We start from the raw sequence: 72089 nt of genomic DNA on the forward strand, positions 1-72089 counted from the left end.
ATGGAACTCAACATTTCATACCCATGATTTCCACACACAGTTATTGTTTATCTTTCGTGTAGTTTCTTTCGTTCCCACTTACCGAAATTATCAATAGTATTAATTCAACATATGTTTCAACAATGACCTTTGCTACCCACTTGTCTAATGGAATTCCATGTCTCTTGAAAACCATTAATAAAGTTTTTTTGACAATGTTTCAAGAAACATTTTCCCTTCTTCATGCCACCTTCATGGTTGTCATATCATTGTTTATTTCCAACCTCTACAAATTTTCCATTTACAATCATACCAAGAGCATAACCACAACATTTAAGCATTGATAATTATTGGTTGTTCAACAAGGAATTCATTAGGAAACCTATCAAAATTAAAACATGCGAAGTGAAATTTATATTTCCACATCATTCACATAGTCATAATATTTATCAATAAGTTATTTATTTTCTACTATGATGATTCTCAACTCAAAGGTATGTCAATCTGGATGACTTATTTATTCCTTTACTATGTCATAATACAAATAATGCATTTACACACACACACACATATCAACCATGAAATTTCTAGGTTTATAAATATTCCCTTTTGTTCCATTCTCATGGTTGTCATGTTTTCTATACATTTGTTTCAATGGACCCAGCTAGACCGCTTGCTTGTTTTTTCATCATTTTTTTCCTTCTCATTTCCATTTATTCATGCACTAAGATTCATCTGTGTTGTATATGTCTTGTTGGATTCCTCTCAGCTCTTTGCTAGAGATCCATTTTTTTCCCATGTCCAACAATTATCAAGACCAAAAAACAAAAGGGAAAAAGAAAAAGAATGAAGGAAAACAAAGTCTGATAACAACAACACAAAATTACAAGCAAGGTAGCATGGCCATGCTCATAATCGACGATAAAAGAAAGAAAATAGAACACAAATCCAAACATGAAATGCAAAACACATGCGTCATTCCATAAACCACAACAACTCAATCCCATTATTTATTTATTCAATGTGCTCTTCACTCCCATATATAAATATGTATATGTATATTTATAATCATAACAAGTCTCTCCAAGGCTTCATGGAAACCTTAATATTTCAATGCTCCCTCAAAAGATTTCACGAGGGAACATTTCAACATATAAATATATGTATATCAGAGAGCTTGAGGGGGTATTCCATCCTCTCCTCTAACTTGTTACATCGTTGGCTCATGTCCTTGAGGCTCACATGAACTACCCTTCTTCTTCATTTTTTTTCTATTGGGACAGTCCCTTTTCAAGTGCTTCCCTCCACAATGCTAACAAGAAATCATTTTCCTTCTCTTTTAAAATTTATGAGGCCTCTTTTTCACCCTATCAATATGACATTTATCCATATCTTGGGTGGTTGAAATGTCTTGCAACAACCCTTGTATGCAGGAAAAGTTATACATCAACATAGTGTTCAACTTTGCTTGTTCCTTTTTCTTTCTAATGAGCCTTCTATTTTCTTCCTTATTGAGCTTAGCCTTTAAGCTCCCGAAGGTTTATGCTCTTTCAAGGGATCTCCCCCTTTCTTTTTCTTGATGGAATTAGTCCATGTTATGTTTTACCATGCCACTATCCATGTTTTTCTTCTTTCTACAGTTGTCTTCTTATGTGTTGTCACATACATAATTATTATTAGTTTATTGGCACAAACAAATTAATTTGTTACCTTGTCTTGGTAATATTATGTATGTTTATCTAATCCACATTGATATGCTACTATTTACACATCTAGAACTCATGTCAATCAGATGTTCCAAGGATAAGGAATATGTGTGTGTGTGTGTGTGTGTGTGTGTTTACAATCCTACCATCATAAGATTCAAAATTCAGCCTTTTACCAAAACTATCATTATTAATTAAAATCAACCTCTTTACCAAGGATATCAACCATGACCTATACAATCTCAAAAGTTAGTTAGAAAGAAATTTAACATATTAGCATCTACCATATGTATAAATTCATCATAATAACATTATCATGCATATGCATGCAACACACATTTTGCAATCAAGACATAACAATCAATCACGCCGCTACAACCAACACCCATTTTCCCAAGAAATTAATCATTAGGGAATACATCACTTTATAATAGAGTCAAAAAGAATAGCATGCCTCAAGGTTCCTATGTGGAACCTTTTCTTTTTCATCCATCTGCCTTTGAGCCCGTCTAGTCAAAGTGGTGAACCTGTGTGCTTGTCGTTTCATTAATAGTTGCAAGACTACATATAAGGCTCTATAATAGACCTTAACACATCACAATATAGCATTAGATACATAAACCTTTATCTCTATAGGTTTGAGTATTGAACCCTCAACTATAATACCACTTTGTATTGCACCATCCCAACCCCTTGGGTTATTCTTGGGTATTGGAAGGTGTTAGATCAAGCTAACTCGATGACAAGGTCTCATTATGGAAATGAGGTTACGAAATTTCTCTATTTTCAACTTCCTTAAAATAACTATTGCTACTATCAGTTTTTCCTCGTTAAGGGATTTCTAGAAATATAATTTTTTTCTCAATCTAACTTACATATCAAAATTTATGGGCATTTGAAGTTTTCCCCCCTTTAAACCTACCACATGGCATGCATGTGATCTCCCACGTGGTAAGCCACTCTCACATGGTTTTCCACCTTCTACTACTAATCCAATGGGTATAATGCATGTCATTTGTTAATCCACGTTACCCCTTTGCACAATCCCAATCAATTGACCCCACTACGTATTTTGTAAAGAGTCTTAAGGCAAGACAAACTCAAATCCACATTAAAGGATGGGAGAACTTCTAGGCTTGGCTCCCATCAACCTCAACCTATCTCACCACAACACAGTAAGGAACCCATTGGTATCGAGGTATTGAGGTTTGAGACATGAATATTTCACATCCGATGACAGAATTATTGTCATCTCTAGCCCTTCACCATCCTCATCCCTTTCCCAAGGTGCACCTCTATTTCTCCCTAAGTTACGAGATGCCATCATCTTGATGTGATGTCATGTTGATGTAAGCCTGAGAGACCTCTTATTGACATCACACCTTCCACATGGACTTCTCTAAGGGCACCATGTGTCACTCATTGTGGGCCATTTTTCTCTCCAACATGACCATCAATATCTTCCACATGACAGACCCTCTACATCCCACATCATCTCACTTCCACATCATTATGTCATGTATGATTTTTCCTGGGTTCCCCCCTGAATGACCATTAACATGTTTGATGACAAGTAGAAATTATAAGAAAATTCAAGTATGTGACCAAAACAGGAAAAAATTTCCAAGCCCCCATCAAGCCTTGAGCAAGATTCAACCTCGTTCTCCACTAGGCCCCACCCAGCATTTGGGCATTCCACACTTTGGGCCTATTAAACATGCACTTCACCCCCAAAGGCTAAATCCATTGAACACCTAAACTACCGAAGTAGTTCGATCTTGGGCCCATCTCCATCCATTTGGGCCACTGGGGCTCTCAACCATTTAGACCAACTAATGAGATTGTAGAGAAAATTGGGCCAAACTACCGAACTCCCAAAGTAGTTCATTTCTAGGAAAACATTCAAGCGTTTGGGCCACTTGGGTGCCTTGGCCATTTTGGATATTCATTAAAATTAAAAATTTAAGTTGTTTTAAGTCTTGAACCTTTTTGAATTAGCCCAAAACCATTGTAAGAGGACCGCAATACTGTTTTAACTTGGGATATGTTCTAAGTCCTTTGCAACTCTATTAGGGAGGTAATCAAGCTTATTCGGTGAATCGGATTTCCCCCAAAACATATGTAAACAACTAAATTCATTCCTCGATGCAATCAAGACACATTTAAAAGTAAAACACCAATAGTTATACACATCCGTAATAAATGAATTTAGCCTGACACTCAAGCATTACAATTAGCCAATAAATGGTTATTGTGCTCTGTAGACCCAACTACAATAGTACCAGATCAGTTCACGCAGGCCTTGAATTCCAATTTTTCTGGATGATAATATAGTAAAATGATATAAACAGACAAATATCTCATCATTCATGGAAACTCAACATTCAAGCTTATCTAGCTGCTCACAAGTTAGACAATCCACTTCACAACCATCAAAGCATTACACGGATATGTGAAAGTCTCTCAAAACCAACACTTAATATAACATAAGCATTCTTTTCATAACCAAGCATAAGTGAAGGTAAGAAAATCATACACATGTGTCGTAATAAGTTATATATGATAAAGGGTTTCATGAATATCATAATAAGACTATAAGGCTCATTAACAACAAGAATTCTTGATGCCATAAGTAATGGAGACCTTCTAAGGGTCATAATCAATTTTAACCCATTCATAACAATTCATTGATTCCTATCCACACATCTGAGAATTATGAAATTAACCAAAACACATAAATCCTGTCATGGATTTATAGATACCTCACATTTTGAGCATGCAATCATATTCATAGAACACATCTCATTACAAAAAAAATAGTATGACTACTCCACCATCAACCATAATGCTCACATACCTGTTTCCACATAATACAATGATTCAAAATTTAAGTGCAACAATATATATAGGGGTCATGAAGGAACAACATATCTATGAATATTGACAGCTGAGGGAGGAACTTCAACTCTCCACCCAACTGTAGGCCAACTTCATCCAAATCCTTGTTGCAGTTGTTCGCCCTCAATCTAGATTCATGGTCTAGGTTAGTTTTCTCTTAGTGATTCAAAATTATATTTAGCTAGGTTCTTCCTCAACTTTACAAGTTTATGGTATTTCTTTCTAGGTGGTTTATTAGCCTCTTTGAGAAAGTTCCCTTCACCCAAGTTCTCTACTAAGCTTCCCACTAATCTTTCTAGCTTGGAAACCATATTCCATGTACTCCCATACATCAAATATGAGGAAATACCCTTAGAAACATCGAATGGAAGAGTTCCTTAGCTTATTCATGTGCTCCCCATGTTCCTCACCTCGTGTTCTCCTTCTCTCCCTCTAGTGTGTGATTCTTCTCTTGATAATTTTGTGCGTGAATGCACTGTCTCTTGTTTGTTTTTGTCCGTGTATTTGTGTCTCTCCTTGTGCATCCACTTTTTTAGGTCCTCTTTTATTTCCCCATCATGGAATCAAGATCCTGAATTAGTGTGATGGATTAACATCTTCTCATCATTGTTGTCTCTAATTGTCTAGTGATGCGACATCTTGCCACACTTTCCCATCACTCTCCACTCACGCAGGGATGTGGATTCATTAATCCTCTCCCTTAATCCAACTAATCAAATTTATTCATATTTTTATATTTACAAAATATTTCCATTCAGTCATGATCCCTCTTATTAGCATCACACAGTTATCAATCATGTTTATAAAACAAGGGTCATAAAAGGAGATGTTACATAATGATTATCAATTTGCAAATAAATTTGTTATTTTTCTATGATGATTAATGACATGATTATTGAATTATATTTTAGGTTGAGATGATATTGATGATTTTTTTAGCATGATAAGTAGGAACCATAAACATATGGACTTTAAGAGGAAGTCAATATACTTAGAACCAAATGCAGGTTAGGATATTGAATGCCTTCACTTATATGATATGATGAAACATATAATGATGGATTTCTTTGATTGTTTGCACAATGTTATTTGATGTGTGATCCTAGGTGTGTGTAGTAAGAAGGGCTAGTATTGCATACATATGGATGAGCTATTATGAATGATGTTCCTTAAAAATGATGAGAAGCAAATCATTACATTCAATTTCAAAGGAAAAACCTCCATTTATATGATGAATCTAAGATTAGGTATCCTCGGTGTGTGTGTGTCTACATATGCATATACATCTACATATACATCTACATATACATATACATATACATATGCATATACATATACATATACATACATATACATACATATACATATATAGATAAACATACAATCACACACACACACACACACACACACACACACACACATATACCCATTACTCTCCACTCACCCAAGGGCATGGAGTTGTCATACCTCTCCCTCAATTTATCCAATCAAATTTATTCATATTTTTGTATTTAAAAAATATTTCCAGCCATATATTCAGTGGTGCAATATCCTACCATGCTTATCCATTACTCTCCACTCACCCAAGGCCATGGATTCATCAGCCCTCTCCCTCAATCTAGCCAATCAAATTTATTTATACTTTTGTATTTACAAAATATTTCCAGCCATATATTCAGTGGTGTGGTATCCTGCCATGATTACCCATTACTCTCCACTCACTCAAGGCCATGGATTCATCAGCCCTCTCCCTCAATCTAACTAATCAAATTTATTCATATTTTTATATTTACGAAATATTTCCAGCCTGTCATGATCCATCCTATTAGTATCACACAGTTATCAATCTTATTTATAAAGTAAGGGTCATGAAAAGGGATGCCACATAATGATTATAGTTTTGTGAATATATTTGTTATTTTTATATGATGATTGTGATATACAACATGATTATTGAATTTTTTTTTCCACTGGAAAAATCAGTAATTTTCATTAGATAGAGAAAATTACATATTGTAGATGCTTTTGCATATGCTGTAATCTGAGTCTATGAGAGACTCTGAGCTGTTTAGATACACCACGCAGGGTGATCTGCTTAAGAAACAAAATTTGTTGTTTATATACTATTATATATCTATTTTCGCCTGTACATAGGCCTCGCAGGACCCCTTTCAGTATGATATCTCATATGTATACTATCAAAAAAGTTTCAAAAAATTTCATTTTTATGTTCTTTACAATAATATTTGTATGTCAGGGGCTAGGGTCCCCCTGATAATGTTGATCCATATACGGCCGATGATAATAACGAAATTCATCAGCCCCCCTCTGCTCTTGTATCATCCATTCACCTCTGGGTAATGACGCGGCCTCCTTGGATAGTTGGTCAGCGCTGTTGTTATGTTCCCTGTAAATGTGATTACAAGAGATATTGTTAAATTCCGCCTTGAATATATTCACCTCATTTAGAATAATGCTGAGTGTGTGTATGTGGCAAACAGATATGCTATTGAACCAGTTAATGATAATCTTTGAGTCCCCAAATATGTTCAAATTGAAGCACTGATGTCTCAAGGAGAAATGCAATAGGTGACGGAGGGTAATGAGTTCTGCGAAATTGTTGGTGCCCGCTCCTAATCCCATCTTTACTTTGTAAAAATGGTGTTCATTGATGTAAAGAATGAAGCCACCTCCACAGCCCTGTTGATTTGCGGCCCCATCAAAAAAGGCCCAGGGGGTAGCTTTGTCAATGCTGGGAGGTGGGTGTGTGCGGCGTTCTCTAGGAGGAGTAGGATCCGGCAGTTCATGATATGCAGAGATAATTCTAGCTTCAATGTGTGGCCAGCTCACAGATTTGTTATCAAATATGTACCGGTTTCGTGCCTGCCAGACAGACCAGCTGACAAGCAAGGGAAGACACTGTAGTTTTTTCCCATTGTTTCTTCCAGACCAGTCCTCCCATGCGCTATAAATATCATTGCCAGACCACAACCCCGTGAAACCGTTAGATGTGGATACATTCCGCCAGAGAGTTTGTGTTACCGTGCAGTGTAGGGAGATGTGTTCCATGGATTCCGATTCGCGCTTACACAGAATGCACTAGGTTGGTCCAAAAATAGCTTTGTGTGTTAGATGCTCCCCAGTGGGCACTATGTCACTATGTCTTTAAGGATGCACCAGAAGAAAAGTCTAGTGCGCGGGGGTGAAATAAGCTTCCAGATGTGACTCCACCAATTCATAATCTAATCTGGTTTTTTGTGTTGTATCAGTGCGCTAAATCCAGCCTTTGGGGAGTAAATACCATTGTCTGCCAGGCTCCAAACTAATTCGTCAGGCCCCTCTTTTAACCTGATGTGGGATTCCAGGAGTGCTTGTACATAATCGTTCCATTCTTGGTGCCATCGAGGAGGAAGGTCAATATGCTGTGCCGATTTCCAAGCTTGAGAAAATATATTCGAATTTTGTTGGTCTGCAATGTGTGAGAAAAACATGATCCCATGTGCGTGTAAATATACAATGAGGTCTCTGGATAGGATATGTCTTCCTCCACAGCCGATCCACGGATCCAGCCCGATCCTACCCAGGGATCCATCATTAATTCTCCATGCCAGGTTGTCTCTTATAAGGGGGAGGGAGTGGATCAATGCCTTCCATACAGATGAACTACCCATCGACGGCCAAGTGGGAAGACGAGCCCAGTCCAGCAAGTTTTGTGGCTAGATGTATTTATGGTATGTGATGTGAGTCCATAGATTCTAACCTGTCAACAAAGTCCAACCCGTTTTGGCAGCTAGGGCTTGGGAAAAATGGGGGCGATCCTTCAGACCCCAACCTCCCCATTTCTTTGTTAATGTTATTTTTTTCTAACTGATCCATGCAAATAATCTTTTGTCTTGATTCCTGTTCCATAGGTATCTGTTACATAATTGTTTCAATCGAGATAGAATATTCCGGGGAATCCATGCAAGAGCCATCTAGTAAACTGGAGTAGCTTCTAGGACCGATTTGATAAGCACCAGTCTACCCATCCTGGACAGATATCTATGACTCCAGATGGATAGTCTCTTCTCCAATTTTGTAACCAGCCAGACCCAATTTACAATCTTGTGGAAAGTTGGCTTGAGCCAATCACCTAGATATTTGAGACCTCTATCTAGGGGGTGGATACTGTAGGGGAATACCTCGTGCACAAATTGGGATTCATGAACAGAGGTGCGAGTAAAGGTTATGGTGGATTTTAATTGGTTGGCAAGCATACCAGTGGCGTATAAGAAGAGGAGGAGAATCTTGGAGAATGATCTGGAATCCTGGATGCTGCCATCAAGTAAAATAAGCACATCATCTACAAATAGGAGGTGAGTGAGGTAACAGTCCTCAGAGATCTTGAGTCCATAGATATCTCCATCCCTTTTGGCAGATGCAATCAAATGACTCAGCCCCTCCATGACAATAAGAAAAAGAAGTGGGGATAATGGGCAGCCCTGCCGAAACCCCCTTTTAGAGTGGAAGAAGTGTGAGGCTGAGCCATTAATGAGGACACTGAAGGAGGGGGTGGAGATCCAGGCCATGATCCAAGAGATGTAATTGTGAAGGTAGCCCAAATGAATCAGCAACATCTTAATATAAAGCCAGCTGACCCAGTCAAAAGCTTTGGATGAGTCGATCTTGAGGATGATGCTTTTTAGATGCTTGGTCCAGGTCGAGTGAATGGCTTCCTGAGCTGAACCTATGGCTTCATGGATCTGTCTGGACTCAAGGAAGGAAAATTGTTGAGGGGCAATGTGCCTGGAGAGGATCGGCCTGAGTCGATTTACAATTATATTTGAAATGATCTTATATAGGAAGTTGCATAAGGAGATAGGCCTGTAATCATTAAAAGAGGATGGGGCATCAGACTTAGGTATGAGAGCGATGAAGGTCGAGTTGATGGCATGGTATAGGGAACCTGAAATTCTGCTTTCCTCCACTACTTTCAATAGGTCCTGCCCCAGTAGCTCATAAAATTCCAGGTAGAATTCAATGGTCCAGCCATCCGGGCCAGGGCTCTTATCTTTTTTGAACCATTTTAACGTGCCTTCAAGTTCACCAGAGCTGACTGGTGCAAAGAGCTCTTCTGCTTCATCCTCATTGACAAACCTTGGAAAGTGTCCTGCCACATTAATGATGTCAGGAAGGTTTGCTTCGCAGGGACATTTGTAGAGGTTCCTGAAGTGTGAAGTACCAAGGTGGGCTAGCTTATTGAAGGTATCTGCAAGGCCTCCCTCCGGCATAGGAAGATTCCAAATGGTGTTAGATACCTTTCGGCCCTTGGCGTAATTTTGAAAGAACCTCATGTTATCATCCCCAGCTTTTAACCATATAGCTCTACTCCTCAGCCTCTGGGATTCCTCATGCTCCTTTAGGATGTTGGCCTTCTGATTTTCAAGCTCAATCAGTCGGATCTTCTCCTCTGCAGAAATGAATCCCAAGCTTCGATCATCAAGTAAAGTGCTCAGCTCAGCTTCAATATTAGTTAGCTGTGAGGTTTCCCGGGCATGTTTCTCCCTAGCCCATTTAATCGAGAGATGTTTGATCTCAAAAAGAATGTTGCAAAACCATTTTGCGAAGGACTCAACTCAGTTAATAGGGTTTGAAATCCAGAAGTCGAAAACCAACTTGATGTACGAAGGGTCGCGCAGCCAGACATGGTTGAATTTGAATGGGGCTTTCTGCTTTTTGAGAGGCCCTGGAATTTCCAGATAAATGGGTGAGTGGTCTGATACACCCCCCGAACCCACCCATTGTTTGTAGTGATGCAGCTATTGGAGGAGAGGTCCTTTCATTAAGAATCTGTCAAGTCTGCGAGCTAATGCAGCATCACCCACCCTTCTGTTCCTCCAGGTGGGTAGCAGTTTTTGCATGGGGACATCAATAAAATCGGTCTGCTCCAGTAGATTAGACATATGGTCAGTGATAGCATCAATTTTGGCTGTAGATCCCCATGATTCTCTGAACCTAAAGAAAAATTTAGATCCCCTCCTACAATAGTATGCTCAGATTCCAGAAGGGATAGGTTTAGAAGACGCTGCCAGAAATGTTCCCTTTGATGATAGGGTCCATACACATTCACAATTCTGAGGATCATACCTAGGTTAGCAGAGAATATATCCAGACCCAAGAATCCCGATCCCCCCCAAGATGCATCAACCCTGATTGTTCGGGGGTTGTATCCTATAGCCAGACCCCCAGACCTCCCCACAGCATCTAGGGCTACAAATGACCAGCTCGGGATCAAGGATTGGAGAGAGTGGGAGATTTGTTCAGCCATACCCAGAGTTTCTTGAAGTAGGATAATGTCAATCGGTTCGGTCTCAAATAGTCTCCTCAAGGCTAGTTTCTTTGAGGCACTAGCCAAACCCCTGCAATTAAAAGACAAGCACTTCATGGAGGGACACCTCTCGGGGTATGTCCTTCTCTAAGGACCCCATCAATAGTGGATTGGTGATCGAAGCGACCTCTGCCCCAGCCCTCCTGATTGCCTTGGAGAGATCTGACTTTCGACCCCTGGATGATAGGGGGATGACACCAGGCATCATAAGACCTAGACCAGTCTGACCGACCGGGGGTTCCTTGGTGTGTGACCTGGAGCGAAGGAAATATTGGTGAGGGGGTGACAGCCCTGAGGATGACGACGATGCAGCGGATGTGGAGGGAGCGGAAAAAGCAGGGGCAGTAGTGACAATGAGCGGAGGAGTAGACATGATACAATGAGCTATAGAAGACTGAATCGGTGAGGCAGCCATATGCGAGGTAAAATCAAAAGATGAGAGAGGAGGGTTCAGAGAGATACCTAAAGCAATCGTGGCCTCCACAGCAGATCGGGCCCTGGTCATTGAAGGCAAAGACTATCTGGAGCCACTGTATACTGTTTTTGATGTTGGAGGAGTGACCGCTGGTGCCGGACCTGAGGGCGAAGGGCGCGAACTGACAGGTGAAATTTCCCTGGATGGACGAGGCATGATTTTGGGTGAGTCCTCTGTTCTCTAATTGAGGGGGCATTCTTTGAAGAGATGTCCAACCTTGTGACATCGTCTACAGCAAAATGGAACCCCTTCGTAATCTAATATCTGAACTCTGATGTATTTCCCCCACTGCAGAGTAATCTTTTCCTCCAAGCCCTCACGGGTATCCAAATGGACCAAAATGAGAGCAAGGGTTCTATTTTTGGATTCCGCAAAGGTATGGTCATGGTATAAATATGTTCCCAGAGAATTGCCAATCCTGATAAAGACCTCCTCATTCCAGAACTGTAGTGGTAGCCCTGGCAGGCGCACCCAGAGTGGACCTGCCCCAATTTGTTCATGTTCAGGATTGAATAATGGGCTCCACCGTTTAAGAAGGACCGGGGCCATCTCAATGTGCCAGTACTTTGCCAGTACCAGGTCCGTGTAGTTTTCCTTTGAAAAGTGCAGGGAGAACCAACCCCTGGGAAAAACATGAACCTCAGGTAATTCCATCAGAATACCACCCCAAATCTCCTTAACCCACTGAGACAGCCTGTTGGCTGAATACACCCGACCACGTACATGTCCAACCAGCACCGTGCGAGCCATAATAACAAATTCACCGATAGCCGAGGTCTCGCCAAATCTGATGGTGATATCTTTTGAGGTTGCCTTGACGCACTTAGTCTTCTTTTTTCTGGTGCGAGGAGCCGATGAATGATCCACCAGGGGGTTTGGAACGCCTTCCGAAGGGTTTTGTTTTGCTGGCCTAACCTTAACCGCAGGGGTCTCAAAATAGCCAGATGGTCGAGCACCCGAGCAGGGGGGTTGAGGGGCTGCTGTGGTCACCGGAATATCAACAGAGGGAATAGTGAAGATAGATGAATGCGGGTCAAAGGAGGGCGAGGGGGGAGTGTGCGAGGATAAGATGTGGAGGGTACCCGGTGACAAAGGAGGTACTTCAAAGCCCGGAGAATCCATAGAATGTGACCCGGAGGGTAGGGGATCCGAGCTATGCCGAGGAAAGGAGATGACAGGTGAGGACAATGGCAGTTCTGGGAAAGATAGCGAAATAGTGGAGTCAAGCAGCTGAGAGCGGGAGAAGCTAGGGTTTCCAAAGATAACACGATCTGGAAAAGGCTCCTCAGAATAATCCACTGCCTCAACCTCCATATTGTCCCCCATTTTCAGCCAGAGGTCTATAACTGAAAGCGACGGGTGTGAACAGAAACGGCAAGGTAGACAGTGCGCGGCGCCGGAACAGAGACGTCTGTCTGCAGTAACTGTAAAAACCCTAGGGTACTACCCTAGCCCCATACGAGCCATCCTACCACAACTTTCATTTCATGATTATTGAATTATATTTTAGGTTGATATAATATTGATGATTTATTGAGCATGATAAGTAGGAAACATAGACATATGGACTTTAAGAGGAAGCCAATATACTTAGAACCAAGTGCATATTAGGCTATTGAATGCCTTCACCTATATTTTATGATGAAACATATAATGATGGATTTCTTTGATTGTTTGCACAATGTTATTTGATGTTTGATAATATGTGTGTGTAATATGAAAGGGCTAGTACTACAGTTTATCCTACATATGGACAAGCGATTATGAACAATGTTCCTTAAAAATTACAAGCAGAAAATAATTACATGCAACTTCAAAGGGAAAACCTATTTTTATATGATGAATCTAAGATTAGGTATCCTTGGTGTGTGTGTGTTTTTGTGTAGGAGAAAAAGGGCATAATTATAATGAAAAGGCATATTGAGAGGTTCTAAACTACATAAAAATACAACAATAGAAATTTAATAACTCAATATCTGGGATCTAATAAGGATTTTTAGGGCCAACATGGGGCTTGTTTATGGATAAACTGTTGGTTTTGTGAAATTGCATTGTTGGTATCGATGTCAATGAGCTACATGATTGGACTACATGGTTGTACTATATGACTGAACTACATGACTTCAATTCCTACAATATTGAACTCTTGTACCAGAAGGGTGGGTCAATGTCTTGGAGCACTAAACTAGTTGTTATCTCTTAACATGGTCCAATCAAATCCATGATTAACTAGTTGCAAGTCATCAACATCACATTAATTTGGTCATCTAGTTATGGTTGATTTGGTTCTCCAAGTGAGTATGAATGAAATTAATTATAATCAATAGAGTTATGGTTGATATGGTCTAATAAGTTGTTTTAGATCTAGTTTTGAATTATTTATTTCATTTGTGGATTAATATTTTGGAGTGGATTCAGTTAAATGTCATATATGGTTTGAATTGGCTCGTTATTCGAGTTGAGTGGTTTTGGGAATGAATGTAATAGTGTTGAGATAACCCTCTACCTAGTATATACTCCTGGAGGTGGATCAAGCAAATGAAAACATGAGTTATAATTTGAAATGGTCCACACCACTTCATTTCTTTATGTTGAAATAGTTTTGAATTGAATTAGTCTCCAAAAATGACGTGAAAGTAAAGATTGACTTTGTTATGTAGGTAGTGGCTTGATTGAGTCACAACTTCATTAACTCTTGATTTCACCTCTTTGAACATGGGCACATTAATAATTTGGTTAGTTCTCTAAGTGATCAATTTGGTCAGTGTGATTAAAATAATCAATTCAATGACATAGTGGTGCACCTGATATTTTCCTTGGAGTTCAATTTGGTCTTGATCGATTTAGTCCAAAAATGATTTAATTGACTTTTTTTTTGGGTTGTGATTTGGTCCATCACATGGTTTGTTGGGTGTTTTTGATTAAAATACATTTTCCTGGCTCAATATATGTGCTATATAGATAGTTAAATGGCATGAAAGTAAAGTGGAACCATTAGTTGAAGCCTATGCATATCTATAGCTCACAGAGAAGAATTATTCTGTGTGCATAAAGAATGGATCCAAAGGGATTTCTTGTAGAAGAACATTGATGATCAGATAATGAGCATGGAGGATTGTTATCAATTAAATAGTGCATGTGTATCCATGAATGGCAAGATGAGACTAAGTATGTGACCTGTTTGCATGAAAAAATTTGATTTGACATACCTGTGAGAGATCAAGTGCATGTTCACATAGTGTGATTGATGTGCTGTAGCAGCTACAATCGCCCTCCAAAATTTTGCCTATGCTTTGATTTTGGAGCCTTCCTTCTTATCCACAGGAGCTCATCTTGCACTAATCTAGGTATTCATGCTTCGACAGACACTTATCTTTTTTATTTTTCTTGTTTTCAAACTTAGCTAATCTTTCTATCTCACAAGTTGATCTCCCACCTTGGTTTCAAAACAGTTTTAGTTTTACCTCCAGAAATTGTGCAATCCTTGAGGGAAAGAAACCTAGATGATGGGATTTGTGTTGGCATTATGACACAGATTTGGTGCTATGACACAAGTGTTCTCCTTGATGGCAACTCACATAGATGACATAGCATAGTTCAGGCTCACAGAATGAAGAAAGAGAGGTATACGCAGGTTCCCATTGACCAAGCCATGTGTACACGAAGGTTCGCAGACCAAAAGGCACGTATAGCGTACACATGCACTTTCATGAAACGAAAGGCATGCACATGATGGAAAACTTGGTTTTTGTCCGTGGTGTTTGGTCCATGCTATTGTGATCCATGGTATTGGTCCAAGGTATCTTGTCCGACGTGTTGACCCCAGGTATTTGGTCCAAGGTATTGATTCTAAGTGGTTTTGGACCATGGTATTGAGTAAGGCCTAAGACTATAAAAGGAGGAGAAGATCATTAGGCAAAGGCACTCATGAATTGAATATCTAATGAAGAGCAAGATCTAGAATACAGGTGATTGGGTTATGGTGCATAGCTGGATCTGAATCGAGGATGAACTTGAGCACTTGATGAAGGATAAGTTCTATTGATTGGTCAGGATCTTAAGGCTTGAAGAGAAGTATCTTTGTGTGGTTTTGATCCTTTACCTGAATAATTGGCACATGTCATAATCTGTAAATATGATGATTTGGGTATAACTGATGTTTGAATAATTGTAAAAGTTAAAATCATCATTTACAGATCTGTATGCAAGTTCATTATAGCAAAGGTGCGTATACATGCTGGTTTGGCATTTCAAAAGTGCATATATGCAGGTTTTCCTTGATACAAGTCTGTGTGCACGCTGGTTCGTCACATTGAAGTAGCGTACACCTCATAAAATATCCTTTAGCTACTTCTGATTGTTGTTGCAGTGTTCTGGGTTCTGGCTTGGGTTCTGGTTATTGTTACTGTATTCGGGTTACAACATTCAGAGAAGTGATTGTTTGATTTAGTTTTGGTTGGTGCAAAGGAGATTGGTTGATGAAAATATATGTTTGATGTTTGATTGATGTTATTGATGGATTCAGTCTGAAAATTTATGAAAGGTGGTCCCTAGAAGAAAAGAGAAGGTTGTAGCCTTCTGTAGGTCAGCACCTATGTACTAGTAAACACATTAGCTAGTACAAGAGCTATGGGTTTGTAGCTCCCTTCCAGGAGAAGCTGGAGAATGAGAGAAGGTTGTAGCATTCTGCAGGTAGAAGCTTGTGTATTGGTATAAGACTGCACTAGTACAAAATATTGTAAAAAAAGATTCTTATTAAAAGGAAGATAGAGACGATTGCAGCAAGTGGTTTTCACCCACATTGGGTTTCCACATTATATCTTGCGTTCATGTGTGTGACTGCCTGTTCTATTTTTGCTACTCCTGGTTACTGTTTATAGGGTTCTGATGCTCAGATTAAGATCGACATATGAAGAATTAACTAAATTATAAGTTTACAAGTTATACAGTTGAGTATACACACAAGTTTCATTAACTAAAGTAGCGTATATGAATTAGAATATGGAAATGAAATAATACTGATTCAACCCCCCCGCCCAAGTATTATTTCCAACAATTGGTATAAGAGCAGGTCCTTCAAAAGAAGCTTGATCGCTTGAAGGAAGATCTATCATCATGAGTAACTATGAAAGAGAGGCATCCATTAGACCACTGATATTTGATGGGAGAAACTTCATTTATTGGAAGGTAAGAACCACAACCTATCTTCAATCTCTTGGAACAGATGTTTGGGAAATCGTGGAAGGATGATATACATTTCCATGAGAAATTCCTACAGATACGACAGGTAAAAAGCAGAAACCAATGCCAAGGTTGTCAATACATTATTGGGGAGTCTGTCACAATCAGAATTTGTCAAGGTTATGTAGCTCAAAACCGCTAAAGAAATATGGGACAAGATCATTCTAAGCTATGAAGGAGACAATCAAGTAAAATGTGCAAAACTACAATCTCTCAGAATTCAATATGAAACTCTCAAAATGCACAATGGTGAAGGTATAGATAATTACATCCTATGTATAGATGAGATTGTTAATCGCATGAAAAAATTGGGTGAAGAGATAAAAGAAGCTACTTTAGTTGAAAAGGTTTTAAGATCCTTGTCTACTAAGTTTGAATCAAAAGTTTCTACTATAGATGAAAAGCAAGATCTTTAGAGTCTTACTATGACATAGCTGCATGGAATCTTAACTGCTTTCGAAATGAGAAAAGGAGGTCCATCAGATATGAGAGAAGCCACATTCAAAGCTTCAGGAAGAGAAGAACTCAATGAATCAGGACATATTTCAGAAGGAGAGGAAGAAGCAAACTTTGTCAAGAACCTTCAACGGGGTTCTGGAAGATTCAGAGGTAAACTACCTTTCAAATGTTTTGCTTGTGGAAGAGTCAGTCATTATGCTGCCAAATGTCCTCACAAGGATAAGCTTGATAAAGGTAAGGAATCAGCAAAATGGAATAGAAAACAAAGTGTAAGTAAGAAGAGCTACTATACGCATGAAGATAACGATGGTTTATCAAATAGTGATGAAGATGAAAATATTAATGATTATAGGCTTCTGATGGATTTTGAAGATGAAGATTTCTTGGATGCTTTAGATGAAGATGGTGTTTACGAAGAAATCTCTAAAATTAAATTTTTTTTATAAGAAAAGAATATGATTATAGATACTCTGCATTCCAACTTGTTGAAAGGGAAAAACACAATGAAAAATTACAATGTGAAATTGTGGGTCTAAGAAAGAATATTGAGAAAACAAAAGCTCTCAATCTTAGATTTGCTAAAGGATCAGAGACCCTAAATGAAATTATCAAAGTGCAGCATTATCCTCTATTAATTATAGGTCTGGGATATACTAAAGAAGCACAGAAACCATCCACCTCCACTAAAATCTATCTTGATGTAGTAAAGAGCAGTGAACAGTTTGACAATCATCAGCAAAGGCATAAAGTAGATCACCAAGAAAATCAGGGTCAATCTACTTCAAGAATGAATAGAAGCTACAACCAACCTCAAGTAAATCATACTCAGTTTGCTTCAAGAATGAATGTCAATGGAAACTACAATCACCAGGTCAGTAGGTTCAATAATCGCAGGAATTTCTTTAATGGCCAATGTTTTTCATGTCATAACTTTGGACACAAAGCTGCTCAATGTGTTGCTTACAAGACCATCATGACTAGAGAAGCACGAAATCAAAAGAATGTGACAGGGATCATGAAAAGGACCTACAATAACTTTTTTCTTCTTGAAAATGAAATAGAGTGCTCTATCTGTAACAACTTCGGTCATGAAGATTCTGAATGCAGGAGTAAATTTCAGCAAACATCTCAGAAGGAGAAAACTTCATTGGGTCCCAAAACTTGGAGAAAGAAAGAACTGTAGCCAGAAAGATGTTGTATAGCTTTATATGCAGAAGGACAATAAAATCAATGGTACATCAACAGTGGATGCTCAAAACACATGACAGGTGATAAAGACAAACTTCAGCCATATAATTCCTTAGAAAAATAAAAGAAGGTCTCATTTGGAAATGACACTCCTGCTGTCATAAAAGGTAAAGGTTATGTTCTCTTAAAATAAAAGGTGAAATCTGGGAATGTTATGTATGTTGATGGTCTAAAGCATAATCTATTGAGTGTCAGTCAAATGTGTGATCAAGGAAATGAAGTAGTATTTCGATCAAATGGATGTGTTGTTCATGAGCTTGATACAGGAGAAATAGTGATCAAAGGAATAAGAACTCCAAATAACCTATACATACTCAAGGGAGGACAACAACAGTGCTACCTAAGCAAAAATGATGAACACTGGCTATGGCACAGAAGATTGGGGCATCTAAGCTTCTCTCAAATAAGAAAAGAATGCAGATTCCAGGTTGTGCATGATCTTCTTGATATTAGCATTCCAAAAAACACAATATGCAAATCATGTCAATTTGGTAAGCAAACCAGAGCTCAATTCCCTAAGAAGGGAGGATCAGCTAGTAAGCCTCTTGAACTTGTTCATACTGATTTATGTGGTCGATCACGGAAAAAAGTCACCTCGTGGAGAAGAATACTTTATATTGTTCATTGAAGACTTTTCCAGAATGTGTTGGATAGGACTTCTAAAGCATAAAGATGAAGCATTTGAAAATTTCAAAGCATTCAAAGCATTGGTTGAAAATGAATTAGATCACAAAATCAAATGCCTCAGGTTTGATCGAGAAGGGGAATTTACCTTAGATGAATTCTTCAACTTTTGTGAATAAGATGGAATAAAAAGGGAATTCTCTACTACAAGGACTCCTCAGCGAAATGTAGTGGTAGAAAGGATGAACAGAACTGTTCAACAAATGGCTCATGCCATGCTAGATGAGTCTGGAACTCCTGCAACCTTCTGGGGTGAAGATGCATTTGCTGCCATCACTATTCTCAACAAAACAAATGTTCGGGTAAATAGCACTTAAACTCCACATGAAGTTTGGTATGGTAAGAATCCTACTGTAAAATACTTCAAAGTTTTTGGAAGCAAATGCTACATCAAAAGGACTGATGAAAAACTTGGCAAGTTTGAACCTAAGACAAATGAAGACAGTCTCCTTGGTTACTCTTCCTGAAGTAAAGGATATAAGTGTTATAATAAAAGACTAGGGAAAATTGTTGAAAGTATTGATGTTGTGGTTGATGAAGCAGGCAAAAATCCAAAGCAGGTAAAAACCAAAGATTATGAAGAAGATGAGGATTGTCCTTCCACATCAAATCAGACTAATTCTGAAGAAGAAACTAATTAAGCACCAGAAGAATAGATAATGGTAGAAGAAAAGACTCCATCCAGATATGTTCAGAAAAATCATCCAGAGATTCAAATTTTGGGACAGAAAGAGCCAGGTGTGCAGACAAGAAGAACTATTACAGAAGCTCCAAGCTATCTAGCATTGCTTTCCACCATCAAACCTAAAAATGTACATGAAGCATGCAAAGATGAATGTTGGGTCAAGGCCATAAATGAAGAGCTTGAGAAAATTGAAAAGAACAATACTTGGGAATTAGTTCCTAGACCTCGTGATAAGAATATCATAGGAACCAAATGGATATTCAAAAACAAGCTGAATGAAAATGGAGAAGTTATTAGAAACAAGACTAGACTTGTTTGTAGAGGATATGCTAAACAAGAAGGTATAGATTTTGAAGAAACTTTTGCACCTGTTGCTAGACTTGAAGCCATAAGAATGTTCCTTGCTCTTTCTAGCTTTCAGAACTTCAAAGTATACCAAATGGATGTAAAATCTGCCTTTCTTAATGGAGACTTAGAAGAAGAAGTATATATTGAGCAACCAGATGGATTCATCCTTGGAAATGATCCAAAACTTGTATGCAGACTCAGAAAGGCTCTCTATGGTCTAAAACAAGCTCCAAGGGCCTGGTATTACCATCTTGACAAATACCTCCATCAACAAGGTTTTTCTAAAGGATTAGCTAATAGCAATCTATATACAAAGATTGACAATGATAAATTGCTAATACTTGTTGTGTATGTTAATGATATCATTTTTGGTAGCAATGAAGAAGCCATGAGTCAAAACTTTGCTTCTGTAATGCAGAAAGAATTTGAAATGTCCCTTCTTGGTGAGCTCAGATATTTTCCTGGTTTACAAGTTCAACAAAATAAAGATGGTATTTTTCTATCACAAATCAAGTACCTCAAGCAGATCTTGAAAAAATATGGCATGGAAGATTCTAAACCAGTATGTACCCCTATGGTAACAGGATGCAATCTCAGCTCAAATGATGAACCAGAAGTGGTACATCAACCTACCTATAGATCCATGATTGACAGTCTACTTTATCTAACGGGTACTCGCCTAGACATCATGCATGTAGTGGGAATAGTTGGAAGATTCCAAGAAAATCCAAAGAAATTCCACCTTCAGGCAATCAAAAGGATTTTCAAATATTTTCAAGGAACTCAGAATTTTGGATTATGGTATCCTAGGGATACAGATCTTACACTTCATGCATATATAGATGCAGATTGGGAAAGAAGCATGGATGATAGAAAAAACACTAGTGGTGGTGCATTCTATATGGGTTCCAGATTAGTATCTTGGTTTAGCAAGAAACAAATTGCTTTATCTACAGCTGAAGCAGAATGTGTGGATACTACATCTTGCTGCACACACTCCTTTGGATGATGCAAACATTACAAGACATTCAGATCACATGTAATCCACCCATCTCCATTCTATGTGATAATACAAGTGCAATCAGTATTTCAAAGAATCCAGTCATGCATTCCAAGACCAAGCACATACCTATAAAATATCATTTTCTCCATGAACAAGTGCTTGAACAATAGGTCAAATTGGAGTATGTTCCCTCCAAAGAACAGGTTGCTGATATATTCACCAAACCACTGCCTAGAGAGACATTTGAATATCTCAGACAGAAGCTGGGAGTAGTTAATGCATCATAATGCTGTTGAAACTCATTTGTTTTAGAGAAAAGTGGTTGCACGTGAGTTTAATGAAGTGTATTCGCGTACATATGCCAGTTGCTGTGGATACAATCATGTATATGTTGGTTTGAAGAAAAGCAGTGGGCCAGACTCAGGATGAAAAGAGTCTGATATGGGTCTGACAGTGATCATCTGGCACAGGTCCAGGGGGAGCGTATACTTCTAATAATTCATTGTTGGCATTATCTTAGAAGATCCTGGTACAAATTCACATATTCAGGTGGAAAAAGTGCAGAGGGAGATCATGGTTGCTGATTTGGATGGTGATTGACAAAGGTTGCTGATGATAGTTGCTGATAACTATGATAGTCTTGTTTTAGATATTTTGTCTCTATGTCATGTATATCTTTTATTATCAAGGTCATGTAACGACCTATTTTGTTTCCCCACTATGCATGGGATGGATGATGTAATGTTCTTATTTTGTCATTTATAGACATTTGGTATATCCCCACTTGGTTGGGTCGATGAGTCAATCTTGGTATATCCCCACTTGGTTGGGAGATGGATGTATGTATGAGTCTTTGGTGATAGGAAAGTCATGTATGTTGTCATCTTTTTGCAGACGTTGATTATAGTTAGGGGGAGCATGGACAACACACTTTAGCATATCAGAGAACGCAGCATGTCCTCAAGGGAAGCATAACCCTTTGCTCTTGATGACAAAGGTGGAGAGTGGCTTGGGGTTGCCATCAAGTCGAAAGGGGGAGATTGTTGGCATTATGACACAGATTTGGTGCTATGACACAGGTGTTGTCCTTGATGGCGACTCACATAGATGAAAGATCATAGTTCGGGCTTAGAGAATGAGGAAAGAGAGGTATACATAGGTTCCCATTGACCAGGCCACATGTGCACGTGGGTTTACAGACCAAAAGACACATACAGCATACACATGCACTTTCGTGAAAGGAAAGGTACGTACATGTTGGCAAACTTGGTTTTGGTCTGTGGTATTTGGTCCATGGTATTGTGATCCATGGTATTGGTCCAAGGTATCTTGTCCAATGTGTTGACCCCAGGTATTTGGTCCAAGGTATTGATTCTAGGTGGTCTTGGACCATGGTATTGAGTAAGGCCTAAGACTATAAAAGGAGGAGAAGATCATTAGGCAAATGCACTCATGAATTGAATATCTAATGAAGAGCAAGATGTAGAATATAGGGGACTGGGTTATGGTGCACAGCTGGATTTGAATCAAGGATGAACCTGAGCACTTGATGAAGGATAAGTTCTATTGATGGGTCAAGATCTTAAGGCTTGAGGAGAAGTATCTTTGTGTGGTTTTCATCTTTTATTTGAATAATTGGCGCATGTCGTAATATATAAATATGGTGATCAGGGTATAACTGATGTCTGAATAATTGTAAAAGTTAAAATCATCATTTACAGATTTGTACGCAGGTTCATTATAGCAAAGGCACGTATACACACTGGTTCCGCATTTCAAAAGTGCGTATACGTAGGTTTACCTTGATACAAGTGCGTGTGCATGCAGGTTCGTCACATTGAAGTAGTGCACACCTCATAAAATATGCTTTATCTACTTCTGATTGTTGTTGCAATGTTCTGGGTTCTGGTTTGCATTCTGGTTACTGTTACTATATTCTAGTTACAACATTCAGAGAAGTGATTATTTGATTCAGTTTTGGTTGGTGCAAACCAGATTGGTTGATGCAGATATATATTTGATGTTTGATTGATGTTATTGATGGATCCAATCTAAAAATTTATGAAATGTGGTCCCTGGAAGAAAAGAGAAGGTTGTAGCCTTCTGAAGGTAGAAGCCTGCGTACTGGTATAATACTGCACCAATACAAAATATTGTAAAAAGAAGTTTCTTATTAAAAGGAAGATAGAGAGGATTGCAGCAGGTGGTTTTCACCCACATTGGGTTTCCACCTTATATCTTGTGTTCATGTGTGTGACTATTTGTTCTGTTTTTACTACTCCTGGTTACTATTTATATGGTTTTTACACTCAGATTAAGATCAACATATGAAGAATTAACTAAATTATAAGTTTACAGGTTATACACTAGTTGCCTTATATGCAGTTTTGTATACACGCAAGTTTCATTCACTAAAGTAGCGTATATGAATCAGAATATGGAAATGAAATATTATTGACTTGCTAATACTAATTCACCCCCACTCTCAGTATTATTTCCAAAAAATTGCACAATTTAGACTCGAATTCAACCTTGAGATCATAAACTATCTAGTCATGGAAGGCAGGTCAACACTTAGCCAAAAAGTCATGTAATCCCTCACTCAGCTCAAAAACTGTGCAGTGCACTAAGACAGAAAGTTTCCTAGTTCCCTAGAACTGCATAGTCTTTCTCGGTAGTGTGCATGGAAAATTTTACCAAAAAGCAAAAAAAAGAGAGAAAAGCTAAAAAAATAAAAATGAATCCCTAAAAAATAGGGATCTATTTGTAGTATCCCAAAGGAGACACCTTCACTATTTTTAGAAACTTTCACTAAGTGTCGCTTTTTCCTTTATTTTAGGCATGCACATCATAAACCCTAATTCACTCAAATTTATTTAATCGACAGCTCTAGATCTCATTTTCACATTCGATCTTGGAGCTCTACCATTCCCAAGGAGATCAAGGAACCTTCGGTGCAGTCGTCATCACTTTTCCAGGTGAGTTTTTCTTTTGTCATCTTTTACCGCTTTTTCTGTTTCCTTTTCTTGTTTCACTTGGGTGAGTGTTATTTTACTTATTTATTGTTGGCATTTTGGCACAGGTGTGGCGCTACGATACAGGTGTTGTCCTTGATGGCAACTCTCTTTGATGACAGATCTCAGTCCAGACTACAAGTATGAAGAGAAATTTCATATACGCAGGTTCATTAAGCCCAAGTTGTGTATACACGCAGGTACGCTATATACTAAGTCGCGGATACGCAGGTTCGCTATATACGAAGTCGCGTATGCACGCAGCTTCATGAGCAGAAAAGGGCGTACACGTCGAGAAGATTCCCTTTGGTCCATGGTAGTTAGTCCTCGGTACTTGAGCCTATGTCTTTGGACCAAAGTATCTCCACAGACGTGTTGATCCCTAGTTTTGAAGTTGATGGTATTGGATTTCTATGGTTTTGGCCCTTGGTATTGAGCAAGGCCTAAGGCTATATAAGGAGAAGAAGATCATTAGGCAAATACAATTGAAAAGTCTTGAATATCTGAAAAAGAAAGAGATCTGGTATGCAGGTTCTGGGTTGCTTGATCTAAGCTAAGGAGAGATCACACCGGTTGATGGAAGACTAGATCTAAGGACAGATCAGGATCTAATGGTTTGAAATGCACTATTATGATATGGTTGATTATGCGTATTTCTAGATCTGCATACTGACGCAATGTTATGTTCTGGGTCTAACTGATGTCTGGTACAGCTGCAAGTTAAGAGAATTTATTTTTAGATATGTGCGCAGGTTGTCTTTGGTAAAAGCGCGTGTATACAGTTTCTCTCATTGAAGTAGCGTATATCTTTTGAAGTTTGATTTTTGGGTTTGCAGTTGGGTCTGACTGCTATTGCAGAGTTCTGTGGTCTGCTCTGTGTTCTGGTGACTGGTGTTGACAGGGTTTCAGTGGTTCAGTGGTTCAAAGATTGATGATGCTAGTTGTTTTGTGCTTCAATGATCTGTTATGAAAGTTCAATGAATTGTGGTCTTCAGATTGTAATGTTGTGCTTCAGGAATATCCAGTCTGAAAATGTATGAAAAGTGGTACCTGAAGGAAAGAAGATTGTAGGCCAGCACCTACATACTAGTATCTTAGATAGTACAAGAGCAAAGGGGGTTGGAGCTCCCTTCCAAGGAAGTTTGGATAACAAGAGAAGGTTGAAGCCTTCGGCAGGTTGTAGCCTGCGTACTGGTATAAGGCTGCACTAGTACAAAAGATTGTAAACTGAAGTTTCATATTAAAGAAAGATAGAGACGACTTGCAGCAGGTGGTTTTCACCCACATTGGGTTTCCACCTTATATCATGGTGTTCATTTGTGTGTTTTCTATGTGATGATCTATTCTGTTATACTGCACCTGTTTTACTATCATGGTTAATAATGTCCTGATGCATTTACTGAAGATAAGCTACTGAATCATAAGTTTTCTTGTTATACGCTGGTTTCTTTAGACACAGTAGCGTGTACACACTGTTTCACTTAACTGAAGTAGCATATATGTTTCTGAGCATAAAATGAAAAAGTTTTTCTGATAATACTGATTCATCCCCCCTCTCAATATTATTTCCAACAATTGGTATCAGAGCAGGTCCTTCAGAGAAGCTTGATCGCTTGAAGGTAGATCGTTCATCATGAGCAACTATGAAAGAGAAGCATCAACCAGGGCACTGGTTTTTGATGGGACAAACTTCAATTATTGGAAGGTAAGAGTTACTGCCTATCTTCAATCTCTTGGTACAGAAGTTTGGGACATCGTAGAGCCAGGCTACACTTTTCCTTCAGCTACTCCCACAGATGCAGACGAGAAAAAGAAATATGAAACAAATGCGAAAGTAGTCAGTACTCTATTGGGATGTATATCCCAATCGGAATTCATGAAGGTAATGCACTATAAATCTGCAAAAGAAATATGCGACAAGATTGTCATGAGCTATGAAGGAGACGAACAGGTAAAGCGTGCTAAACTTCAAACTCTCAGGATTAAGTATGAGACTCTCAGAATGTATAATGATGAAAGTGTGGCTAACTATTTCCTTAGAGTTGATGAGATTGTTAATTGCACGAAAAACTTGGGTGAAGAAATAAAAGAGGCTATTGTGGTTGAAAAGGTTCTAAGATCATTGTCCCCCAAATTTGAATCTAAAGTGTCTGCAATAGAAGAAAAGGAAAATCTACGAATTCTTACTATGTCTCAGCTTCATGGAATTCTAACTGCTTATGAAATGAGAAAGGGAGGTCCATCAGACAGAAGAGAAGCTGCTTTCAAGGCTTTAGGAAAAGGAGATTATTATGAAGCAAGTCACATGCCAGAAGATGAAGAAGAAGAATCAAATTTTGTCAGAAATCGTCAAAGGGGTTCTGGAAGGTTCAGAGGTAAGTTACCTTTTAAATGCTTTGCTTGTGGAAGAGTAGGTCATTATGCTGCCAGATGTCCTCACAAAGATAAGAATGACAAGTGAAAGGAACCTGTTAAATGGAACAAGAAACAAAATGAAAAGAAGAAAAGCTATTACACTCATGAAGATAGTGATGGTCTTTCAAATAGTGATGAAGATGAACAAGGTAATAGATATAAACTTTTAATGGCTTTTGAAGATGATGACTACGTGGATGCTATAGATGTAGAAGGCTTTTGTGAAGAAATGAAAGATCTCAAAGTTTGCTTAGAAGAGAAGAGTGCTGTTATTGATTCTCTACAATGTCAACTAGCTGAAAAGGAAAAACATCTTGAAAAATTGGAATGTGAGATTGTTTGTCTTAGAAAGGAGATTGAGAAAACAAAAGCGATTAATCTTAAATTTGTTAAAGGATCTGAAACCTTGGATGAGATTATCAATGTGCAGCGATCTCCTCTGATCAAGACAGGTCTTGGATATAATGGAGAAACATCTCAAGCCTCTACCTCTAAAAGTTATCTTGATGCAGCAAGGAGAAGCGAGCAAAGGCCAAATAAAAGTCATCAGGTGAATCAAGGACAGTTTACCTCAAGAACAAATAAAGACCATCAATAAATTCGGGGACAAACTGCCTTAAGGACAAATAGAAGCTACAATCAGCCATAGGTAAAATCTTCCCAATTTGCTCCAAGAATGAATGTGAATAGAAGCTACAATCGGTTGGATGATAGATCTGATTATCGCAGAAGTTTCTTTAATGGCCAATGCTTTTCTTGCCATAACTTCGGTCACAAAGCAGCTCAATGTGTTGCCTACAAGACAATCATGACTAGAGAAGTTCAAAAGCAAGGGAGAATGACTGGAACCATGAAAAGGACTTATAACAACTTTTCGGTTCTTGAAAATGAAATTGAATGCTCTATTTGTAATAACTTTGGTCATGAAGACTTTGAATGCAGGAGCAGGTTCTGGAAGACAACTCAGAAGTTACAAACGTCAAATGTCGGAACATGGAGAATAAAGGAACCGCAACCAGAAAGATGTGGGATAGCCTTTTATGCAGAAGGTCAAGAAAGTCTATGGTACATTGACAGTGGATGTTCGAAGCATATGACAGGGGACAAAGAAAAGCTTGAGTCATATACTGCATTAGAAAAGGGGAAGAAAGTCTCTTTTGGAAACGATATCTCTGCAGCCATAAAAGGAAAAGGTGTTGCTCCATTGAAAGAGAAGGTCAAAGCTGGAAATGTTTTGTATGTTGATGGATTGAAGCATAATCTTTTGAGTGTCAGTCAGATGTGCGATCAAGGAACAGAGGTAATATTTAGATCAAATGGATGTTGTGTTCGTGATCTTGATACAGGTAAAACAGTGATCAAAGGAAGAAGGACTCCAAATAATCTATACATATTTGAAGAAGGACTACAACAATGCTATTTGAGCAAGGATGATGAACATTGGCTATGGCATCGGAGGTTGGGGCATCTAAGCTTTTCAAAAATAAGGAAAGCATGCAAATATCAGCCAGTTCGTGGTCTTCCAGATATCAAAATTCCAGACAACACTATATGCAAATCTTGTCAGTTTGGGAAGCAAACCAGAACTAATTTTCCAGAGAAGGAAGGATCAGCCAACATACCTCTTGAGCTAGTCCATACAGATGTATGTGGTCCATTTAGGAAAAGGACACCTCGAGGAGAAGAATATTTGATATTATTCATTGACGATTTCTCCAAGTTTGTCTGGTTAGGGCTTATGAAGCACAAAGATGAAGCATTCGAAAAATTCAAATCCTTCAAAGCCTTGGTTGAAAATGAATTAGGACACAAAATTAAGTGCCTCAGATCTGACAGAGGTGGGGAGTTTACCTCAAACGAATTTTTCGATTTCTGTGAAGAACATGGGATAAGAAGAGAATTCTCTACAGCTAGAACTCCTCAGCAAAATGGGGTGGTGGAAAGAATGAACAGAACAATCCAACAAATGGCTCGTGCTATGCTTGATGAATCAGGTACTCCCGCAACTTTCTGGGGTGAAGCTGCACATGCTGCGGTTATTATTCCTAACAAAACAAATGTCCGAGTAAACAGCACTCAAACACCTCATGAGCTCTGGAGTGGTGAGACTCCTTCGGTGAAGCACTTCAAAATCTTTGGGAGCAAATTTTATATTAAGAATATTGATGAGCAACTTGGCAAACTTGAACCAAGAGCAGATGAAGGCATTCTTCTTGGTTATTCTCCACATAGCAAAGCATACAAGTGCTACAATAAAAGACTTGGCAGAATTGTTGACAACATTGATGTAGTGGTTGATGAGAAGGGATATATTCCTAGGCAAGTTCATCATGAAGACATTGAAGAAGATGAAAGCTATCCTCAAAGGCAGAATGATGAAGAAGAAGAACCTCAAGAAGAAGAAGAACCTCAAGAAGAACCAGAGGAGCAGACAAGAACAGAAGAGAAGACTCCATCTAGATATGTTCAAAAGAATCATCCAGAATCTCAGATTGTGGGGCAGAAAGAAGCAGGAGTACAAACAAGAAGAAGAGTTGCAGAAGCTTCAAGCTATTTGGCATTACTCTCTTCCACTGAACCACAAAGTGTGAAAGAGACATGCAAAGATGAATGCTGGGTCAAAGCAATGGATGAAGAACTTGACCAGATCGAAAAGAACAACACTTGGGAATTGGTTCCTAGACCAAAAGATAAAAATGCCATAGGGACAAAATGGGTCTTCAAAAATAAATTGAATGAAAATGGAGAAGTAATTAGAAACAAGGCCAGACTTGTTTGTAAAGGGTATGCGCAGCAAGAAGGAATAGATTTTGAAGAGACCTTTGCTCCTGTTGCAAGACTTGAGGCCATCCGAATGTTCCTTGCTCTCTCAAGCTTTCAAAACTTCAAGGTATTTCAAATGGACGTGAAATCAGCCTTTCTGAATGGAGACTTAGAAGAAGAAGTATATATTGAGCAGCCAGATGGTTTCATTCTTGGGAATGATCCAAACCTTGTATGCAGATTGAAAAAGGCTCTCTATGGTCTCAAACAAGCTCCAAGGGCTTGGTACTATCGATTGGACAAATATCTTCACCAACAAGGCTTTTCAAAAGGATCAGCAGATAGCAATCTCTATATAAAAGTTGAAAATAACAAATTGCTAATACTTGTTGTTTATGTAGATGATATTATCTTTGGCAGCAATGAAGAGACTATGAGTCAAAACTTTGCCTTGGTTATGCAGAAAGAATTCGAAATGTCACTACGGAGAATTGACATACTTTCTTGGATTGCAAATCCAACAAAATGAAGGAGGCATCTTCTTGTCTCCAACCAAGTACCTCAAGCAGATATTGAAGAAGTATGGCATGGAAGATTCAAAGCCAGTATGTACACCCATGGTTACAGGATGCAGCCTCAGTGCAAATGATGAATCAGCAGCAATTCGTCAACCAACTTATAGATCCATGATTGGGAGTTTGCTTTATTTGACAAGTACCCGACCAGACATCATGCATGCAGTCGGAATAGTTGGGAGATTTCAGGCAAATCCAAAGGAGACTCATCTTCAGGCAGTGAAGAGAATTTTCAAATATCTTCAAGGGACACAAAATTATGGATTATGGTATCCTAGAGATACAGATCTCACACTTCATGCTTATACAGATGCAGATTGGGCCGGAAGCGTGGATGACAGGAAGAGCACAAGTGGTGGTGCATTCTTTATGGGCTCCAGATTAGTATCTTGGTTCAGCAAGAAATAGAGTTCGATTGCCTTATCTACAGCTGAAGCAGAATATGTGGCTGCGGCATCTTGTTGCACACAACTTCTTTGGATGATGCAGACCTTGCAGGATTTTCAAATCACTTGCACTTCACCAGTCTCTATCTTATGTGATAATACAAGCGCAATCAACATTTCAAAGAATCCACTCATGCACTCAAAGACCAAGCACATACCAATCAAGTACCATTTTCTTCGGGAACAAGTGCTTGAGCAGAAGGTCAAGTTGGAGTATGTTCCTTCTAAGGAACAAGTTGCTGATATTCTCACAAAACCACTGCCCAAGGAAACTTTTGAATATCTCAGACGAAAGCTGGGAGTAGTTGATGCTTCATCCTGCTGTTGAAACTTGTCTGTTCTACAAAAAAGTTGGTATACGCAAGTTACATAAGGGATATCCGCGTATATACGCAGATTTATGCTAGAAAGTCGCGTGTATGACATGCGCGTGATGTAGAAAGCATATCCGCGTACATACACTTTTTTATGGAGGAGAAGTCGCATATATGGAGTTCTGAATAGCAAGGGCAGACTCTGGTTGGAGAAGGTCTGAGATGGGTATGCCAGAATTCTTCAGGCACAGTTTCAGGGGGTGCAGCAGGCACAGGTTCAGGGGGAACAACTTAAAGTCTCATAAAGCATTGTTGGCATTTAGATGCTTTTGGTTCTAGTACACAACTGTTGTTGATTTTAGGAGAAGGAGCTGAGAAGGAAATCTTGGTCGCTGATCTAAAAGATGTTTATCAGATGCTGCTTGTGACTTTCATAAGTCTTGGTCTAGATTTGTTGTCTCTATGTCATGTATCTCTTTTATCTCTTTTATGGTGTCAAGGTCATGTAATGGCCTATGTTGGTTTCCCCACTATGCCTGGGATGAATGATGTAATATAATTGGTTGTTATATGTAACTTTCTGATGTATCCCCTCTTGGAGTATGGATGTATGTATTGAGTCTTTTGGTGATAGGAAGGTCTTGGTTCTTTTGAAGAACATCTTTTGCAGATATTGCCTACAGTCAGGGGGAGCATGTTTCAGCACAGCCAAGCAGAGATATCAGCACGTACTCAGTGGGAGCACAGCCCTTTGCCCTTGATGACAAAGGGGGAGAATGGTTCTAATGATCTTGGGGTTGCCATGAAGTCCAAAGGGGGAGATTTTTGGCATTTTGGCACAGGTGTGGCGCTACGATACAGGTGTTGTCCTTGATGGCAACTCTCTTTGATCACAGATCTCAGTCCAGACTACAAGTATGAAGAGAAATTTCATATACGCAGGTTTATTAAGCCCAAGTTGCGTATACACGCAGGTACGCTATATACTAAGTCGCGGATACGCAGGTTCACTATATACGAAGTCGCGTATGCACACAGTTTCATGAACAGAAAAGGGCGTACATGCCGAGAAGCTTCCCTTTGGTCCATGGTAGTTAGTCCTCGGTACTTGAGCCTATGTCTTTGGACCAAAGTATCTCGACAGACGTGTTGATCCCTAGTTTTGAAGTTGATGGTATTGGATTTCTATGGTTTTGGCCCTTGGTATTGAGCAAGACCTAAGGCTATATAAGGAGAAGAAGATCATTAGGCAAATACAATTGAAAAGTCTTGAATATCTAAAAAAGAAAGAGATCTGGTATGCAGGTTCTAGGTTGCTTGATCTAAGCTAAGGAGAGATCACACCGGTTGATGGAAGACTAGATCTAAGGACAGATCGCGATCTAATGGTTTGAAATGCACTATTATGATATGGTTGATTATGCGTATTTCTAGATCTGCATATTAACGCAATGTTATGTTCTGGGTCTAACTGATGTCTGGTATAGCTGCAAGTTAAGAGAATTTATTTTTAGATCTGTATGCAGGTTGTCTTTGGTAAAAGCGTGTGTATACGCGGGTTTCTCTCATTGAAGCAGCCTATATCTTTTGAAGTTTGATTTTTGGGTTTGTAGTGGGGTCTGACTGCTATTGCAGAGTTCTGTAGTCTGTTCTGTGTTCTGGTGACTGGTGTTGACAGGGTTTCAGTGGTTTAGTGATTCAAAGATTGATGATGCTAGTTGTTTTGTGCTTCAATGATCTGTTATGAAAATTGAATGAATTGTGGTCTTCAGATTGTAATGTTGTGCTTCAGGAATATCCAGTCTGAAAATGTATGAAAAGTGGTACCTGAAGGAAAGAAGATTGTAGGCCAGCACCTACGTACTAGTATCTTAGCTAGTACAAGAGCAAAGGGGGTTGGAGCTCCCTTCCAAGGAAGTTTGGAGAACGAGAGAAGGTTGAAGCCTTCAGCAGGTTGTAGCCTGCGTACTGGTATAAGGCTGCACCAGTACAAAAGATTGTAAACTGAAGTTTCATATTAAAGAAAGATAGAGACGACTTGCAGCAGGTGGTTTTCACCCACATTGGGTTTCCACCTTATATCATGGTGTTCATGTCTGTGTTTTCTGTGTGATGATCTGTTCTGTTATACTGCACCTGTTTTACTATCATGGTTAATAATGTCCTGATGCATTTACTAAAGATAAGCTACTGAATCATAAGTTTTCTTGTTATACGCTGGTTTCTTTAGACACAGTAGCATGTACACGCTGTTTCACTTAACTGAAGTAGCGTATATGTTTCTGAGCATAAAATGAAAAAGTTTTTCTGATAATACTGATTCACCCCCCCCTCTCAGTATTATTTCCAACAATGGGTATCAGAGCAGGTCCTTCAAAGAAGCTTGATCGATTGAAGGTAGATCGTTCATCATGAGCAACTATGAGAGAGAAGCATCAATCAGGCCACCGGTTTTTGATGGGACAAACTTCAATTATTGGAAGGTAAGAGTTACTGCCTATCTTCAATCTCTTGGTACAGAAGTTTGGGACATCGTAGAGACAGGCTACACTTTTCCTTCAGCTACTCCCACAGATGCAGACGAGAAAAAGAAATATGAAACAAATGCGAAAGCAGTCAGTACTCTATTGGGATGTATATCCCAATCGGAATTCATGAAGGTAATGCACTATAAATCTGCAAAAATAATATGGGACAAGATTGTCACGAGCTATGAAGGAGACGAACAGGTAAAGCGTGCTAAACTTCAAACTCTCAGGATTAAGTATGAGACTCTGAGAATGTATAATGATGAAAGTGTGGCTAACTATTTCCTTAGAGTTGATGAGATTGTTAATTGCATGAAAAACTTGGGTGAAGAAATAAAAGAGGCTATTGTGGTTGAAAAGGTTCTAAGATCATTGTCCCCCAAATTTGAATCTAAAGTGTCTGCAATAGAAGAAAAGGAAAATCTACGAATTCTTACTATGTCTCAGCTTCATGGAATTCTAACTGCTTATGAAATGAGAAAGGGAGGTCCATCAGACAGAAGAGAAGCTGCTTTCAAGGCTTCAGGAAAAGGAAATTATTATGAAGCAAGTCACATGCCAGAAGATGAAGAAGAAGAATCAAATTTTGTCAGAAATCTTCAAAGTGGTTCTGGAATGTTCAGAGGTAAGTTACCTTTTAAATGCTTTGTTTGTGGAAGAGTAGGTCATTATGTTGCCAGATGTCCTCACAAAGATAAGAATGACAAGGGAAAGGAACCTATTAAATGGAACAAGAAACAAAATGAAAAGAAGAAAAGCTATTACACTCATGAAGATAGTAATGGTCTTTCAAATAGTGATGAAGATGAACAAGGTAATAAATATAAACTTTTAATGGATTTTGAAGATGATGACTACGTGGATGCTATAGATGTAGAAGGATTTTGTGAAGAAATGAAAGATCTCAAAGTTTTCTTAGAAGAGAAGAGTGCTATTATTGATTCTCTACAATATCAACTAGCTGAAAAGGAAAAACATCTCGAAAAATTGGAATGTGAGATTGTTTGTCTTAGAAAGGAGATTGAGAAAACAAAAGCGATTAATCTTAAATTTGTTAAAGGATATGAAACCTTGGATGAGATTATCAATGTGCAGCGATCTCCTCTGATCAAGACAGGTTTTGGATATAATGGAGAAACATCTCAAGCCTCTACCTCTAAAAGTTATCTTGATGCAGCAAGGAGAAGCGAGCAAAGGCCAAATAAAAGTCATCAGGTGAATCAAGGACAGTTTACCTCAAGAACAAATAAAGACCATCAAGAAATTTGGGGACAAACTGCCTTAAGGACAAATAGAAGCTACAATTAGCCACAGGTAAAATCTTCCCAATTTTCTCCAAGAATGAATGTGAATAGAAGCTACAAACGGTTGGATGATAGATCTGATTATCGCAGAAGTTTCTTTAATGGCCAATGCTTTTCTTGCCATAACTTCGGTCACAAAGCAGCTCAATGTGTTGCCTACAAGACAATCATGACTAGAGAAGCTCAAAAGCAAGGGAGAATGACTGGAACCATGAAAAGGACTTATAAAAACTTTTCGGTTCTTGAAAATGAAATTGAATGCTCTATTTGTAATAACTTTCGTCATGAAGACTCTGAATGCAAGAGCAGGTTCCAGAAGACAACTCAGAAGGAACAAACCTCAAATGTCAGAACATGGAGAATAAAGGAACCGCAACCAGAAAGATGTGGGATAGCCTTTTATGCAGAACGTCAAGAAAGTCTATGGTACATTGACAGCGGATGTTCGAAGCATATGACAGGGGACAAAGAAAAGCTTGAGTCATATACCGCATTAGAAAAGGGGAAGAAAGTCTCTTTTGGAAACGATATCTCTGCAGCCATAAAAGGAAAAGGTGTTGCTCCATTGAAAGAGAAGGTCAAAGCTGGAAATGTTTTGTATGTTGATGGATTGAAGCATAATCTTCTGAGTGTCAGTCAGATGTGCGATCAAGGAACAGAGGTAATATTTAGATCAAATGGATGTTGTGTTCGTGATCTTGATACAAGTAAAACATTGATCAAAGGAAGAAGGACTCCAAATAATCTATACATATTTGAAGAAGGACCACAACAATGCTATTTGAGCAAGGATGATGAACACTGGCTATGGCATCGGAGGTTGGGGAATCTAAGCTTTTCACAAATAAGGAAAGCATGAAAATATCAGGAAATTCGTGGTCTTCCAGATATCAAAATTCCAGACAACACTATATGCAAATCTTGTCAGTTTGGGAAGCAAACCAGAACTAATTTTCCAGAGAAGGAAGGATCAGCCAGCATACCTCTTGAGCTAGTCCATACAGATGTATGCGGTCCATTTAGGAAAAGGACACCTCGAGGAGAAGAATATTTGATATTATTCATTGACGATTTCTCCATGTTTGTCTAGTTAGGGCTTATGAAGCACAAAGATGAAGCATTCGAAAAATTCAAATCCTTCAAAGCCTTGGTTGAAAATGAATCAGGACATAAAATTAAGTGCCTCAGATCTGACAGAGGTTGGGAGTTTACCTCAAACGAATTTTTCGATTTTTGTGAAGAACATGGGATAAGAAGAGAATTCTCTACAGCTAGAACTCCTCAGCAAAATGGGGTGGTGGAAAGAATGAACAGAACAATCCAACAAATGGCTCGTGCTATGCTTGATGAATCAGGTACTCCCGCAACTTTCTGGGGTGAAGCTGCACATGCTGCGGTTATTATTCTTAACAAAACAAATGTCCGAGTAAACAGCACTCAAACACCTCATGAGCTCTGGAGTGGTGAGACTCCTTCGGTGAAGCACTTCAAAATCTTTGGGAGCAAATGTTATATTAAGAATACTAATGAGCAACTTGGCAAACTTGAACCAAGAGCAGATGAAGGCATTCTTCTTGGTTATTCTCCACATAGCAAAGCATACAAGTGCTACAATAAAAGACTTGGCAGAATTGTTGACAGCATTGATGTAGTGGTTGATGAGAAGGGATATATTCCTAGGCAAGTTCATCATGAAGACATTGAAGAAGATGAAGGCTATCCGCAAAGGCAGAATGATGAAGAAGAAGAAACTCAAGAAGAAGAAGAACCTCAAGAAGAACCAAGAGGAGCAGACAAGAATAGAAGAGAAGACTCCATCCAGATATGTTCAAAAGAATCATCCAGAATCTCAGATTGTGGGACAGAAAGAAGCAGGAGTACAAACAAGAAGAAGAATTGCAAAAGCTTCAAGCTATTTGGCATTACTCTCTTCCACTGAACCACAAAGTGTGAAAGAGACATGCAAAGATGAATGCTGGGTCAAAGAAATGGATGAAGAACTTGAGCAGATCGAAAAGAGCAACACTTGGGAATTGGTTCCTAGACCAAAAGATAAAAATGTCATAGGGACAAAATGGGTCTTCAAAAATAAATTGAATGAAAATGGAGAAGTAATTAGAAACAAGGCCAGACTTGTTTGTAAAGGGTATGCGCAGCAAGAAGGAATAGATTTTGAAGAGACCTTTGCTCCTGTTGCAAGACTTGAGGCCATCCGAATGTTCCTTGCTCTCTCAAGCTTTCAAAACTTCAAGATATTTCAAATGGACGTGAAATCAGCCTTTCTGAATGGAGACTTAGAAGAAGAAGTATATATTGAGCAGCCAGATGGTTTCATTCTTGGGAATGATCCAAACCTTGTATGCATATTGAAAAAGGCTCTCTATGGTCTCAAACAAGCTCCAAGGGCTTGGTACTATCGATTGGACAAATATCTTCACCAACAAGGCTTTTCAAAAGGATCAGCAGATAGCAATCTCTATATAAAAGTTGAAAATAACAAATTGCTAATACTTGTTGTTTATGTAGATGATATTATCTTTGGCAGCAATGAAGAGACTATGAGTCAAAACTTTGCCTTGGTTATGTAGAAAGAATTCGAAATGTCACTACTTGGAGAATTGGCATACTTTCTTGGAATGAAAATCCAACAAAATGAAGAAGGCATCTTCTTGTCTCAAACCAAGTACCTCAAGCAGATCTTGAAGAAGTATGGCATGGAAGATTCAAAGCCAGTATGTACACCCATGGTTACAGGATGCAGCCTCAGTGCAAATGATGAATCAGCAGCAGTTCATCAACCAACTTATAGATCCATGATTGGGAGTTTGCTTTATTTGACAGGTACCCGACCAGACATCATGCATGCAGTCGGAATAGTTGGGAGATTTCAGGAAAATCCAAAGGAGACTCATCTTCAGGCAGTGAAGAGAATTTTCAAATATCTTCAAGGGACACAGAATTATGGATTATGGTATCCTAGAGATACAGATCTCACACTTCATGCTTATACAGATGCAGATTGGGCCGGAAGCGTGGATGACAGGAAGAGCACAAGTGGTGGTGCATTCTTTATGGGCTCCAGATTAGTATCTTGGTTCAGCAAGAAACAGAGTTCGATTGCCTTATCTACAGCTGAAGCAGAATATGTGGCTGCGGCATCTTGTTGCACACAACTTCTTTGGATGATGCAGACCTTGCAGGATTTTCAAATCACTTGCACTTCACCAGTCTCTATCTTATGTGATAATACAAGTGCAATCAACATTTCAGAGAATCCACTCATGCACTCAAAGACCAAGCACATACCAATCAAGTAATTTTCTTCGGGAACAAGTGCTTGAGCAGAAGGTCAAGTTGGAGTATGTTCCTTCTAAGGAACAAGTTGCTGATATTCTCACAAAACCACTGCCCAAGGAAACTTTTGAATATCTCAGACGAAAGCTGGGAGTAGTTGATGCTTCATCCTGTTGTTGAAGCTTGTCTGTTCTACAGAAAAGTTGGTATACGCAAGTTACGTAAGGGATATCCGCGTATATACGCAGATTTATGCTGGGAAAGTCGCGTGTATGACATGCGCGTGTTATAAAAAGCATATCCGCGTACATACACTGTTTTATGGAGGAGAAGTCGCGTATATGGAGTTCTGAACAGCAAGGGCAGACTCTGGTTGGAGAAGGTCTGAGATGGGTATGCTAGAATTCTTCAGGCACAGTTTCAGGGGGTGCAGCAGGCACAGGTTCAGGGGGAACAGCTTAAAGTCTCATAAAGCATTGTTGGCATTTAGATGCTTTTGATTCTAGTACACAACTGTTGTTGATTTTAGGAGAAGGAGCTCAGAAGGAAATCTTGGTCGCTGATCTAAAAGATGTTTATCAGATGCTGCTTGTGACTTTCATAAGTCTTGGTCTAGATTTGTTGTCTCTATGTCATGTATCTCTTTTATCTCTTTTATGGTGTCAAGGTCATGTAACGGCCTATGTTGGTTTCCCCACTATGCCTGGGATGAATGATGTAATATAATTGGTTGTTATATGTAACTTTCTGATGTATCCCCTCTTGGAGTATGGATGTATGTATTGAGTCTTTTGGTGATAGGAAGGTCTTGGTTCTTTTGAAGAACATCTTTTGCAGATATTGCCTATAGTCAGGGGGAGCATGTTTCAGCACAGCCAAGCAGAGATATCAGCATGTACTCAGGGGGAGCAGAGCCCTTTGCCCTTGATGACAAAGGGGGAGAATGGTTCTAAGGATCTTGGGGTTGCCATCAAGTCCAAAGGGGGAGATTGTTGGCATTTTGGCACAGGTGTGGCGCTACGATACAGGTGTTGTCCTTGATGGCAACTCTCTTTGATGATGGATCTCAGTCCAGACTACAAGTATGAAGAGAAATTTCATATACGCAGGTTCATTAAGCCCAAGTTGCGTATACACGCAGGTACGCTATATACACGCAGGTACGCTATATACTAAGTCGTGGATACGCAGGTTCGCTATATACGAAGTCGCGTATGCACGCAGCTTCATGAACAGAAAAGGGCGTACATGCCGAGAAGCTTCCCTTTGGTCCGTGCTAGTTAGTCCTTGGTACTTGAGCCTATGTCTTTGGACCAAAGTATCTCGACAGACGTGTTGATCCCTAGTTTTGAAGTTGATGGTATTGGATTTCTATGGTTTTGGCCCTTGGTATTGAGCAAGGCCTAAGGCTATATAAGGAGAAGAAGATCATTAGGCAAATACAATTGAAAAGTCTTGAATATCTGAAAAAGAAAGAGATCTGGTATGCAGGTTCTGGGTTGCTTGATCTAAGATAAGGAGAGATCACATCGGTTGATGGAAGACTAGATCTAAGGACAGATCGGGATCTAATGGTTTGAAATGCACTATTATGATATGGTTGATTATGCGTATTTCTAGATCTGCATACTGACGCAATGTTATGTTCTGGGTCTAACTGATGTCTGGTACAGCTGCAAGTTAAGAGAATTTATTTTTAGATCTGTACGCAGGTTGTCTTTGGTAAAAGCACTTGTATACGCGGGTTTCTCTCATTGAAGTAGCGTATATCTTTTGAAGTTTGATTTTTGGGTTTGCAGTTGGGTCTGACTGCTATTGCAGAGTTCTGTAGTCTGCTCTGTGTTCTGGTGACTTGTGTTGACAGGGTTTCAGTGGTTCAGTGGTTCAAAGATTGATGATGCTAGTTGTTTTGTGCTTCAATGATCTGTTATGAAAGTTGAATGAATTGTGGTCTTCAGATTGTAATGTTGTGCTTCAGGAATATCCAGTCTGAAAATGTATGAAAAGTGGTACCTGAAGGAAAGAAGATTGTAGGCCAACACCTACGTACTAGTATCTTAGCTAGTACAAGAGCAAAGGGGGTTGGAGCTCCCTTCCATGGAAGTTTGGAGAACGAGAGAAGGTTGAAGCCTTCAGCAGGTTGTAGCCTGCGTACTGGTATAAGGCTGCACCAGTACAAAAGTTTGTAAACTGAAGTTTCATATTAAAGAAAGATAGAGACGACTTGCAGCAGGTGGTTTTCACCCACATTGGGTTTCCACCTTATATCATGGTGTTCATGTGTGTGTTTTCTGTGTGATGATCTGTTTTGTTATACTGCACCTGTTTTACTATCATGGTTAATAATGTCCTGATGCATTTACTGAAGATAAGCTACTGAATCATAAGTTTTCTTGTTATACGTTGGTTTCTTTAGACACAGCAGCGTGTACACGCTGTTTCACTTAACTAAATTAGCGTATATGTTTCTGAGCATAAAATGAAAAAGTTTTTCTGATAATACTGATTCACCCCCCCCCTCTCAGTATTATTTCCAACATTCATCTTTGTAGTTGTTGTTTTTTCAACTTATTTTAACTTGTAGAAGTGTTTTTTTAATTTTTGTTTTCCTTTCACAAGTGTTGCATTGGCTTTCATGTTTTTGCACCAATGGTTGTCATTGTGGCGACTCTCCTCACATACTTGATTTCCCTTTTGTTTGATCACTTATTGCACTTGATCTACACAGATTTATTCATACTTAGTTATATTTTCACTCAATCTCGCACTACTCTCATAGCTTCTAAATTTCCACAATTCCCTTGGACATATATGCCCTTTCCTTGGTTAGTTTTCACTTTACCTAGCTAGGCACTCCACAATTCTAACGCTCTAGTTGAGAGCTTGGCCTCTGGAACTGCATAGTGCGTACTACAATATGGCTCCAAATGTGCACTACATAATTATAGGGGTCAGCCTATCACCTTGGCCACTGAAACTATGCAATGCGCAGTCTCTCCCAGTCTTTTCCCAAGCTGGGACTAAGCCTCAAGCTTTAACCCCAAACTAGTCCCTCTTGTCAATGAAAATTGTGCAATCCTTTCCATCAGATGTTTGGTTTGCTACTTGATGATTCCTTGTAAGTATATTTTCTAAGGACTGATATTTGCTTGCCATGAGTGTCGTTTTTGTCCTACAGGTACCACATTTGTTGAACACTTCTCTCCAGCAATGATTATTACCATGGGACCAAAGAGAGTTGCTTCAAAAGGGACCATTGAAAGTAATACTGGGGAAGAAGTTGAGAAAACACCAATAGAATTTCTAGTGTATGAAGACACTCAATTGTTTATAGAAAAACAATCATCATTGACATGGCAGTGGGTTAAATATTATTTTGCAAAGGACTTGGAGGTAGAAGTAGGGGATTGACAGGTTTATCTCATTATTCGGCAGTCAAGACTACACTTCCCATGTGCAGATGTCATCAACTAGATTTTCTCTCACATTGATGAGAAGACTATGAAATTGAGTAGTGTCAACGGACAGAGGCTTGCCACCTTTCAGATAGAAGATTATTAGCACATGTATCACTTTCCTGAGTCACTGAAGCTCATGGAATCACTCTTCTATGACACCCACAACTATGTGAACACAAGAGACATTGTTAAGTGATGGGTTAAATAGCCATCAAAGTTTCGACAGGCACCCACCCACCCATGTATACAAGAAAAAGTCCCTCAGAAAGGCCTATCAGCTCTTGGTTATCTTAGCTTGCAGGATCCATGATCAACAGAGCAATGAAATCTTTCCTAAAGGGTGGGCAGTATTATTGGACTAGGTTGTGAATGAGGGGAAGTCATTCAACTGGTCAAATCTATTAGCTTGACAATTGAGGGCCCATGTAGCATAAGCTTGAATTCCTCCTGATGGTGAGAAAGCAAGGTTCTATATGTTTGCATATTTAGTGGATGCAATTTGTGCACAACAACAGTTCCCTCCAATGAACTGGACATGGACACCATGAGAACCTAGCGTGCATATCTATTTCACGTTGCTTTCAGATTCTAGTCATCGAGGAGTAATCGTAGAACTAACTGACCACTTCATCATCTTTCTTTACAAGCTCATCTTTGAAGAAAACCACCTTGCATGTCACGAGGAGCAATGGAGGCGATAGTAAACATTGTAGATTGGTATGCCTCACCAAGTGGCACCTTCCTTAGAGTGTTCAATGGAGATAAGCCTTTGCATTTTTTACCAAGGTATGCCACTGACATGCTTGTCATGCATGAAGTGTCATATCATTTCACCACAGGGTTGACAACAACTTTCAACAGGAGGAAGAAATCACCATGGTCCACTCTTCCTTTACAAATTGGATTATACGTGATAAAGAACTTGAAAGTCATAGATCCTGAGGGAAAGAAAATAGTCATGTTTGCATTCAGTACTTGGGACTTTAATCCATATGATCCTTGTGTCATTTGTAAATATCACTATGCGAGAGTTTACTTTCCATGGATCGGTGGGGAATTCCATTGGCCAGAGGAAGATCCATGGAGGAATTTCTACAATGCCTCAAGGCTCTATGAGCCAGTCAGGTTAGCAGGGACTTCACATGCTGCTCCATAGATGGAAGCAATTCTTAAAGAAACAATAATAGAAGGCAACAATCCCATGCAGGACAAGGGAAAGAGGAAGGTTTCTGATAGTCCATAGGGAGAAAAAAGCTCCAAGATTAAGGAAGATCATATTCTCATGAAAGTAGCTTTAGTAGTGGAATCAAAGAGGAAGTAGAGCATACAAAGAGAAGAGCAGAGGAAGAGAGAAAAGCAGACGTTGTTGTAGGAGACAGAGCAGAAACTAAAGGAAGAATATGAATTGAGAACAATAAGATAATCGAAATCAGGAGGAAGAACAAAGACAAGGCACAATGACAAAAGAAACAACAATGATACAAGTTGAATAGCAGGAACAAAACCAACCAGTAGCTGAGGAGGAAGGTGAAAAAATGTAGGATGAGGAGCTTGCTCAAGAGATTGGGCACTTAATTGAAGTAACAAATATGGAGATGTAAAATGAGCTACATAATGAAGATGTTGATCTGATATGGAGTGATCCACAGGTCACCACTCAGTCTCCACCACCTCTAGCAGTAGAGCAAACCCAGAGCAAGATGGGGATGTTATTCCCCTTGATGATGATTTGATAATGGAAGTGTACACTCTGTCATTTGATGAGTTCCAGAAGAGGATTATACAAGCATGGAGAAAGCAAATTCAAGATGATCACACATCACTTTCATTCATTAGAGAAAGGGTGATAGTGGCATAAGCTAGTAAGCATCCAAATGTAATTGTCGAATCCAACTTGGCCTTTGTAGGAGCAACAAGATCAAATATTTACTATATGACGACCATTAATGAGAAATTGACATAGAACTTGTAAGCTTCCATGAAAGAGGCATAAAAATTCCACATAGCAGAATAGAGTGGAGTTTCCACACAGGTTTACTTGGAGGAGATGAGAGCAATGATACTTGTTGAAGTATCAACACCAAGAGAAACCATGTAGAAGCTCTACGATGGGTTTGTGACCATACATAAAGCAGTTGTTTGTTTGCGCAGTCCACAGCAGCAGAGAAAAGAGTTTGTTAAAACTCTCAATAACATACAAGCTATGATTACTAATGTACAAGAGTGGAAAATGGAATACAAAGGGGCACCACTTGACTTAGTGAAGAAAATGAAGCAACATGTAGAGCTGGAGAAATTGAAAATTTGTATGTTGATTCAAAACACCAATCATCTCTCTTGATTTTGTTGGTAGAATTCATGCCTCATATGTATGGTTGTTCATTAGTTTGGATGTCTTGGTGAAAACACACCAAATCCCATCAGTCGGTTCACTCACCAAAGCCAAACTCAGGAACCAAGTCCAACAAGAGATCGAAGAAGACTTCGAGCAGCTTGGAAAAATTTCCACCAAGGAGGATTTAGAGTTGAACAAACAGAACATGCAGAATTACATCTATGGTCTTGTCCAAATTAGAATAATGTTGCTCATGCTTCAGAACGAACTTGAAATTAGTTCCAAGACATTTTACTTGGATGCCATGGAGGCTAGAGTCCTCTTTCAGTGAGACACCATCACACAGTTTGGGGACATCATCATACACTACCGACCTTGGCACCAATATGTGACCGAGAAGCAGCAAGTGGAGGTTGTTGAGCTAGAGTTCTCCCAAACTCAAGCATCATAGTTTTGTGTCTTATTAGGCTAACAAGTTGTCTCTACCCTATTTTTTCTTATATGGGTACAAGTGTAAAATGTAATATTATTTGTAATTATGTTGTAAGTGAAATTCCAAGTGTCAATATTGGAATATGAAGAGTCATGATGTAATGTAATGATTCGTTTTGTAAAGAAGATGAAGATTCATGAGGGTAGTTGAAAGGTCACAATGGGGAGTTGAAGAGTCACCCCCTCTTCTTATAAATAGAACCTCATAACTCATGTAAGGGGCTTTTGGGAGCCAAGATTTTGGCTAGGATTAGGCTTAGAAGGAGATTGGGAGTATTTTGAACAACCTTGGCTTCTCTATAGCGTAGAGTGAGTATAATTCTTTGGAGGAGAAGTTGTTCTTGAATGTAATGTTCCACTACTGGGGCTAGTGGTCCATCAGTGGTGTATGTATGAATGGAAATTTCACTTATAATAAAATCAGAGTCGACATGCTTTCATGCATATGTTGTGAATATAGTAGGACTATTCTTGTTGTATTTGCAATGTATATTATTTAACTTACACTTATTCTTATGAACTATTTCGTTTGAATTTGTATGAATCTTGTTGAATGCTTGTTGTTGTATTAATTCATCACTTTAACTTGTGGACTATTTCGCATCTTAGTTTGCGATGTCATTACACTCATGTGTTCCTTTCAAGATGTGTACTACTACAGGTTTACAAGGGGCACACTTCCATTTCCCTTTGAGTGTTGGAACCTTCATGCATCGCACTTGGACTTCCATAGGGTCACACACTTGCTTTCACCAAAAGTTATGAGACATCATTCTGTGCGTTTTCGTATTCAAGGCATAACATTACCATGCACTATTGGGACTCCTACTCCAAACGCTATGAGATCTAGTTGGGACTTCGTATCAGGGAGATCCACTGAATTTTGGTAGGTCCAACACTATCAATAAGATGATAGAGCTACGAAGTGAGAATATTCACATAAAACTCCCAATTTCCTTATTATTCTACAATGTACTCAACCAATTATATAATTGTTTAGGGAATTTGTACCAAAATATTTCATATTGACCACATGTAGGCTCCACACAAATAATTTTTTCCCTAACCCAATCTAAGGTTTTTTGTCATAGCTCATCTTGTTGATGAAAAAATGAATCAAGCTTCTCATCCCCCAATTCATAAATGTTATTCGTAAGAATCCTCACTAGTATTATCTAAAACCCTAATTGATCTCCAGGATTTGGAAATGGAACCATTTTCTGGAGAAAATTTTTACAGTGCTAACCCAAGATTCGACTGTAGGGTTCTAGCAAAGGAGTTTGTCGTAGTCTAGTGCAATGCTAGTATTTTCAACCTTTCGTAAGGGATGTGGTCTCACCCAAGGCATGTTGAGATGCTCAAGTGATGTGTTGGTGCTTTAGTGGGTTACAGGATTCATTCCACTAATTAAGATATACATTTAAATCATATTCATTCATAGGTATCTAGAAGATCCTTTACACAAAATTGAATAAATACATAAGAACAAGTATAATAGAGAACCTTAAAAACAAATTTAAAAATGGGATACACAACACAATAACATTCAATCATAAGCACATACGTATAGATCCCCACAACAAACTCCTTTTATACTATATCTTGATAAATAAACCATTACATCATATATTCATGAGGACTCTGTAGGATATTTTCAAAAGATTCCTCCAAACTCTAGTTACATGAACAGATGACATCAAATTACAAGATAATGTATGTAAACTCATGTTTTAATTCTAGCAGCCTAATGGGACTTCACTGATCTCAATATATTTCAACTTGATCTATGTAGTTATATATAGATTAAGCCTCTTGGATCTTGTCTATGAATGCTTGATTAAGTTTATCTTAGCCATATTGATGAGATCTATCCACTTGGTCCAATTTTCTACTTGATTTCTTCAAACTTAACATCTTAATGCTTCTTCCATGGATCTGAAAAGTCTTGATGTAATTGTCCCATTTAATTGGTTGTCGCTTTCTTCTTTCCACTGCCACTTTCCCGCCTGCTTGACCATTTGATTTTCCCCTCGCATTTCTTATCTTCGTAGCTCTGTTCTATCAAAATTGGTTAAAACCATTCATGAAAAATGGACACAACAATAGTGTCCTACTTTTTAATCACAAGGAAACATAGAACCCTAAAATATATAATTCCCTTCATATTTTTATATATTCTTACAAGGTTTGATCCTTATGCTTCAGTAGTTATTCAAGATTTCTTCATCTACCCTTTTGTACTTGATGTTCAAATGGAATCGCTGTAGATATGTGGACCATTTCTGATGGCGATCATTCTGCAACTTTCCATTTGTTTGTATGAATTGCAGTGGTCATTGGTCTTTGTGGATAGACATTTCCTTCCCCAAAATGTAATTCTTCCATTGTCGACAAGATTGCATAATGGAATGCATATCTTTGTCATAGGTGGGATAGTTTTAGACTATGTGTGAAAGCGTCTCACTGTGATATGCCACCAGATTCCCCAAATGAGTAAGAATTGCCCCGACATCATATTCAGAGGAATATATCTCAATCTCAAATGGTTGTTATGGGTCTCGTAATGTGAGCACTGGAGCAAAGCAGAGAAGATGCTTCAACTTGAAAAATGCATTATATTGGGATTCAGACCAGAATAACTTTTCTTTCACTGCGCCCTTGGTGACTTGGCTTAAAGGCCAAGTGATATGAGATAAACCCAATATGAACCTATGGTAGAAATTGGAAATATTGAGAAAGTTACGTAGCTCTCTTAGTATGGTTGGGGCTGGCCAATATTGAATAACTTGTATCTTGTTTGGGTCCATATGCACACCCCACTCATCAATTATGTACCACAGATATTGAACCTGGGTCATACCAAAAGTTCATTTCTCCAAATTAGCACACAACTTGTGTTGTCACAGGGTTTGGAGGACTTGTTGAATATGGTGTAGGTGCTCTTCCAAAATCTAGCTAAAGAACAAGATGTTTTCCAAATACACTGCCATGAATGATTCGGTGAAGGTTAGAAATATGTCTTACATCAACCTCATGAGTGTTGCAGTGTCAATCCTCAACCTGAAAGGCATGACCAACCATTCGAAGAGGACCTCTTTGATTTGAAGGAAATACTCCACACATCAGAGGGTTTGATTGGAACCTGGTAATAACCATAGTTCAAATAAATATTTCTTAAATATTCCCCCCTTGATCTGGTCAGGAAGGTCATCAATCCATGGGATTGGATACCTATTCTAGGCAGTGATCTTATTCAATGCTATAAAATCAATACAGAGTCTTCAAGTTCCATCTTTCCTCTATACCAACATGATAAGGCTCCCACAGGGTGATGAAATTGGCTTGATGTGCCCTTTCTGCAAGGACTGTTGAATATGCCTCTTAATTTCATCATTCTTCGAAACAGAGCATAGGTAAATCGGTTTTTTGGGTAGCGGTGTTCTTGAGGCCATATTGATTGAGTGCTTGACCTAAAAGCTTAGGGGTACCCCTGTGGGTGAGGTGAGGATGTCCTTGTACTCCTCCATGAACTTTTCCATCTACTGCTTCTTTGAGAAGGAGCCCTATCTGGAGACTATGGATGTGATAATAATATTCTTCTTTCCTTGAGGGAAAATCATAAGGAATAAAAAAATCCTGATCTAGGAAATGATCTTACTGCATTTCTTCACATAGATCAAATAAATTATGGTAGGAAGTGCTACCTCTAGTATACTGTATAAATTATTACCCAAAGAAATAATAATAGTGTGAGGCCTAGACTCATACACAACATGATGCTTCCACAAATATGTCTGGCCTAATTATACATCACAAACTTCAAGAGGAGAAACATCACACATTACCTCATATTTGAAGGGCTTAATGATGTAGGGAAGGCAACACTACTACTTGATGCAGAGATCTCTTCCTTGGTGAATCCACCTAATGGTGTCCGAATGTGGGTGTAGTGTAGTCAATAGGCCCAACCCCTTCACAACCTCTATCAAAATGAGGTTCTTTTGGCTTCCGCTATCAAAAATGAACTGCAATGAAGAACCCTTCACCCACATATGTGAGTGGATGAGCCACTCCCCCTCCTCTCTTCAAGCTCAATCTTCTAGATCTTGGTGGTGGAAACGATGGCACTAGGCTCTGCATCAATAATCTACTTCCCTTTGATATTCGTCTTATTGGGTTTTGACTTAGAGTCAGAACATTCATCTTCTGAATCCTTAAGCTAGACCACTAGTGACTTCTTGGCTCGACACTCACTTGTGTTGTGAGTGGGACTCTTATGGAACTCACACCACTTCCTTGTGTCCTTCTTTGCCTTCATGGTTTTGTTCTTTGGTTTCAGCTTTGGTAGGTTGTCCTGGGTTGCCTCGCCTTGGATTTGTCCTTTTTTCTGCAGTTTGGGGGTGCCTTCCACTTCCATGATATTTTCAGATCCAAAGTCTCTCTTCTTTTGTTAAAATTTCTACTTGATATTAACAGTGTATCAATAAGCAGCACTAAGCAAGGATATATCCAGGAACTCCATATTTTCCTAGATGTACTTGTGTAAATAGTTGTGGTATTTGAGTACCAAATTCCACTTAGCATCCTTTATACCCAACTTCATGTGAAGGGTATGAAAAATATTTGTGAACTGCAACACGTCTTGGTCCCTTCCCTTCCACAACGTGGTCCAATTTATGTATTTATCTTCATAGATTCAGATAGGGTAATATTATTCCTTGATGGTAGCTTGGAAAAAATTCCAAGTGGGTATGACTGAAAATAATGAGGTTTCCCTCTCATACTTCTATTTATAGTAGGTTTCCCACAAGTCCTTGATATGGTGGCGACTTTTAGGAGTGAAAAAGTACTATTTTCCCAATTGGAAAAGTCATGAACCAAAAAATATTCTTCTAACAAATTTAACCATCTATCTATGTTGTCTGCATCTATCTTACCTTCAAATATGGGAATTTCAAAGTTGATTTGTACCTTAAATGGAGTGGCGACTCCAAAGTAGCTTCAAGATGAAGATGTGTCACCTGTGGGTAGCCGCTGAAGAATCTAGGAAAATTTATCCATCATCGTGTTCCTTTGTCGCTCGAGGGATTATATGAGAAATATTTTGAAAGGATATCCTACTCCCTCATCTTTATTTTCTTTTGCCATGGGAGACTATCGGGGTTTCCGAGGTTGGTATTGCAAAGGTTCAACCAGTTCAAGCCCTAACTCATTATACCCTAACCTTATTGGGCACATGCAAAGAAAAATAGAGAAAGAGTAGACCGCTTTGATACCATTGATCCAGATTGATGCAAGAATGCAACAGAATAAATATTTAACACAAACACATAGATGCAATAGAAATAGTTATTCATTCCATTAATATCAAATAATTGAAATTGGCTTACAAGCATAGTGGAAATAAACTAGCTCGGGCAATGGTAGCTTATCTTTGAGAAGATATGTGGTGGCTACATGCATATGAACTATCTTACAATGAGGCTGAAGGGCCTTTTTATTATTAAACAATAAAGGAAAACCATAAAAAACCAAAAGCCTAACCCCAAGAGATGGAATTCCAAGCGTTTATGGGCCCCATTGGGGTTAGTTGGGCAACCAAATTCCATTGGTCATAACTTTGTCATATGATATTTGTTTGGCGCATACGATATATTGTCGGAAATATCTCTCTAAGAACTACAGGATTTGCAGTAGGCCCCTACGAATGGCTATGGGCATGTTGTGGACCTCAAAAAAATGTCATTTAGGGGCTCAAAAGAGCTCTGGGAGTTAAAGACCCAAAAAAATACTAAAAATAATAAATGTTGGTGTAATTAAGGAAAAATATGAAACCAACTGGAGGTTTAGGTGGAATAGGTGGGTGGCCACCAATATCCACCTAGATTAGTCCTCCCCACTTAGGAAGCAATGGTCCCCATTATATGTATAGCCTCCATGAGGTGATGAAATTTCTATTGAACCACTTGCCCTAGTAAAAGGGTTGGCCTACTTTGACAACTTGATATAGTTGGATCCTCTGCTAGCAAGTGTTCTTGATTTATGTGTCCATGATCCTATCAATTGTGGCTTGTTCAATGTAGCTTAGGTTGAGCTCTGTTGGTATCAATTGCTCGACAACATTGGATGTGTCCAATAATGGGGGAAATTATGGTCATAGTCGATCGACATTAAATACTGGGTGCAAGCCAAGGAACAGTGGAATGTTGAGCTCAAAGCAATTATTCCCTATAGCCTTGGTGATGGTGTACCACCCATATCAGAGTGGGCGAAGCTTGTGTTGGGGCCCAATGAGGTGCTCCTTTTGAAAATGTAACCAAACTTTATCACCCACGTGGAACTTATGTGGCACTCAATGTTTATCATGACGTTGCTTGTACTTAGCATTGGCTCTATCCAATATGTCATGGACCTACCGATGAATGTGCTGAATGTGCTCAATGATGATGTTAGCCCTGTCAGCTTCAAAATAGACATGAGAAGAATTTTCCTTAGCAGTTGCAAATGGTATGGCCACACAAATGGGACATATTGGATGGAATCCTAATCCCACCTGAAAGGGGTTGTGGCCAGTTGAGCTATGGAGAGCTTTGTGGTAGTTTTGATGGAGATAGGGGAGGATTTCATCCCATGTGTGTCGATGCTTCAATAAGTACATGCACAAAATGTGCACGATCATCCTATTGATGACCTTTGTTTGGCCATTAGTTTGGGGGGTGGAAGGTCGTTGACTTAGTGAGCATGGTATCCGACATCGACCATAGGCTTGACCAAAATGTACTCAAAAAACATGTTGTCTCAATCTAAGATAATGGACTCTGGGATCCCAAACTGTACCCACGCTCACTCAAAGAAGAGATTAGCAGTGGCCTCTGCTATGATACTCTTTCTGCCTGCCACTAGGATGGCCATCTTAGAGAAGCTTTTGATGACAACAAAAACATAGTCGTTTCCATGCTTAGAAGAAGGAATACCTGAAATGTAATCCACGGAGACAAATCCCCAAGGCCGAATAGGAGTAGGTAGAGGAGTATAATCATCCTACTTCTTGATCCTTGGTTTGGCAATGACAAAATAAATGTAGGATCTAATGTACTTCCCAACATCCTCTCGAAGGTTCAAGTAATAAAAATAATTCTGCAACACTACCACTATATTTTCTACTTTGAAATGTCCAATGACCTGATTGTAGTGTGCCTCTCAAATCATCTTGGAACACTCACTTGAAGGAACACATAGGTGTCCTAGGTGGAATAATAGTGCACCCTAGAGGTGAAAAGCCATCCAGCAACATCTCGTATATGTTGTCAAATTCTGGATCACTCTTGTAAATAGGTTGTCACTCTAAAGTCTCATGTACACAAAAGTCAAGCATAGTGCTGAGCACCATAATGAGTGGTCGATTGAGGAAATATGAGACATTATTAGTGATACCCTTCTTGTACTTGATGTTCAAATGGAACTATTGCAGATATGTGACCATTTCTGATGGTGATCATTCTGTAACTTTCCATGTGTTTGTATGAAATGCAAGGGTCGGTGGTCTTTGTGGAAGAACATTTCCTTCCCCATAATGTAATGACTCCATTGTCGATAGAATTGCATAATGAAATGCATCTCTTTGTCATAGGTGGGATACTTTCAGGTTGTTTCTGAAATGTCTCACTGTGATATGCCACTACATGCCCCTGCTGAGTAAGAACTTCGATCATAGTATAATTAGAGCCATCTGTCTCAATCTTGAAAGGTTGTTGTAGGTCTGGTAATGTGAACACTAGTGTAGAGTAGAGGTGATGATTCAACTAGTAAAATTCCTTCTGTTGGGATTCATATTAGAAGAAACTTTCTTTCACTTCACCTTTGGTGAATTGACTCAAAGGCTAAGTTATATGAGAGAAACCCAATGCGAACCTGCAGTAGAAACTTAAAATACCCAGAAAGCTATGTAGATCTATTAGATTGGTTGGGGTTGTCCAATCTCGAATAACTTGTATGTGGCTGGGTCCACATGCACATCCCACTCATCAATGATATACCCTAGATATTAAACCTGGGTCATACCAAAAGTGCATTTCTCCCAATTAGCACACAACTTGTGTTGTCGCAGGGTTTTGAGGATCCATAAAATATGGTGTAGGTTCTCTTCCCAACTCTGTTTGATGATCGGGATGTTGTCCAAATACAATACCATGAATTATTTTGTGAAGGGATGCAAGATTTCGTCCATCAGCCTCATGAATGTTTCAGGGTCATTCGTCAACCTGAAATTCATGACCAACCATTTGAAAATGCACTCATTGGATTTGAAGGCAGTCTTCCACATGTCAGAGGGTTCAATTGGCACCTGGTGATAATCGAAGTTCAAATCAATCTTTCTAAAATATTTGGCCCCCTTGAGCTGGTCCAAAAGGTCATCAACCCATGGGATTGGATACCTATTATGGATAGTGATCTTATTCAGTGATCGATAGTCAATACAAAGTCTCTAGGTGTCATCTTTCTTCTGTATCAACATGATCGAGCTCCCACAGGGTGATGAACTTGGCCTGATGTGCCCTTTTTGCAAAAACTCCTAAATTTGCATCTTAATTTCATAGTTCTCTATAGAAGAGCGTTGGTAGATCAGTACGTTGGGTAACAACTCACCCAGGGTTAGATCAATGAAGTGCTTGACCTAACAGTGTAGGGGTACCCCTTTAGGTGAGCTGAAGATGTCCTTGTACTTCTGCATGACCTTGTCCATATTTTTCTACCACATAGAGAAGTCTTGTTCGAAGCTTGTGGATGTGGCCATAATATTCTTCTTACCTTGAGGGTGAATCATAAGGAAGACAAATTTCATGGTCTAGGAAATGATCTTACTGCATTTCTTCATACAGATCAAAGAGATGGTAGTAGGTGGTTCTACCTCCAGTATCCTATATGAATTATTGTCCAAAGAAATAATAAGAGTGTAATGCCTAGACTCATACACAGTATGACACATCCAAAAATATGGTTGGCCTAATAATACATAACAAACTTCAAGAGGAGTAACATCACTCAATACCTCATCTATGAAGGGCTTAATGATGTAGGGAATCAACACTACTGGCTAAGGCAGAGTTCTCGTCCTTGGTGAAGCCACTCAACTGTGTATGGTTGTAGGTTTGGTGTAGTCAGTAGGCCCAACTGTTTCACAACCTCTACTAAAATGAGGTTCTTTTGGCTTTTTTTTTTTTAAATGAACTGCAACAGAGAAACCTTCACCCACATCCATGAGTGGAAGAGTCACTCCCCCTCTTCTGGATATTTGGGCTCAATTTTCTATATCTTGGTGGTGGAAATAGTCATATTGGGCTCCACATCAATAATCGAATTCCCTTTTTCATTCCCCTTGTTGGGTTCTAACTCAGAGTCATAACATGCGCCTTTAGAAGCCTTCATGTTTTCCACTAGTAACTACTTGGATCAACACTCACTTATGTTATGAGTAGGGCTCTTATGGAACTCTCACCACTTCCTATGTCCTTCTTTGTCTTTGTGGTGTTGTTCTTTTCTTTCAGCTTTGGAAGGGTTGTTCTAGGTCACCTTGCCTTGGATTTTCCCTTTTTTCTGTGGTTTGGGGGCGCCTTTCCCTTGCTTCAGATTTTCAAATCCGAAGTATCACTTCTTCTATTTAAATTTTTGCATGATCTTGACTTCATATCGATAGGTGGTGACAAGTGATGATATCTCAAGTAACTCCATCTCATCTTGGATGTACTTGTGTATACATCTAGGTTACTTGAGTATCAAATACTGCTCATAATTCTTGATACCCAACTCTATGCGAAGGGTGTTGTTACACATTATTTTGTCACACCTCATGTACTTCCCTATGTCATACCCCAGAGTGGAAAAACCTTGACAACTATGTAGTGTACCCATCCTGATATGCAGTCCAGATCCTCCCTGAATAACTAATGAAAAGTTTCCTTGAGCCTTTCCTGATAAAAATGAGCTCAAAACCCTAATTTATGGGTCAATGCAACTGTGACACGGCCCTCTCGTGCTAATGGTAGGTTTCATTATATGAGCCTTGCGCTGCTAGCATGAATTTTGCTTGGATACTCATGTTGAACACTAAAAGGAATGTTTTCCCAGAGTGGAGGAGAAGCGTCATGATCTAGAGGCTTCCAAAACGGCGATTTGGATGATGTTCATTATGGATGTGGTCAAATTCTCCCAATATGACCCTTTGATCTTATCCCTATGAGCTTCCTCCTTGAGATGAGGACCTTCCCCTATCTTTGGTGAGATCCTAACTCCCTCTCCCTACTTATAAATTCATCCTCCTACATTCCCAAATGGTTAGTCTCTGATTATTTTCACCCTTATGTTGAGATAATGCCTACATGCTATTCACTTTGGCTTGGAGGACGAGTGCCTAGAGAGCTTGAGCTTGGACTTGGACATTCACTCAAGGAAAGCTACTAACATCAAGGCCTGGGTTGTATGCTTCCTCTTTTGTTTATTAATATATACAACTGCTGGTTCACTATCCATAAATTCCTATGCCAATGCTTCATTTATCTTAATGCTCCTTGATCTGTTAAGTGGATAACATTTTATTATGCTTGTTACACTTTTATGATTTGTTGTTTTTCTAGCCTCTTGTGCAAGTATTCAAACGTTGCGAGTAGCGAGGACTAAGCCTGAGGAGAAATTGATCAAGCTCTTCAACAAAGGAGCACATTATAGAATTAGAGCAAGGTAGGTCTCCTTCCTCTTCTCTTATTTCATTTGTAATCTAGGAAATTGTCTTGTATATTGTCTTGTTTATTACTATACCCACTCATAGGGCTAGACGGATCGTCTCTGTCCAGAGAGAGGATTTACCTACACAACAAAATGGCGACTCCACTGGGGAAGCTATAAGCTTTCCATCCATTTCTTCAATATGATCCTTTCATTAATTTGACCAACCATCTAGTTATTAGTTAGATTGAGTGAGTATAGGTCTGAACAATCACTAATTACTACCTTAGAGTTCTAAGCCTGGATTTTTTTTGGAATATTTTTTGTTTTTTTCCATATTCCTCGCTCAGTGTGAGTATTATTAGTGACAATCATGCTAACAATGACTTTTTTACCTATATAGTCACACTGAAAACCCTATTTTCCATGGTTTGCTCATGCTAAAAATCAACACGGGTTTTTCTATATAAAGTAGTGTTGATGACCCTAACCAACATGGGTTTTGCTATGAAAATTAGCGCTAATGAATCAATCAACACAAGTTTTTCTATATAAAGTAGTGCTCATCTTTGAATGCAAGAATATTTAGGGTTCCTGCCTTAAAATCTAGTGTGTCTTGGCACCTTAGGTCTTTTCCCATCATGTATGCTTGTATTTGTTATTTTTTTGATTGATTGTCTTGATTAATTTGCAAAATTTGTCTCATTGGCTTTGAAGTGAAATCTAATTGAGTTCTATGGTTTCTTATCAATTGGTTATCACTTGTTGCTTGTTGGTGTCATTGAGATGCTGGTTTTTTTATTGATTGAGTGTTGTTTTCTATGGAAATCATTGAAAACATCATTTTTCATTTGTTCTAGCTTGTCTTTGAAAATTTACTTTTCGTGAAAATGCATTAGATTAGTTGCATTTAAAAGTTATTTTTTGAGATTCATCATTGAAAATAGGTCACATTTTTCGGTGATTGAAAGCTAAATACTATATTAGGTTCATCAAACCATTCAAAATAAAAATAAAAGCATAATTCATATAAGTGCATCTTAGTAAAGCCAAAATCATTTACTTTCGAAAAGTTGCATTTAGGATCATGAAAAGTGAAATTCTTTTTTATGTTTGGCATTTCATTTGGAAGATGAAAGTGAAAGTTAGTGGAAGGCATGTTGTTTGATGCATTATTGATTGTGTTTCTTCCCTTGGTTAGTCTAGCTTTCATTGAAGAGGAAACTTTCGTTTTCTCATATAGCTTCATCTTAGGGATTTAGGTGACATCATTTTGAGCCCAAAACTGAAACATAATTGAATATAAACATTAAAATTTACCTCAATTAACTTAAGGAGCATTTGGAACTTAAAACAAACATTTAGAGGTCTAGGGTAGAGACATGTTCTGATGTATATAAACCTAGTAGCTGTTGTTGACTGCTTGAATTGTATCCTAGGGGTGAAATCGCGTTCCAATACAGAAGTATATCGAAGGTTCTCCAGTACTTCCGGGTATACCAGAGGCACTTCATTATGGCAAGTATATGGGAACACTCTCACCGAATGGTTATGTATTAAAAAGTGCTAACATGAACTTGTGCTCCCTGTATCTTCGAGTATATATTGGGAGACCCCATTAGGTTTCTATCCTTTAGCCACATGTAACTGAGTCAGTCGCCTTATAAATGTGATACACCAAACATAACATTTGAGGAAATTGGTCATCGTACATTAAGTCCTTAGTTTTAGATAAGGTGTATATTGCAATTCATGGATACTTGGTAAAACCTCTTGCCTAGCTTACCCCTCTTTTATTTTGTTTTGTTAATTTATAAAATGAATTAATTGATTGTGAAAAAACATCCTTCCTGTGGAAATACTCCTTACTAGATCTTAGGTTGATACTAATGGCAACATTTCCTAGATCTACTAGTTAAGGAAACCCCTCTGATGGGAATTCTAGTCCTTTTCCTTCTTTTGGAAATACTGGTGCTACCTATATGGCAACTTTGTCCATTCCTAGATTTACCATTGGTCTGTCAGTTTGGTTATTTTTGACCTTGGTGATTCTGAGTGTCGAAACTACTTTTCAACCGAGTTCTCCTCCACCTAAACAACATCAACCTCAAATTGATCCTAAAGTTGACCCCACACCTTCTTCAGCTTGTTCTTCCTCTTTGCCTAGTGAAATCATGGATTCTAGTAGCTAGGTATCTAAGAAGAATAAGAAGGGGATGAAAAAGAAGAAGCAAAATAAGCAAGGGGCCAACCAAGCAACCATTGCTAAGGATGCGACTGATGTAGAAAAATATTCCAACCAACCCCTGAAAGTAAAATTTCCTTGCATGTTATGTAAGGGTGACCACCTTAATTAAAATTGTCATGGTATTCTTATTTCCTTACGAGTGTGGTCCACAGGTTCAGATCGATCTTTATTGTCAGCCTCTAGAGATCATGATGGCGATAAACCTTCAACTAGTAAAGCCCATGGGAAAAAGGGAAAAGTCAAATTTCCTTGTAAGTTGTGTGAAGGTAATCATCCCATTCACATTTTTCCTCTTATGGATGAAGCTTTGAAAGAGTTGGAAAACCTTAGAGCTTCTCAACCTCATCCTTCGGCCAGGTATCAAAATATTTCCCCTAATCCTTCACTAGTTGATTTAGTGATTGATCAAAAGTCATCTTTGGTCAACCTCACTCTCTCTGATAGTGAGTCTCGTGAGTCCAATCTCAACCAACCATTGGTTGATAAAATGATAGACTTGGCTCCACCTTCAGTTAATCGTATATTTTTGGTAGAGAGTGAACCTCTTACTACTTAGGTTCTTATGGTTTCTTTATTTTTGAATGGATTGGAGTGAAATCCTCCCATTCTTGAGGTGCATGAGAGACATTCTCTTATTCCCATAGTGCAAGAGGGCACCTCTCACGTTCCTACGACACCCCCTCTAAGTAACTTAGTCACTTCTATTGATTGGAGTCGACTGGAAGGATATCGTCTTCCATCTTATGTGCCTTTTGTAAAGACTCTGGACACCACATATCTCCACAATGGTATGATATTGTCCACTTTGGGCCTAAGCCCTCATGGATTTGTTTTTGGGATTTACCCCAAAAGGCCTCATACCAATGGAGATATTTGTCCATCCTTATATACCCATGATCCTCTCCACTTCTAGTCAATGTGGGACTTTGGTCGTATACCCAACAATCCTCCCCTCGAACAAAGGAACATCGAGCCTTCCCTCAAACGATTATCCATCCGTCCACTCTCTACTAACCAGGATTCTCCACTCCACTGCGTTGGAAGCACACGCCTTACATGGAGCACCACCTGCCTTGAGATCTTGCTCTATCCCAGGACAACTCCTCTTCACCTTGTTGGGACCAGGACACGTCCATGAAGAATCTAGAGCACACCGCCTGTCTAACCAAGCTCATCCATGGATCTCATCGTGATATTATCGGGGCCCACCACCTTCATTCGGCATTACGAGGATTCATCCACTTGGCTAACTTCGAACTTTGGCTCCGATACCACTTGTAAGGACTCTGGACACCACATATCTCCACAATGGTATGACATTGTCCACTTTGGGCCTAAGCCCTCATGGATTTGTTTTTGGGCTTTACCCCAAAAGGCCTCATACCAATGGAGATATTTGTCCGTCCTTATATACCCAGGATCCTCTCCACTTCTAGTCAATGTGGGACTTTGGTCGTATACCCAACACCTTTATAGATTACAGTATAGGTTTTCATATGGTTGTACCTAGCACATTCATAGACGATGGCACATATGTTAGCATTCTATCCTCCACTGCTTGGAAAACTTTAGGTTCTCCTAAACTTATCCCCATCACCTAGAATCTGTTAGCTTTTAACAAAGGAACTAGTCAACCGATAGGGATCCTTCCTAAGTTACCTATTACTTTGGGAGGAAAGTTTGTCTATATAGATGTTATGGTTTTCCAAGGCCCTTTAGATTTTAATCTACTCGTTGGTCGTGACTATGTTTATGTCATGGTAGCACTTGCTTCTTCCCTCTTCTGAGTGAAGTGTTTCTTGCATGAAGGAAGCATTGTGATCATTGATCATCTTACATTCATTGGTCTTGAATAAAATCCTAATCAACCATCACCCCTAAATAGTTCTCATGTGCAAGAGGTATCACCACTACCATAGGTTAATTATGTGGCTACCTATTCCATGCCTACATCTACTGATGATCTAGTAGGTGATGTAGTACGCCATGTGTTTGGGGCATTGCAGCCCAATTTTTCAATTGGATCCCTGGACATGTATCTCTTCCAGAGTGTTATTTTCCCATATGATGAGAACCTCTTAGAATCCATGTCCTCTTTTGGTCTATGATCAAGGTCTTTGGTGCAAAGTTCCTTGTCTTGTGTCAATCTTGTTAAAAAATGAAACAAGGGATATGGAGAAAATTTCCTTGTCTTATGTCAAGCTCGTTGAAAAATGAAACAAGGGATAGGGAGTAGAGTACCTTGTCTTGTGTCAATCTCGTTAAAAAATGAAATAAGGGCCATGAGGATAGTTCTTTACAATATCAACCTTGGTAAAAAATGAAATAGGTGTCATGAGCAGAGTTTCTTTACTTATGTCAAGCTCGTTAAACAATGAAGCAAGGTGTCATGAGCATGGTTATTTTCCTGTGTTGATCTCATTAAAAAATGAAACACATCCCCTTCCAATTTGAGTCTTTGATTAGATCTTGTAAAATCCCAGTCAAGTCTTTCACTTGATCTCATAAGTGAACCTTTATTTCATCGACTTGTTTGTAACCAATAGTCTACTTAGGTGGATGAAATCAAGCTTGGGGGGGCATGTACCTCGAGTTGAGTCTTTATGCTGGGGGCATGCAAACTCATCTCAAGCATAGTTTATCTTTGTTTCAAGCTTGTGTAAAAATGAAACCAAAACCCAACCATAGTTTTTTCTTATTTTTCAAGCTTGTTGAAAAATGAAACCATCTTCAAGTATCCTCAAGCATAGTTTCTCATGTTTCAAGCTTGTGTAAAAATGAAACCATTCCCACTTTACCTCTCATGATTTCCATCTTTATTAGCTTATTTTCCAGATGAGCCTTGGTTTATTTCATTCCATTTTCACCATCTCTTTGGCCGATCATATGCGTTCACTTGGTTGTTTTACCGTTTCCTAGAGAAAATCTACAATGAGTGGTCTTATTAGCCAGTATCTTGACCTTTTCATGTTTTTAGTAGTTCTATCATCAGTGAAACTAGTTTTTATCCTTTTATACCACTTGTTCTTCCAGGTGGAGTCACCTTTCAGCTCTTTTCTAACTCTCGAAAAAGGAAAAGATTGTTGAGTACTTGTCATTTCAAACTCGTAAAAGTAAATGAAATGACACCTACTGAATATAATCTTAACCCTTTTCCAGATTGAGATAGACTATTACACGAAAAAAGAACACTTTAGTCGAACATGGCTAGGAGGTTCTCTCGAATATTGTTTTCTACCTTTTTGGGTTTGAGAGACAAATTACGAAAAGGGACCTAATGGAGTTTTATTTTTCCTATCTTTTTCAAACTCTCTAAATATGAAAAATACACCACGTTACTCTTCCATGAGACTTGTAAAAATTAAATGACGAAAAACTTGTCACCATGATGAGACCGAGTTTCTCCTGCCTAGGACTCGTAAAACATGATAGGATAGATTCATTCAAAGAATGAACTTATATGGCAAGCATATTCTATCCCCTTCAAGATTGTGATTAAAAATAATTGGGTTACTCAGTAGAAATAGTGGGGAAAAAGTGAAAGTGAAACATCTCTTGTATAGGAAACATGTCTCTCTTGAACATGAAAATCATTTGTTTCTCATGTTGGGTATCCTCACTTAGTCACTTGTCCTTCCAGGTTTGGGTAATCCATTTTGCCTCTCATCTAACTATTCCACTTTGTCATCATGACCCTTGGTCCTATGTTGAGTCAAATTCTGCCACACTCCAGAGTCATGTCGCAGATATGTTCAAGAGAATTACTATCTATAGTTTTACTACATATACATTTCCTGACCTTTTACCACAGCCTTGGATCATACTTATTTATTCCACTTTATTCCTTGTTTCTTGTCGACGATGAGGGAATCATTATGACCCTCCATTAATGGGTCATTTCCTATCGACTTCATCTCATTACCCATGAAGATGAATTAGATACTCCCTTTCAGCACCTTAGAGCTTGCATGCCTTAATGGAAAGTTCTCTGCATTCGATAAGAGGTTTTCATAATTGGCTTTTAATCGGATGATTCCATGAGTTTACGAATTCAGTTTCAGTTTCACATTCACAGATTGTATTGTCATACCTGGAGAGCCATTGTCATTATTGGTGGTATCTCTCGTGACTATTAACAAATCACATCATTGGTCAGTAATCGAGTGGTTTTCTAGCATGTTCAACTTCGACACATTCATTCTCATGTTAGAATTCGTACTTTGATCAGGTTGGGATGGAGTGCAAGACCTTGAGTTTTGTCTGATATAACTCAGGTTGTTTGGAGTTATGTATTATTCATGATTGTATACATGTTTCCTCCATACAAATGGATGTGACCATACTGTGGGACCTTATAACTATGATGTTGATGATCCTTCTATATTGGGTGGCTGTGTCCATACCATGGATCTTATATATTCAGATGATCCCTTTCATTCGGGTAACTGCACCCATACCATGGATCTTTTCACATGATCCTTTCTATCCAAATTGTTGCGTCCATACTGTGGATTCATGTTTTGATATATATATGCTAGAGGTATCAGATATGTATATGTATATGTACCATTGATTTGCAGGTCTCCTGATGATGTTTGTTCTAGTCCTTGCACTGGTGTGTAAAGAATCTCAGACATAACTCCATGCTCTTCCTTCATGATTTAGGGTGCATCTATTACATAGTATTTTTTCACACCTCCTTCAATTCCCTGTGTCATATCCCACAGTGGCAAAACCTTGACAACTATGCAGTGTACCCATCCTGATATGCATTCCAGATCCTCCTTGGAGAACTAATGAAAAGTTGCCTTGAGTCGTTCCTGAGGAAAATGATCTCAAAACCCTAATTTCTCAGTTAGCGCGATTGTGATACTTCCCTCTTATGTTTATGACAGGTTGCACCATATGAGCATTGTGTCGTTAGCATGTCTTTTTCCTAGATACTCACATTGAACCATAAAAGGGAAGTTTTCCCAAAGTGGAGGAGAAGCGTCGTGATCTAGAGGCTTCCATAACAACGATCTAGATGATGTTCATTGTGGATGTGGTCGAATTCTCCCAATATTACCCTTTGATCTTATCCCTATGAGCTTCCTCCTTGTGATGAGGACCTTCCCCAATATTTGGTGAGATCCTAACTCCCTCTCCTTACCTATAAATTCATCTTCTTCCATTCCCAAATGGTTGGTCTCTGATTATTTTCACCCTTATGCTGAGATAGTAACTACATGCTATTCACTTTGTCTTGGAGAAGGAGTGCTTGGAGAGCTTAAGTTTGGACTTGGACATTCACTCAAGGAGGGCTACTAACATCAAGGTCTGAGTTGTATTCTTCCTCTTTTGTTTATTAATATATACAACTGTTGGTTCACTTTCCATAAATTCTTGTGTGAATGCTTCATTTATCTTAATGCTCCTTGATTTATTAAGTGGATTACATTTGATTATGCTTGTTGCACTTTTATGCTTTGTTGTGTTTTTGGCCTCTTGTGCAGGTATTCAAGCATTGTCAATAGCAAGGACTGAGCATGAGGAGCAAGTGACTAAGATCTTCAAAAAAGGAGTGCATTATAGCATCAGAGCGAGGTAGGTTTCCTTCCTCTTCTCTTATTTCATTTGTAATCTAGGAAATTGTCTTGTAGATTGTCTCGTTTGTTGCTAGCCCCACTCATTGGGCTAGAGGGATCTTATCTGTCCACAGAGATGATTTACCAACACAACAAGTATGAAAAATATTTGTGAACTCTGACATGTCTTGGTCCCTTAACTACTGCAACATGTTCCACATTATGTATTTATCTTCATAGATTCTGACAGGGTAATATTGTTCCTTAATGGCATCTTGGAAAGAATTCCAAGTGGGTGCAGTTGAAAATAGTGAGGATTCCCTCTCGTCCTTCTATTTGCAATAGGTTTCCCACCATTCCTTGACATGGGGGGCAGCTTTGAGGATTGCAAAAGTAATCTTTTCCCAATTGGAAAAATTATGAACCAAAAAATATCCTTCCAACAGATTTAAGCATCTATCTACGACACTTGCATCTATCTAGCCTTCAAATATGGCAATGTCAAAGTTTACTTGTGCCTTAAAGGGAGTGGTGCCTCCAGAGTGGTTATTGGATGAAGATGCATTTCCTATGTGTAGCCGCTTAAGGATTTTGGAAAAGTTATCCATCATCTTGTTCCTCTGCATTCCTCTATCGCTCAAGGGTTTCCTTGAGAAATATTTTGAAAGAATATCCTTCTCCATCATCTTTCTTTTCTTTGACCATGGGAGGCCATCAGGGTTTGTGAGGCTGGTATTACAAAGTTTCAACCAGTTCGAGCCCTAACTCCTTATACCTTGACCTCATCGAAGACATGAAAATAAAAATGGAGAAAGAGTAGACTGCTCTGATACCATTGATCCATAATTCTACAGGACTGCAATAGAATAAAGATATAAACATAAACACAAAGATGGAGCATAAGTAAATATTCATTTCATTAATATCAAATAACTGAAATATGCCTATAAGAAGAATGGAAATAAACTAGCTCGAGCGATGGTAGCTTATCTCTAAGAAGAGATTTGGTAGCTACATGCCTCTAAACTATTTATAATGAGGTTCAAGTCCTTTTTATTTATTGAGAAATAAAGGAAAACCCTAAACAACCAAAATACTAAACCTAGGAGATGAAAGGTCAAGAGTTTTTGGGTCCCATTGGGATTAGTTGGGTAGCCAACTTCCTGAGGTCATAACTTGGTCATATGATCTCTTTTTGGTGCATACCATTCCTCGATGGAAATATCTCTGTGATTACTATAGGATTTACAAAAAACCCCTAACTATGGCCATGGGCCTATTGTGAACTTAAAGAAAAATCTGTTTAGGGGGTCAAAACAACTCTAGAAGTTCAGGACCCGAAAAACTACTGAGAATAGTAAATGTTACTATAATCAAGGAAACTGATGAAACCGACTAGACGTCTAGGTGGAATAGGCAGATGGCCACCAATATCCACCTAGATATGTTCCTTTTTTATATATCACAACATTTCATTGGGGGAATGTTCCATATCTATCCCACCTTGAGAAATTATAAGGACAATCATCAAGCTTAGAGGGATGGACTTACCTACAATATAATAGGTATGTGCTATCTCCAAATGTGAAAGAGTGGAGAGGACTGAAATGACATTTTTGAAACCAAAGATATGATGGTTTATTGATTCAAAAAAGTGTGAAATAACCATGATTAGAACCCAAATTTTGGTTAGGAAATTCATAATTAACCAACTATGGAACATGGAACTCGTGGTTCCCTAAAGAGTTGAAGAGTGCTCATTGATGCATACAAGAATCCTCTTTTTCCATAATGTTAGCTCGTTCATTGTACAAGGAAACCTCCTTTTCCATAATATTAGCTTGTTCACTGTGACTTCTAAGGATGTGGAAGAAAGTATTCTCTTGGAATCCGTGAGCCTATTGTTTTATTCCAACAAAATTTCTCTTTGAAGGAGAATGGTCTTATTCCCTTTTATTTTTCATGGAGTTGATGATTAACATAGTGTCTTTAACATCTACTAGCTTACTACTCTTCCAAGAGCAAGAAAAATGAAGACCAATGAAGAGGGATAAACATTTAGCTATATTATTTGAAGAGTTCCCCATACCTCATACATAATCCAATCTCCTTGTTTCATCATGGATAATAATAAATTATTCTATTCTTCCTGTTAGACCTGAGATGCAGTGCTGACTTTTTGAAGGTTGAAGGAAAGGTTCGGTCTGCTTTGTTGTCCTGAAAAGGGTCCCACATGGGCCATTATTCATCTTCTTCCCTTACCCCGCTCACACTTTACCCTTTCTCTTTCCTAACTTAAGCTTCACACCCCAACAAATTCCTCTTTTGCCTTAGCCCCAAGCGCAATAGCCAAAATCCTCATAAAGCTTCACCCATATGCCTTACGCGCCTATAACACAATTCGCGAAGACATCTTGTACCTTCACCGCATCTTCGCCATTGATTTTTCCCCGCCAATCCAATGGTCCATGTCCCATTTGATACACCAACTTGTTTGAAACTCCTCCGCCGTTACATCACCCCCACCAGATCTAATAGTCGCGCCCATATCACACGGAGAACAAGCATGAGAAGTACTCACCCGATGTGGGTGGTTTTTTCTTTTTCCTCGCCATTACATTTCATCCTGTGAATGGCATCGGGCAAGTTCTGACACTTACCGCTTACCGCCTGATGACTACGCGATGAAAACCATCACCACTCAAATCAAACCACCCCGCGTGTTATTGCCCGCACATCTCCGCCACCAGATAACCATTCGAATTGCTGGCCTGGAGATCTAATGACCCGGACATGTTCTACTCCCACCATGACCGATAGACTCCAAAAAACGATCTCCGCCACACATCTCCCTCGATTCGATGGCCATCAGTGATCATTCACGATCGTTCATCTGCCCATGCACTCCATACCCCATGTCTTGTCTGTTACTCGAAGAGGAAGATGGCTGAGTCTGTCAGTATGGCGATAGTCCGAACATGAAACTGAATTAAAAGAAGAGCATGGCTGGAGGAGAAAAGGACACATCACGACTCAACAACCAAATTAAACAGTCATGGAACTCCACTGCCATGATCAATCCGACTACCCGAAGGACAGTACAGTACCAGAACCGATCAGGTTTTTGTAATGGAGGTAGCAACTACGTTCAAAGACGCTATCAGATAGTTAATGGTAGTTGGTGGTCAATTAAGACCCCTCCATCCCTAAATGGCTAAGAGCCATTGTAATGATATATTATAAATAGCCAGAAGAAATATGTAATCATGGTTGTCAATTGTGTTTCAATTCAACTTTTGGAGACTGTAGATATTCTGTAACTTGTAGCGTCTGATCTTCATTTTCAGCAATGCAAGATTCTTTTGTTGTTAATTGCTCAATGCCCATTTCTTCTCTATTTGAAGCTTGTGCTTGATGTGTTTTATTCATGATTTCTCCTATGTCTAATGCTAGATAACTGTCATCTTGTCTCTGGATTAGACAATTGAATTTATCAGTGAGTAGGTCACTCAAGTTTCTTCTGTATCAAATGCAAGATAACCGTCATCTTATCTCTGCATTGATAGATTAGATTTGCAAGTTTCTTTACTAGTTGCAGCTGGCCATCATACATTATGTATGCATCTGCTGGTGTGGTTAGTATTCTTTGTCTATTCATCTAATTCCCAAATTGTTCAGCATTGGTGGTCTAAAGCCTTGTAGTCTGAGGGTGTTCATGCATGTGTGGAGTGAAAACAAAGTAGAAGTAGTTATCTGGCTTGAACCAAATCATCACCCATCCCAATAAGTTCCTAGAACCATATTGAAGATTATATGATACCAGGCATCTCCAAGCTACAACTTAGGAGATTTTCTTGGATCCCTAACATAATTGGTGTCGCTACTGGGGAGAGGAGATTGAAGCTCAGCTTCCCTAGGAGAATGACACAGATCCAGCTTTGATGATAGACAAATTCTAGACACATTTTTGGTTGTAATCATCTATCCAGTGACTTTACTGGAGGCCGAAACTCTTGGCGATTCCACATCATAGTTCTGGCTCAGTTTGTGAGGCACACTCGGAGAAATCCTCAGAAATCACCAGTTGACTTGGTACCTGACCCTGGAAAGATCATCAAAGGAAGAAAGATATCACAGAAAGGAGCATCAGGATCAGGTAAACCTAAAAAATCCTCCATATCTCTGAAATAAAGGCTTGTAATAGAAAAATACATGCTGAGAATATAGCCTCTAAGACTAGCAGTGAAGAAAAATTTTCAGAGATTCATAAAGCTCTGTATTCTTTAGGTTCTCCTCTTGATTTAAGCCAAAAGGAAACCTCACCTCCTATCCATAATATTCCTTTAGTCTTGTCAGTCACTCTTCAACTCTCTATCATCCAGACTACTAGCACTTTCCATACATCGCAGCCATGGCAAGTCCACAAGCACCCACCAAAATGGAAAGAATCATAGCTGCTAGGTATGGACCTCTAGTGCTGCCCACTCCTTTGAGTGCAATGCCTGTTGGAGAATATCCGAAATACATGCCCAAGTTCACTTGGACTGAAGGGATTACAGTTGAAGAACATCTTGAGTCCTTTTATAGCTATGCAGATAATCTAGACATTAGTGAAGATGATGTGTGGATGAGAGTCTTTGTCCAAAGCCTAGATGTAGAGGCTAGAAAATGGTTTAGGGAATTGACCCCAACATTTATATAAGATATTGAGGCCTTATATGATGCATTCCTAAAGCATTGGGGGGATAAGAAGGACCTCCTTTACTACCATACTGAGTTTGGCAACCTAAAAAGGGAAACTGGGGAGTCATTATCTGATTTCAATAAAAGGTTCAAACGCATGTATAACAAGATACCAGCTGAAGTGAAACCTACTCCCACATCTGCCAAGCTCACCTATGCCAATGCATTTGATTCTGACTTTTGCCTACTATTGAGAGAAAGAATATGTGTTTCTCTGGCCGAGGTGCAGGATGCAACCTTAGAGGTAGAATCTAATATCATGGCTGTAGAGAAACTCAAGGGACATGCTGATCAAAGGAGACAGAGGGGTGAGTCTTCTTCATCTTCAGACCCCAAGATAGAGAAAATGACGAAGATGATCGAATCATTAGCCTCTGAAATCTCCAAGCTGAAGGTTGAGCAGCATTCAGGGAAAGGAAGAGTTCCTAATACATTTGCTCCTAGAAATCCAAATCCATACAGAAGAGCGAATGAACAATTGTAGATCATGCAGAGGGGCAAAGAGGCCAGTGAAGAACAGAAGGTGAAGACTCCCTTCCAAAATGTGGTCATGGAAGAAGAGAAGTTTGAAGAAGAGGATGAGATCCACTACATGGTAGACAAAGGAAATGCTTCCTTTTTGACATTAGCTGCCTATGAGGAGTCATTACCCAAAGACTAGAACAGCCAAGAGTGGGACAGAGAAGCTATTTTGAAAACTAAAAATCAGCAGAGATATAACCTGAGGTCAAGGATCAGTAATGGCAAAGAAAGCCCTATCAAAAAGACTGTTTTTCCTGCAGAGTAGCATATTATCAAGCAAAAGCGACTAGCATCTGATTCCAACATCCTCAATTCACCAGCTCAAGAGGTAAGAGGTTCTAACAAGTCCCCTTATCCCTTTAATTTTGAATAAGAAATAAAAAAGATGAAAATATTTATACCTCTGATGGAACTGGTAAAGAATGAAGCCTTTAAGAGACCCATCCTTGAAGCCCTTGAGCTTAAGACCACACAAGCATCAAATGACTATATGAATTTGCAGGATGAAAAACCTACAATTGTGCTTAGCCCAAGGACTGAACCTTCTGATGATAGCTCCCCATCATTCTATGTCTCCTTGACCATTCATGACAAAACCCTGCACAACTATTTGCTGGACACAGGTGCCAGCCATAATCTAATGCCAAAGGCCTTCATGGATGAGTTAGACCTTGACATCACTAGAACCTATCATGAATTTTTCTCTTTTGACTCAAGAAAGGTGAAATGTTTCGGGTTAATCAAAAATCTAGCCATCACCTTATCTCAGCTTCCCATGAAGAGCATGATGATGGATATTGTAGTAGCAGATGTCCCCCCTAAGTTTGGAATGCTACTTTCCAGAGGGTGGATGAAGAGGTTGGGTGGGATATTGCAAAATGACCTGTCCTATGCCACTGTTCTAGTTTTTGGAGGTGAAAGTAGGAGATTATACAGGGAAGCTCAGTTAGCGTATATCATTAATGATGAGAAGCATCCCACTAATCATCCCATCTATGCTATTTATACTAACTTTGGAGCCTGTATTCTCCAAATAGAAGAATCCCAGCTGGCCTCAGTGCAGCTCAAGAAACCACTATGCCAGGTCATGGAGAAGGAAGGGCCACAGATTTTGGATATGTTCTTTGATGGAGCTTACTCTAGGGAAGCTGCAAGAGCAAGCATAGTGCTGGTATCCCCAACATAGGAGTGCAGACATCTATCTTTCAAGCTAACTTTCTAGGTCACCAACAATATAGCAGAGTATGAGGCTTTGATATTGGGCTTAAATGCTGCTAAAGAAAGGGGAATCAGAGACATAAAGGTGTTTGGAGATGTCGATCTCATCATTCAACAAGTAAACAAAACGTTCCAAGCAAAGCACCCAAGGCTGAAAGCATACAGAGATGAGGTATGGAGGCTCAAAGATTATTTTAGTAGCTTTTGTATTTCATACATCCCTAGGGCTAAGAATCAACTTGCTGACTCTCTTGTCATGTCTGCTAGCATGTTCATCCCTCCCATGCCCCCTAAATTGGCTTATGAAGTTCAGGTAAAGTATAGACCATCTCTGCTTGATAATGTCAAATATTGAAAAGTTTTTTAGGATGATGATGAAGTCAACAGGTTTCTGCATGTCATTGATGAATTCTCTAAAATGAAAATTGATTAAGAGAATGAATCCATGGAGGAATGCTATCAGTATGAGTTGAGAAACAAAGTTGGCCAAGACAACATTGTACAAATGCCTAGTAACCATATTCCTAAAGGTTTGGTGCCTCTAGAGAAGCTGTTTTTCCATAATGATGTACCCTATAGCACTGCCCAAAAGGAAAATAAGTTTGTAGTCCATATGCATAACATAGGGAGCTCATATCATGCAAAGTATATAAATTTTTCCACCCACTTGTCTGCTACCTAAAGTTCTGAATATTGCACCTTGATGAAGCAATTTGCTGATGTCTTTTCCTGAGAATACAGTGACCTTAAAACTTATCACAAGATCATCATCCAGCATAAGATTCCATTGGAGAAAGACACCATCCCTTTTAAGCAGAAGATGAGACCCATAAACCCTCTGCTACTCCCTTTGATTGAAAAGGAAATTAAGAAATTGTTGGCTGCCAAGATCATAGTCCCACTAAGGTATTTGAAGTGGGTGGCCAACTTGGTAGTAGTGAGGAATAAAAGTGGGGAAATATGGTTGTGTGTTGACTTCAGAAACCTGAACAAATGCTCTACGAAAGACAACTATCCCCTGCCCAAAATGGAACATCTGTTGCAAAAGGTTTTAGGGGCTATAGTCATGTCTTTCTTGGATGGATTTTCAAGGTACAATCAAGTGGTTGTACATCCAAAGAACCAAGAAAAGACTGCCTTCACCACTCCCTGGGGCACTTTTATGTACTCCAAGATGGCTTTGGACTGATGAATGCTGGGGCTACCTTTTAGAGGGCCATGGACATAGCCTTTGTGGGAGAGAAGGACAAGTTTGTCCTTATCTACTTGGATGACATAACAGTTTTGTCCAGCAGTCACGAGGATCATTTGCAACATCAGAAGAAGGTGTTTTTGAAGTATAGAAAGTTTTGGATTTCAGTAAATCCCAAGAAGTCATAGTTTTCTCTGGAAGAAGGCAAACTTTTAGGGCATATCATTTCTGCTGTGGGTGTTAATATTGATCCAGAAAGGGTTAAAGCAATCTAGACATTGTTTGTCCCAAGGTCAAAGAAGGACATTCAATCCTTTTTGGGTAGGATCAATTTTGTAAGGAGGTTTATTCCCAATTTTGTAGAACTAGTGAAGCACATCACCTCCATGTTAAAGAAGGGGTCAAAGATAAAATGGATAGAGGCTGCAAGAAAATCCTTTGAAGCCATCAAAAGAGCTATTATGGAAGCTCCCACTCTGATCAACCTAAACTATAACAAGGAGTTCCATATCTTCTCTTTTACTTCCCGTGACACCCTTGCAGCAGTCTTGTTACAGAAGGATGATGAATGAATATATAACATAACTGAAAAGCAGGATTATGCTCTTATTAAGTCTTTAAAGGAATTCTGAATCTACATTCTACACTCCAAGGTGATTGCCTATGTACCCTCTACCTCAGTAAAGGATGTCTTAACACAGCCAGATGTTGATGGAAGAAGACCTAAATGGATAGCAAAGCTCATTGACTTAAACATAGAGATAAATCCCACCAAGCTTATCAAAGGCCAGGGCTTGGCTAAGCTGATGGCCGAAGAAAATTGCAGAATGGTGGACATAAATTACATGGGTATAGATTCAAATGTTGAGTAGACAGAGGAAGCAATAGAAGAACAAAGGCAGAACCAGTCATTAGCAGAGAATTTGGCTTCTTGTGATTGGTATTCTCATATAATTCATTTCCTGTTGAAGCTAGAAGTCCCTCCAGGGCTTAGCTCAAGTCAAGCCAGGACCATTAAGCTCAAAGCAGCCAAGTTTTGCATCAATAAGAACCTTCTTTATTGGAGGGACCCATCCAGAATCCTCTTAAGATGTCTAGACAAAGAGCAATCTGTGGAATTCATGCACCAGTTCCATTCTAGCATCTGTGGAGGACATCATTATTGGAAAACCACAGCCCACAAGATCCTGAGAGCCGGGTATTATTGGCCCACTTTATTCTTTGATGTGTTTTCATTTGTGAAATCTTGTGACAAGTGCCAGAGGTTTGTAGGAAAGTAGCAGCTGAAATATTTTCCCCTGAAATCAATACACACTAATAGCCCTTTCCAGCAGTGGGGTTTGGATTTCATAGGGGAAATTAATCCACATTCTAGTGGCTAGAATAGATGGATTTTAGTAGCCACTGATTATTTTACCAAATGGATTAAGGCCATCCCCACTAAGAAATTTGATCACCAGGTTGTCATGAAATTCTTGACAGAAAACATTTTGACCAGGTTTAGCTGCCCAGAGAGATTGGTTACAGAAAATACATCAGCTTTTAGGGCAAAAGAGTTGGTGGACATGTGTGACTTAATGGGCATTAAACTAGTGCATTACACCTCATATTATCCTCATGGTAATGGCCTAGCAGAATCATCCAATAAAAGGCTAGTATGTGTTATCACTGAGGTTTTCCAAAAAGTTGTAAGAAAGGGAAAGGAGGCCAAGGTAACCACAGACCAATCTTTTAGATACAGAATCTAGCCAATCTGTATCTAGAGAGGGATCTCTCTTTATGATTTAGCTTTGTTTTTTAAATGTGTTAGGCTATTTATGAAGTTATGGAGTTTTGTTTGAGTTTGGGT

The sequence above is a fragment of the Pinus tabuliformis genome, chromosome 8 (assembly GCF_031772625.1).
Source record: "Pinus tabuliformis cultivar Carrire ecotype Pingquan chromosome 8, CPIR1, whole genome shotgun sequence".
NCBI lineage: Eukaryota > Viridiplantae > Streptophyta > Pinopsida > Pinales > Pinaceae > Pinus > Pinus tabuliformis.